Source organism: Panicum virgatum, chromosome 1K, assembly GCF_016808335.1.
Source record: "Panicum virgatum strain AP13 chromosome 1K, P.virgatum_v5, whole genome shotgun sequence".
In the NCBI taxonomy this organism is placed as follows: domain Eukaryota; kingdom Viridiplantae; phylum Streptophyta; class Magnoliopsida; order Poales; family Poaceae; genus Panicum; species Panicum virgatum.
This window is the reverse complement of record NC_053136.1, coordinates 36,561,805-36,631,229: the sequence shown is the minus strand read 5'-3', so window position 1 is coordinate 36,631,229 and position 69,425 is coordinate 36,561,805. Positions and strand designations below refer to the sequence as shown.

The 69,425-nt window shown below is 49.4% G+C and overlaps 5 protein-coding genes, 1 long non-coding RNA gene and 1 pseudogene across 14 annotated transcripts; 5 read left to right on the top strand and 2 right to left on the bottom strand.

The window, feature by feature from the left end:
* Positions 1-29,538: 29,538 nt before the first annotated feature.
* LOC120705552 (probable protein kinase At2g41970) lies at positions 29,539-32,168 on the top strand. 2 transcript variants are annotated; one of them, XM_039989957.1, is made up of 8 exons: positions 29,539-29,821; positions 30,070-30,250; positions 30,364-30,617; positions 30,715-30,841; positions 30,948-31,221; positions 31,346-31,478; positions 31,571-31,657; positions 31,763-32,168. In XM_039989957.1, exons 2-8 carry the CDS (start codon positions 30,166-30,168, stop codon positions 31,892-31,894), a joined length of 1,092 nt encoding a protein of 363 aa, XP_039845891.1. In that variant the 5' UTR covers positions 29,539-29,821; positions 30,070-30,165; the 3' UTR covers positions 31,895-32,168. The 2 variants fall into 2 exon arrangements, with proteins under 2 accessions (XP_039845891.1, XP_039845898.1); XM_039989964.1 differs by having other exon boundaries at positions 30,067-30,250.
* Positions 32,169-32,396: 228 nt separating this feature from the next.
* On the bottom strand, positions 32,397-35,402 carry LOC120705548 (annotated as a pseudogene).
* Positions 35,403-37,050: 1,648 nt separating this feature from the next.
* On the top strand, positions 37,051-38,320 carry LOC120705541. Its single transcript, XR_005687993.1, has 2 exons — positions 37,051-37,592; positions 37,679-38,320. It is a non-coding gene; the product is annotated as an uncharacterized LOC120705541 (long non-coding RNA).
* A 1,474-nt stretch (positions 38,321-39,794) lies between these two features.
* Positions 39,795-40,673, top strand: LOC120705532 (formin-like protein 18). Its single transcript, XM_039989924.1, has one exon. It carries the CDS (start codon positions 39,879-39,881, stop codon positions 40,377-40,379), a length of 501 nt encoding a protein of 166 aa, XP_039845858.1. The 5' UTR covers positions 39,795-39,878; the 3' UTR covers positions 40,380-40,673.
* Positions 40,674-43,198: 2,525 nt separating this feature from the next.
* Positions 43,199-48,997, top strand: LOC120705499. 8 transcript variants are annotated; one of them, XM_039989905.1, is made up of 13 exons: positions 43,199-43,365; positions 43,498-43,647; positions 44,180-44,266; positions 44,356-44,831; positions 44,931-45,250; positions 47,558-47,606; positions 47,812-47,904; positions 47,990-48,021; positions 48,130-48,222; positions 48,304-48,376; positions 48,455-48,556; positions 48,672-48,709; positions 48,801-48,997. In XM_039989905.1, exons 5-13 carry the CDS (start codon positions 45,240-45,242, stop codon positions 48,814-48,816), a joined length of 507 nt encoding a protein of 168 aa, XP_039845839.1. In that variant the 5' UTR covers positions 43,199-43,365; positions 43,498-43,647; positions 44,180-44,266; positions 44,356-44,831; positions 44,931-45,239; the 3' UTR covers positions 48,817-48,997. The 8 variants fall into 8 exon arrangements, 6 of the variants coding, with proteins under 6 accessions (XP_039845839.1, XP_039845831.1, XP_039845823.1 ...); XM_039989897.1 differs by having other exon boundaries at positions 48,130-48,376; XM_039989889.1 differs by having other exon boundaries at positions 47,990-48,222.
* Positions 48,998-50,141: 1,144 nt separating this feature from the next.
* Positions 50,142-51,706, bottom strand: LOC120656893. The gene is made up of 2 exons (XM_039935117.1): positions 50,696-51,706; positions 50,142-50,612 (listed from the first exon to the last, which is right to left on the bottom strand). Exons 1-2 carry the CDS (start codon positions 51,506-51,508, stop codon positions 50,562-50,564), a joined length of 864 nt encoding a protein of 287 aa, XP_039791051.1. The 5' UTR covers positions 51,509-51,706; the 3' UTR covers positions 50,142-50,561.
* Positions 51,707-60,100: 8,394 nt separating this feature from the next.
* Positions 60,101-62,010, top strand: LOC120705497 (zealexin A1 synthase-like). Its single transcript, XM_039989846.1, has 2 exons — positions 60,101-61,024; positions 61,134-62,010. The coding sequence occupies exons 1-2, from the start codon at positions 60,122-60,124 to the stop codon at positions 61,764-61,766; spliced, it is 1,536 nt and encodes a 511-aa protein (XP_039845780.1). The 5' UTR covers positions 60,101-60,121; the 3' UTR covers positions 61,767-62,010.
* The last annotated feature ends 7,415 nt before the right edge of the window (positions 62,011-69,425 follow it).

Sequence of the window (69,425 nt, the reverse complement as noted above, 5' to 3'; positions counted from 1 at the left end):
CAGGCACAGCTGGCGCGACTCAAGGAGCTTCAAGCCAGGCTCGACGAGCAGCGCCGGCAGACGCAGGAGCTACGCACTGCGCTCGAGCAGCAGCGCACCTCCCGTGGCGCGCAGGCCCAGGCGGCGGGGCGCGTCACCCGGGAACGGATCCTAGCTGACAACGTCGACAGACCACCGGAACTGAAGACGGCCAGCGAGAAACTCGTCGCTGCGGCTTACCTACTCCAAGCAATGCTCGAGCCATCTACGACTTCGGGTCGCAACCTGCTCTACGAGGCACAGGTGCTCATCGAGCAGGCTGCTGTGTAGCAGGTCGAGAGCTCTGCGTCTCGCATGCGCTCGACAGTCCCAACTACCGGAGGTGCAGCACACCAGGGCCGCGAGGCCTCGGTGCACTCTCCCCGGAAAGGAAAGGGCAAGGCAGCCGCAGCGGACAGTGCGAAGGCACCCTCGGTGCACGACCGCATCAGAAGGACTCCCGCAAGGGAGCGACTCTACAACATGTGTGGACACGCCGGCGACGGCGACGCCTGCAACATTATCAATGGCAAGAAGTACACCCCTCGACGGGGTGGTCGCTTCGACCCCGACCATGATAGGTGTAACACCCGGTTTATAAAAGAACATAAACCGAGCAATCATATACGTGCCAGGATCAAGTCACACGTATATACAACAGAATGAACAGTATATCATAGCACATATCACGTAAAAAGATATAATAAAGCGAATACGAATGTTATTTATTACAATAATGACAAAATGTCTGATACAGCGGAAGCGAAGTACAAAATACGAATAAAGCTCTCCGAAGCTGAAGCAGGGCGCCACAGGGACGTCGACCGGGAGACGAAGCACCTAGAAGTCCTCGTAGTCCTGGTAGCGCTGGACGAACTCCCTCGTGTCGGCAGGAACTGAGCAGCAGTAGCGTAGCCAAGAGGAAAAAGTAGAGAAGAGGCAAGAGTGAGTACACAACTTGTACTCAACAAGTATAACACAAACTATGAGGCTCTAGGCTGGCTAACTCAACTGCATTAGCTTTTAAGTGTTGGCAAAATTTTATTAAAGCTATTTTCTACGAGTTGATGAATTACCATTAACCCAGTTACATAGTAATTAGTCAAGTTTAATCATGTAACTACTGAGAAACCAAACCAAAACCAAGCCACCAAGGTACCCCGAGAAGCACCTCCCTCGTCGGAAGAAGATAACTCCACTAATCAAAAGGAGGATCTGGGCCGCTCATAACCGTGAGCACGGCTAGTATACCAGTTTTACACTCTGCAGAGGTTGCACATCTTTACCCACAAGTCGTGAGCTACGCCAGTTGTTCATCACACTTCCTTAGGGGAGATGACTAGCGACTCACTACGAGGCCTTTAAAAAGAATCTCGTTGGTAAGGCGTAACCACGAGAGTTAGGTCGGCGACGATGGGGCCCACCTCACGGGGGTACAAGCACAGGTACGCAAACCAAGCACAGACCAGCCGGAGGAGCAGGGACCATTGAAGCTTACTACTCTTGCCCCGCAGGTAAGTTACTCCAAACCAAAAAGATCTAATTATTACGCCAAGTCTATCCCATTCTAGCCTTGTGGTAGCGCTGTTGTCCCAGGTTGTCGCTCTATGAACCGGTCCTTATGGAGAGTGGCCAACCAGGCAGTAAGCACCGTGCTGGCCCCCTAAACCATGTTTCTACAAAAACATTTTTTAACGAGACGTGAGCCACTCATCCACACAGAGGGCCACTCTCAGGATTATGTTCAAGTAAACCATTAATCAATTAAATTAAAAAGGACAAAAGTGTGTTATAGCGCAGCAACCTAGCACAACTAACCAAAATGCAACCCAAAGGTATATTTAAAGGATATAAACTGGCTAGGAAATCCTTACAGGCATACAGTATTAAAATGCAGTATGAAAATGTATTTAAAGGTGATAGGTTGTTCATGTTATACTTGCCTTCCTCGTACTGCTCTGGCTGCTGCTCAAAGTGCTCGGAAGACGGCTGCTCCGGGTACTGGTACTGGGGCTCCTCAGATGGATCAACGTCTACTCACGAACACATGGCCAAAACAAAGCACGATAATAAGCATACAAACAAACATTAACAAAAACTAAGAAATAGTACATAAAAACAGCACACTAAACTACTCTAAAACTATTCTACGCGTCACAATGATCGCGTGGACAAAAAGAACGCTAAAAACGGAGCTAAAACGCATTTTCTGGGCTAAAAACAAGGTTCAGGGGCTTATTTGCGAGAAAACTAAGGTTCCAGGGGGTTTTCTGCAAAAACCGAGGACTAAAATGTAATTCACCATTAAATCTAAGGGCTAGCGTGCAAAAGACCAGGTGCTGGACGGCGGGTTCAATATTTAAAAAGCTCAGGGGGCTGCTTGCTAAATTCTGGGCCAAACTGCAAATAGTTTTACACTATTATGGACCGCGGGTTGATAACTATAAACTACAGGGGCTCTTAAGCAAAACAGCCGCAGCGAACCGGTACGCGTGGATGTGAGCCGTCGGATCGGGATCTAATGGCTCTAGATGAAGAGGTATGGCGATCTAATCTTGGCCGTGGATCCGAGATCGAGCGGCTCAGGGTAAAAGGGGAGCGGGCGGCGGCGCTGGCAGCGCCGGCGGCGTGCTCCCGCGGCGGCGCTGCACCGGAGAAGACCGAACTCGGTCTTCCAGGGGCGGATTCGAACGAGGGCTGGGTCGGGAGGCACCTACGCGATATGCATAATCCACCCGAGGCAACGGAACGGCGGATTGGGCCTGGTCGGACCTTGGCAAGGCGAGGGGCGGCGCTGGGCCTTGGGGTTCGCCGGCGAGCGGGTGTGCAGGGCGCTCGGGGGCTCGGGCGTGTGTGCAACAGTGCCGAGGAGCATGCGTAAGACATGTGCAAGCTTGGGTGGAGGTCGTGCGGGGCAGTGCGAGGCTGCAGGGCGTTCGCCTCGGCGGAGCTGCGGCAAGAGTCGCCGGCGAGCGGCGCACAAGCACCTAGAGTGCGTCCTGGGCCAAATTGACGAGCGCAAACGACAGAGGAGGCCGGGACGATGCTCACCTAGGGGTTGTGGTGGCCGGCGATGAGGCGTAGGGAGGTCGTCGGTGAAGGCCGGCGGCGTGAAGTGGCGGAGCTCGCGGAGGAAGGAGAAGCAGAGGGAGTCCGGGTGCCTGGACCCCTCAGATCGATGTGCGGTGCTCCTGTGAAACCGATGGGAGGGTTAGAAGGGGCCGACGGTGGCGAGAAAACGGGGCGGCAGAGGGCTCACCGGCGGCGCAGGGGCTCTGCTCCGAGCGGAGGCGAGGCGCTAGGGTTGCGGGGTGGCGGCGCTAGCGGGATGAGAGACGCAGGGGGTGCGGCGCGGTGGTTAAAAGGCAGGGCCAGGCGGGGATTGCGGCGGGGCGCAGCGGGATGAGATCCCGGCGAACTCGCCGGTGATATCGGCATCCGTTGCGCGGAGGGGGAAAGAGGAGGGGGAAAGGGGCTCTGACGCGTGGGGCCTACGTGTCAGAGGCGGGGCGAGCGGGCATGCGCTGCGGGACGGGCGCGGGAGCCGGGCCAAACGGCGTGGGCCGCGCGGTGCGGGAGAGGCAGACAGGGCAGGCCGAGGCGTTGGGCTGAGCGGGAGAGAGGCGGGCCGCGCGGGGAGGGGGTGTGCAGGAGTTGGGCCCGCGACTGGGCTGCTGGCGCGGGAGTGGGTCGGGCCGCGGGAAAGAAAGGAGGTGGGTTGGGCTGGATGGCTGGGTTAAGGGTTTGGGTTTTCTTTTTCCTACTCTTCTCCTTTCTAAATCTAATTCAAACAAAGTTTGAATTCAAATTTGAATTTGAATTCAAATTTGAATTTGAATTCAAACCACACTCAAATAAAAGTATGCACCAGCATGAATGCAACACAAAAAATTAAACCTATGATAAATTTTAATTACTTATGAAACAAAATTAAATTAAATGCAAGGCTAAACACAATAAACCTTAGAAATTTAAATAAAGCCAATTTAATTTATTAATAAAAGCTGAAATTTAAATTAGGGTGTTACAATAGGGGCGAGTCATCGGAGCCTCCAGGCACCCGTGTGTTCAGCCGGGAGATTCGTACCGCTCCCTTTCCCCCGCGCTTTCGACAGTCCACCACCCTCGTCAAGTACTCGGGAGAGACCGATGCCGTGGTCTGGCTCAACGACTATCGCCTAGCATGTCAGCTGGGCGATGCGACGAACGACGCGGTCATCATCCGCAACCTCCCCCTTCACCTCGCTGACGCCACGCGAACGTGGCTCGAACACTTGCCCGCGGACCAGATCCACGACAGGGCCGACCTAGTAAAGATCTTCGTGGGCAACTTCCAGGGCACTTATGTGCGCCCTAGGAACTCCTGGGACCTCAAAGGGTGCTGGCAGAAGTCCAATGAGTCCCTACGCGACTACGTGCGGTGCTTCTCCAAGCAATGCACCGAGCTCCCCAGCGTCACCCTCGTCGAGGTCATCAACGCCTTCCTCGAAGGCACGACGTACAGGAAATTGGTGCATGAGTTTGTGCGAAGCCGTCCTGCCAGTACCAACGAGCTGTTCGATGCCGCCACCAACTACGCCGCCGGCAAGGAGGCAGTTGGTGCCATTTTTTACGACAAGGCGAACAAGCACAAGAAAGATGCGCCCGCAGAGGGCAGCAGCGCCAAGACCAACGCCTCCGCCAAGAAGCAAAAGCGGGGGAAGAAAGGAAAGAAGTCGGCCCCACCAAACCAGCGCAGATCGGGACAGGCGGAGGACTCTGACGAGGCCTTCGTCACTGCCCCGGACCGCAAAGGACCTTGTTGGTATTTCTTAACTCTCACAGAGGAGTCCGCAAGCGCACAAAAATACCATTGTAGCACTTCACCCGGGAGTATTCAGGGTATCGTAATTTCCACGAGGAACGGGTATGTAACTGTCTTCTATCTAGATTACCCCGAAGAAGATAAGAGATAAAGAGACCTTGGGGTAGTGTGATTCTAATCTATGGATAGGTTCAAGCGAAGATACACTAATGTTTCCACTCGCTCACTTCAGGCACCGGTTTGACCCTGGTCTGCCAAGGAATATCTGGTATCGCTCTATGTCGTACCCAGGCGGGGGGGACTGCACTAACCACGCAGACTGTCTCCGTAGCGAACGGACAGGGCTGTCACGACCTGCCGTCTACACCACAATACAAGCTAAGTACGAAACAAACAAAGGTAATCTAAGGCCCAGACACCACGCCTATGCCTTCGACTACTACTCTAGAGTTGCGCAGGGTTATCCCATCTTTATCAGGGGCCCTCTTCTAGAGTATTCGCTACGAGAACGGATGATGAACCCGCGAACAAATGAGAACAGAAGAATAACTTTACTAGAATTCACCAAATAGAAGAACCCGGATATGTACTCCAAATGTACCGTATCCGTAGAGGTACAAAGCCGAAGAGACGCCGACAAGTCCGGCTCTTCTCCGCACTCCTTCCTCACACACTCCCTAGGCTAATGATACAAAGAGGTGGAGCCTCTCTACTCTTCTCCTTCACATATGAAATGGTGTGTGTGTGAGAGAGAGAGGTGGAGGGATCCCCCTTTTATAGTTTTTAAGGTTGGTTCCTGCCAAAAGCATATATGGAAGGTGATTAGGAGTAGGGGGCACGCCACGTCGAAGTGCACCTGGATGGGAGGCCGTCCAGGTTCGGCCGACCCAGGGGGTCGGCCGGCCCCACCTGGTCGCCTCTCGTCCTTATCTTCCTCGGGGAGTCTGATGTGTGGGCCCATGTCAAGATCCCGTGGTGCATTTGCCTTGGTTCTCCCATTTTCTCTGACGTGTAGGCCCTCCTTGTAAGTGACACATCTCAGTGTTGATCGTTTGTGCATTTTTCCTCGTGTTCACTTGTGTTTTCCCTCTTTTGCAAATGTGGGTGCCTGCAGATGACAATTCACCAAAACTCATGGAAATGATCAATAATACGCCCTATATCTAAGTTTGGTGATTATTTCCAGTAAAAAGCTGCAAGAGTTGATGGTCGAAAACGACACTTAAGGACCGTCAACACACCTCGAGGACCCCCTCGAGGCGGTGGCGGCCTGTTCGACGATATGCTCAAGAAGTCGTGCCCTTACCACAAGGGCTCCGTCAACCACACCCTCGAGCAGTGCGAGATGCTCCGAAAGTACTACAACCACGTCGTGCATCGCGATGAGGACAAGAAGAAGGATGCTGGCGACAAAGGTGGAGACGACGAGTTCCCCCCAGTGGAGAACGCCTTCTTCATCTTCGGAGGGCCGACGACAAACATGACCTCTCGGCAGCGCAAGCGTGAGCGTCGGGAAGTCTTCTCCGTCACCAAGGCCACGCCATCCTACCACGACTAGTCGGAGGACACCATTTCCTTTGGCCGCGAGGACCACCCCGACTACGTCCCACACCCAGGACGGTACCCGCTTGTTGTCGATCCCATCATTGGCAACACCCGCTTCTCCAAGGTGCTCATGGACAGAGGCAGCAGCCTCAACATCATGTACGCCCACACCTTGGAGCTCATGGGGATCAGATTGAACAAGCTCCACCCCAGCAAGTCGCCATCCCATGGCATTGCACCGGGGAAGCGAGTCCAACCCCTCGGCCAGATCGACCTACCCGTCTGCTTCGGCACGGTAGCCAACTTCCGCAAGGAAGTGGTCACCTTCGAGGTGGTGGGGTTTCGGGGAGCCTACCACGTCATCCTTGGCCGTCCCTGCTACGCCAAGTTCATGGCCATCCCCAACTACACCTACCTCAAGTTCAAGATGCTGAGTCCAAAGGGTGTCATCACCGTCTTCTCCTCGTTCGAGCACGCCTACGAGTGCGACGTCGAGTGCGTTGAGCACACGGAGGCTCAAGCGGAGGACGAGGCCCTCGTAGCCACTCTCGACAAGATGGCAAGCGAGGCCTTGGACTCCATGCACCATCACGCGGGCATCTTCAAACCTGCCGAAGGTATCAAGAAGGTGCCCCTCAACCCAAATCACCCCGACGACAAGGCGTTGTAGGTCAGCGCCACCCTCGACAGCAAATAGGAAGTGGTGCTCGTCGACTTTCTCCATGCCAATGCAGACATCTTTGCTTGGAGCCCCTCGGACATGCCTGGCATACCAAGGGAGGTCGTCGAGCACTCCCTTGACATCCGACCCAACTCCAAGCCGGTGAAGCAGCGCCTGCGACGCTTCAACGAGCTCAAGCATCGGGCAATCGGCGAGGAGCTGCAAAAACTTCTGGCAGGCGGATTCATCAAGGAGGTATTCCATCCTGAGTGTCTAGCTAATCTTGTATTAGTAAAAAAAAGAATAGAAGTTGGAGGATGTGCGTAGACTACACTAGTTTAAATAAAGCATGTCCGAAGGTTCCCTTTCCTTTGCCGCGTATTGATCAAATCGTTGATTCAACTGCGGGGTGCAAACTTTTATCCTTTCTTGATGCTTATTCTGGTTACCACCAAATCAAGATAAAAGAGTCCGACCAGCTCGCGACCTCTTTTATCACACCTTTCGGCATGTACTGCTATGTCACGATGCCTTTTGGCCTTAGAAACACCGGAGCTACATACCAGCAGTGTATGCTTCACGTATTCGGGGACCATATCGGGCGGAATGTAGGGGCATATGTCGACGACATCGTTGTAAAATCCAGGAAGGCGGACGACCTGGTCGCCGATCTCAGGATCGCATTTGATTGCCTTAGGGCAAAGGGGGTAAAACTCAACCCCGAGAAAGTGCGTGTTCGCAGTCCCTCGAGGCATGCTCTTGGGCTTCATTGTCTCCCAGCGGGGCATTGAACCCAACCCTAACAAAGTCTCGGCCGTCACTCGGATGGGACCGATCCGGGACCTAAAGGGGGTACAGAGGGTCATGGGATGTCTGGCGTCCCTTAGCTGATTCATCTCGCGCCTCGGCAAGAAAGGCTTGCCTCTGTATCGACTCCTGAGGAAAACTGAGCGCTTCACGTGGACCCCCGAGGCTTAAAAAGCCCTTGTGTAACACCCTAATTTAATTTTCAGCTTTAGTAATAAATTTAATTGGCTTTATTTAATTTTCTATGGTTTTATATGCTTAGACTTGCATTTAAATTAAATTTCTCTCACAAGTAATTAAAATTTTTCTAGGTTAAACTCGTTGTTACATTCATGCTGGTGCATGTTTTATTTTGCTTGATTGCATAGGGGTTTGAATTCAAATTTCATTTGAATTCAAATAGTTTGAGTTGAGTTTGAAAGGAAATAGGAAATAGAAAAGAGAAGGAAAAGGAACTCAACCCAGCCCAACCAAACCCAACCCAACCCAGCAAACCAGTCCAACCCGCGGCCCGTTTCCCTTCCCTTCTTTTTCTTTTCCCCGGCCCACTTCCTCACCCCGGGCCCAACCCTCCTTCCCAGCGCTCGGCCCAGTCCCGCGCGCTCAACCCAGCGATCCGCACAGCCCGCTCCCTCTGCACCGCGCGCTCCTGCCTCCCTCCCGCCAGCCCAGCTCTCTCCCGTGCGCGGCCCACACCTGCGCCCAGCCAGCAGGCCGACCCCCGCGCAGCGCACCGGCCCGCTTCACCCGCTCGACCGCTCAGCCGCGCGGCGCATTGCCCTCCCACCACTGACCGCCCAGGTCCCCTCGTCAGCGACACCCTACACCTTCCCTTCTTCAACCTCCAGCCGCGATCCCCGCCCGAGGATCTCGCAGGCCATCCTTATCGGGTGCGGACGCCGAGATCTCTGGCTCGGCCCCTTTAAACCACCCCGCAACCTCCCTGTTTCCCATCTCGCCCCACAACCGCCGCGCAAACCCTAGCCGCCGCCTCCACGTTGCTCCGCCCAGAGCAGAGCCCCGCGCCGCCGCGGCCACGCCACTCCGCCGCACCGGAGCCCCGGCCAAGCCACGCAGCAGCACCGCCTCGCCGCCTGGAAGCTCTCCGAGGCATCCTCTCTCAACCCCGGCCCTGCACGCGCCGGAATTTCCCCGGAACGCCGCCGCGGGTAAGTCTACCGGCCCGCTCGATTTCTCACCGCCGGTGAGCCCCGTACCTCACTGACCCTCGGTTTGTGTTCACATCTTGATGGTGCACCTTCCCGTGGAGCCCAGGCGACCGGAGGTCCACCACAGCAGCCAGTTCCCGAGCTCCGTTCCATGACCCGCCGCTGGATCTCGTCGCCGGCGACCCTGCGTCACGCCACCGTCCAATCCAGTGCTCGGTGAGCTACACCCCGGCCCCCTCTTCCTTTTGCACGAGTTGTCGTAGCCCGTGACCCACATCGGTCCCCAGGCACCGCACGCCAGCGAGTCAGCCACCGCAGCGCCGCTTATGTCGTGTGCCCGCGCCGCCATGTGCCCTGTAGACCCCGCTTTGAGCTCTAGTGGATCACGCATGATGCGTGGAGCCCTCTCGACCCAAAGACCTGTCGAGCTAACCCCGGGAAGGCCGAGTTCGGTCCTCTCCGGTGCAGCACCGCCGTGGGAGCACATCGCCGGCGAGTCCCGCCGCCACCCCGTGAGCCATCAAGTCCTGGCCGCCCGATCTAAACCCGACGCCCCTGATTAGATCTAGGATCCATCAAATCCTAACCCTCAGATCCAGATCCAAGAGCCCAGAATAGATTGTACCGGTTCGCTGTGGACTTTTTGTTAAAGAGTCCCTGAACTCTTATGAAATAAACCCGCCGTCCAGGACAGTGTAAAAGTAATTCAATACAGGTCCTGTTTTTAACACTAAGGCCCCTTACCTTTTTAAAAATATAACCCGCAGTCCCTGGACATGCAGTTTTGCGCATTAGCCCCTGGATCTATAGGTTAATTGTGTTTTAGTCCTCGGTTTTTACCCAGAAACCCCCTGTAGCCCAGTTTTTCTCGCAAATAGGTCCCTGTATCTTGTTTTTAGCCTAAATTTTGCGTTTTAGCTCCGTTTTAGGCGTTCTTTATATCCACGGGATCGTTGTAATGCGTAGAATAGTTTTAGACTAGTTTAGTGTGCTGTTTTTATGTATTGATATACTATTTCTTAGTGTTTGCCTTTGTTTGCATGTATGTGTATGTGCTGGACTTTTCTTTGGCCATGTGTTCGTGAGTAGATGTTGATCCATCTGAGGAGCCCCAGTACCAGTACCCGAAGTAGCCATCTTCCAACCAGTTTGAGCAGTAGCAGGAGCAGTATGAGGAAGGCAAGTATAACATGAACACCACCTATCACTTTTAAATATATTTTCATACTGCATTTTAATACTGTATGCCTATAAGGACTTTCCTAGCCGCTTTATATCCTTTATATATATATCCTTGGGTTGCATTTTGGTTAGTTGTGCTAGGTGCCGCGCTATAACACACTTGGTCCTTTTTAATTAATTTGATTAATGGTATATGCAACTTAATTCTGGGAGTGGCCCGTTTGAGTGGCTCACGTCTCGTTATAAAATGGTTTTGTTAGAAACATGGTTTAGGGGGCCAGCACGGTGCTTACTGCTGGGTTGGCCACTCTCTATAAGGACCGGTTCATAGAGCGACAACCTGGGACAACAGCGCTACCACAAGACTGGAATGGGACGGTCTTGGCGTAATAATTAGGACTTTTTGGTTTGGAGTAACTTACCTGCGGGGCAAGGGTGGTAAGCTTCTATGGCCCTCGTACTGAGTGGCCTCATCTGTGGTATTCTTGACGCCCACTAGACCTGCTCCATAGTCGCCGATCCAACTCTCGCGGTTATTCCTTACCAACGAGATTTTTTGTAAAGGCCTCGTAGTGAGTTTGCTAGTCATCTCACCTAAGGAAGTATGATGAATAACTAGCGTAGCTCACGACTTGTGGGTAAAGATGTGCAACCTCTGCAGAGTGTAAAACTAGTATACTAGCCGTGCTCACGGTCATGAGCGGCCCAGATCCTCCTTTTGATTAGTGGGGTTATCTTCCTTTGACGAGGCAGGTTTCCCCGGGTGGCTTGGATCGGTTTGGTTCTTAGTAGTTCTTAATTAATTTTGATTAATTACTATGTAACTGGGTTTATGGTAATTCATCCACTTGTAGTAAATAGCTTTAATAAAATTTTGCCAAGACTTAAAAGCTAATGCAGTTGAGTCAGCCAACCATAGAGCCTCATAGTTTGTGTTATACTTGTTGAGTACAAGTTGTGTACTCACTCTTGCCTACTCTACTCTTTTTCCTCTTGGGGATACTCTACTGCTGCTCAGTTCCTGCCGACGCGAGGGAGTTCGCTCAGCGCTACCAGGACTACGAGAACTTCTAGGCGTTCGTCTCCCAGTCGACGTCCCTATGGCGCCCTGCTCAGCTTCCGACGAGAGTTATCGTTTATGTATTACGCTTCCGCATACTCTGTACCAGACTTATGTCATTATTGTAATAAATAACATTCGTACTTGCTTTATTATATCTTTTCACGTGATATGTGATGTGATATATTGTTCATTCTGTTGTATATACGTGTGACTTGATCCTGGCACGTATATGATTGCTCGGTTTATGTCCTTTTATAAACCAGGTGTTACACCTCGACAGGCTGAAGGCATCGCTCACTCATGCCCCCATTCTCACACCACCTATAGACGGCGAGCCCTTCTACCTGTACGTAGCTGCGATGACCCAAGTGGTCAGTGTGATGATCGTTGTCGAAAGACAAGAGGAGGGTCATGCTATGCCTGTCCAACGGCCGGTGTACTACATCGGTGAAGTGTTGTCCGAAACCAAGACACGCTATCCGCAGATCCAGAAGCTGCTATACGCGGTGGTCTTGGCTCGGCGCAAGCTGCGCCACTACTACGAGGCCCATCCCGTCACCGTGGTCTCGTCTTTCCCTCTGGGAGAGATAGTCCGTAACAGGGAAGCCGAGGGTAGAATTGCCAAGTGGTCTGTGGAGCTGATGGGAGATACTCTCACCTACGCGCCTCGCAAGGCAATCAAGTCCCAAATCTTGGCCGACTTCGTCGCTGAGTGGACGGACACTCAGCTGCCCCCACCGCAAATCCAAGCTGAATGCTGGACCATGTACTTCGACGGGTCGGTGATGAAAACCGGCGCCGGCGCAGGCCTCCTCTTCATCTCACCCCTCGGAGAGCACATGCTCTACGTAATTCGCCTACACTTCCCTGCGTCCAACAACATAGCAGAGTATGAGGCCCTCCTCAGTGGCCTCCGCATCGCCATCGAGCTCGGCGTCAAGCGCCTCGACATACGCGGTGTCTCTCAGCTCGTCATCGACCAAGTGATGAAGGAGTCTAGCTGTCATGACCCAAAAATGGAGGCATATTGCAATACAGTACGCCACCTCAAAGACAAATTCGACGACCTAGAACTCAACCACGTCCCGCGCAAGTACATCGAGGAAGCCGACGAATTAGCCAAGATCGAGTCCGGGCGGACCACCGTCCCCCTGAACATCTTTGCTCACGACATCGCCAAGCCCTCCGTCGATTTCAAGGATCCGGCGGGACCGGGCCCCTCGAACCCCGAGCCCCCTGGGGGGAACCCCTCGGCGGATGAGGCCGAGCCCATGGAGACCGAAAACGGGGCACCCTCGGAGGACGAGGGCGAAGCAATGGAGATCGACGAGGCTCCACTTTCGCGAGACTGGTGCGACCAGTACCTTGACTGGATTAACCGAGGGTGCTACCCTCGGACCGGGTTCAGGCGCGGCGCCTTGCTAGGCGGGCCAAGTCCTTCGTCCTAATCAACGACGAGCTGTACAAACGCAGTCCCTCGGGTGTCTTGCAACGCTGCATCCTGATCCCCGAGGGCAAGGAGCTGAACCGGGACATCCACACCGGCATCTGCGGTCACCACGCCGCACCGCGCACCCTCGTGGGTAACGCGTTTCGGTAAGGCTTTTACTCGCCCACCGCGGTAGCCAACACCACCGACGTCGTACGAATCTGCGAGGGTTGCTAATTCTACGCCCGGAAGACGCACCTCCCGGCCCACGCTCTGCATACCATCCCCATCACCTGGCCATTTGCAGTGTGGGGACTGGACCTCGTTGGCCCGCTGCAGAAGGTGCCCGGGGGCCACACCCACTTGTTGGTGGCAATCGACAAATTCTCCAAGTGGATCGAGGCTCGACCCATCGGCAAGATTAGATCCGAGTAGGCTGTTCTGTTCTTTACTGACATTGTCTTCATGTTCGGGGTCCCGAACTCGATCATCACAGACAACGGCACCCACTTCACAGGCAAGAAATTCTTGGCATTCTGCGATAGATACCACATACGCGTGGACTGGTCGGCTGTGGCGCACCCACAGATGAATGGGCAAGTGGAGCGAGCCAATGGCATGATCCTCCTAGGCCTCAAGCCAAGGATCTTCAACAAGCTGAACAAGTTTGGCCGGAGATGGCTCACGGAGCTACCCTCGGTTATCTGGAGCCTGAGGACGACCCCAAGTAGAGCCACGCGATTTACCCCATTCGTCCTCGTCTATGGCGCAGAGTCCATGCTCCCCACGGACTTGGAGTACGGGTCACCGAGGCTGAAGGCCTATCAAGAGCAGCAGAACCAGCAAGCTCGCGAGGACTCAATGGACCTAGTGGATGAGGCTCGAGACGTGGCGCTCCTTCACTCAGCACGTTATCAGCAATCCCTGCGAAGGTACCAAGCGCAGAGAGTTCGACACCGAGATCTCAACAAGGGGGACTTGGTGCTGAGGCTTCGACAGGACAACAGGGGCCGCCACAAGCTCTCACCACCGTGGGAAGGCCCATATATCATCGCTGAGGTGCTCAAGCCCGGCACGTACAAGCTGGCGAACGAAAATGGCGAAGTCTTCACCAATGCTTGGAACATACAGCACCTACGTTGCTTTTATCCTTAGAATTCCAACCAATTTGTACATCGTTTGTACTCGTATTTAGGATTTCCCGAAATAATAAAGGAGTATGCTTTACTTATTTATTTTTTGGGAACTTTCTGGACCCTCGGGGGCTCGGACACGCACGAACACTGAGGTATGCCTGGCTTTACAATCGGCAAAGCCAAGCCTCCCTCGGGGGCTACTACGGGGGGAACCCCCGAACGTCCCCAAAAATCGGTAACATTTTTTCGAAAAAATTCTGTATCTAAGTTTCTCGTATACTTAGAAAGCTAAACGCAAGGCGCAAACGACTAAGGAACGGGATCGACCGAGCTGCGGGACCGCCTACGCCTCCGGGATACGGCATCCCTACTCACCTCCCTACGCCTAAGTCATTGGTGAACGCGAACTTCCTCGCTGAAAGCTATCTAAGACGCATACGAGAACACGGAAGTTAAATAGGAAAAAACGAAGGCTCGAACGCACAAGGCCTCGATAGGCCACACTGACGATTTACAATAACAAATTTCTTATATCCAAAAGTACTATTACGACAAGTACTAACTTATTACATGGGCGCGCCAGGACCAGGCTTCCTACAGGTTATCCTCCCCCCTTGCGGGTCTTCAACGGCATCAAATTCGACTATGGGGGGATGTCAGCTTCAAGCTTCCCGGCCAGGACGGTGGCAAACTCCTCGGCGGCGGCGGCGGCGGCATCCATGATGGCCGACGCAGCATCTGCATCGGCGTCTGTAGGGATGACGTACCCCGACGACACCCTCTGGAGGTCCATAATGTAGTGGGTCAAGGCTACGGCGAGGGCTCATAGGACACCGAGGCAGAAAGTGCTCTTGGCGTGCTCAGCGATCCGGTCACCTAGCGCTCACAGACGGCTGACCAACGAGCTACCAGACATGGCACCGTCCCCCTCGAGCTCCTGGCACACGCTCACAGCGGTCCGCTCCAGTTCAGCGTATTCAACCTGCGCCGCCACGAGCGCAGTGTTGACAGTCTCCTTCGCCGCAGTCTTGTCCGCCACTTTCTGCCTCAGCTCTGATCAGATGAACCAAGATAAGTTGCGATAAACTCAGATCAAATGACAATGAAATTTCGAACACTTACCCACGATATTTTTCTGCGCCTCTTCCTGCTGGACCGGGGCGACCCCCTCGAGCGAGGACAAGGAGTCCTCCTTCTCCTTGAGGGTGGGCTCCGCGTTTCGAACGGCCACCTCCTTTTTCTCGTGGGCTCTGCCCTTCCCCTCGAGGGTCCTAGTCAGCGTAGCGATGGTCGCCTTCTCGCGCTGGGGCTCGGCCTCCTTGCCTTGGAGCTCGGCCTCCTTCTGCGCAAGCGCCGTCCTAACTCGCTGCAGCTCGGCAATCTGCGCCTCGGCCTCCTGAGCCTTCTGCTCTGCCGCGGCCCTCTGGGCATCGCGCTCACCGGCAGTCCACGCCAGCTCCTTCTCTAGCATGCACTGGCGCGCTCCCAAACTGGTCAACTAGGTGTTGGCATTGATATTCCAGAGCACCAAATCGGCGTTGTACTGCCCAAGCCAGCGCATTTGGGAGTATAGCCGGGTCAGCTCGGCGCTCTTTTTGCGTGAAATGTCCCTCAGCCGCTGCAAGCGGAAGAGCGTGAGTAAAGCACACGAAAACAAAACTGAACACGAGCAATTCCCAGGGGAAAGGTGCTTACATTGTTGATCTAGAAATCTGTTGTTCTATGGAGCTCCAAGGCGTGGTCGAGGTGGTCCTGAATCTGAGAGCCGACCTCAAACTGCGCCTTCCAGACCACTTCCTCCTCCTTCTCGCTGCGGAGAAATTCCAAGGGGAACCCGGACTGGATGATCGCCCCATGACGGGGCCCCTCGGACGTCCCCGCGCTAAGTACCTCCTCAGAGGCTGACGCGAACTCGGTAATCCGGTCGGCGGCGCTGGCCGCAGCAGCAGGGTCGATGTCCCTCGAGTCCCCATACTCCTCGCTGCTCTCTGGCAGCAGCACCACCAGCACCACGTTCTCCGGCGTCGTGCGCGCCATCGCTGCTGCAGCAGCGGCACCCTTGTCCTCGGCCCTCGCAGGCTCCGGGACGTGGGTCTCCTCCATTGCCGGCGCCCTTGGCGCCGACTCCTCCTCCGTGACACCCTCGACCCCAGCCCTCAGGGGCACGGGGGCGGGGGTCTCCTCCTCTGTTCGGCCAGCGGGGCGCTCCGGTTCGTCCCCACCAGCTCCTCCTGCGACCGGCTGGGCGGCGCTATCCGTGTCGCCCCGACCGGCCCCGATTTCGACGTTCAGCCAGGCGGTGTCATCCGCACCGCCCTGGCTGACCTCCTCCTCGGCGTCGGCTCCAGCGGCCATTACAATGCTGCTCTGGCCGACGTCGCCCCCACTCTCCGGCGCTCGAGCCAGTTGGGCCTTCTGAGCCCCTCGGGCCATCGCCTCTTGGAGCTTCGCGGCCTCCGCCACTATGTCCACTACGGGCAGGGGCTGCGGTGCCATGTGCGGCGTTGCGCGCACCCCGGTCTTGAGGGTCTTGGTCGGCGCAAGCTGGGCCGCATCCCTGGCGATGGCCCCGGAACTGGGTAATCAGGGAAGAAATGCTGAAGTCAGCAGGATTGGGGGGTCGAGTAAATGAATGCAAAGGATAAAATCAAGATCGCTTTCAATGACCAGGTGCTCATGCTGTGCTTGCCCGTGCCACTCCTCCGGGCCCGCGGCATGGAGACACCTCTCGATGATTGACCCGAGGGCGTCGTACTCAGATCGGCCTGGAGCCTCGAGACTATCTGCGCAGGCGTCTCCGCACTAGCCGCAGACCCTTCTCCACCCGTCGACACCATGGGCACAGGTGTCCTCCTACCCGTCGCCGGTGGGGGCGACCTCTGCCCCGTCACGGGCATGGACGATCTCCTGCCCGCTGCCGGCGTGGGCGACCTTTGTCCCGACGCCGGCGTGGGCGCCCCCCGCTCTGTCCTCGCGGGGGGCAACTCCACCAACAACCCCGATGTGAGCCTCGCCTCACCCAGCGTCACTGTCACATCCTCGCCGCCAGCCCCTCGATAGACCGGTGGGAAACCCGCGCCTATCGCCGCCTCGTCGTCGTCCGAGAAATTGAGCTCGGTATCCGAGGAGTCCTCCTCCTCGGTGGACTCGGGTGTGGCGGGCCGCGGCTTTCCCTCCGCGTGTGCAATCTTGCACGCCTTAGCATGCTCTTCCTTCCTCTTTCTCTTCCTCTTCCTGGTAGCGGCCTCCTCCGCCGCATCCTTCTTCTTCTTCATTGCCTCTATGTGCAGGCAGTTGACTTCGCGTTCCTCCGGGACCGAGGGCTTCGAGGTGTAGCCCTTGTGGCTCACCCCCTGCAAACGCAACCAAGTCAGGATCAAGGAGTGGGGAGAGAAGTAGCACAAATCGACAACGAATTGAAACTTGAACTCACCACAGAAAGGTACCCCGTCTCGGGGCGCATCTTGATCTCCCAGAGATCGTCTGGGTTGTTGGGGAACTCCGCCACCTCATTCTTCACCCTCCGGGCAGCGATGTCACGGGGGAGCGGCAAGTTCGACGTCCTCGAGCCCGCGGACGGGGCCTCGGGGGTGAGGTCGAAAATTGGCAGGTTCCTCTCCGTGAGAGGAATCACCCTTTGCCGGTGAAAGTTTGCGATGACGGCCGCCGCCATCTGCCCCTTCCTCGCCAGATGCTGCAATGCATTGGTGAGCACCTCGAGCCTGGCCTGATGCGGTGGGGGTGATACCCCCCAGTTCCACTTCTCCGGCCTCTCTTGGAGCACCTTGTTGGTGAACGCCGGGAGCCGGTTGCCGAAGTTGCGTAGGTAGAACCACCCCCGGGACCACCCGGCATTGTTCGTCGTCATCTTGCTAGGGATGTACAGGTGCAACCTGTACCCGCGCACATGAAGCATGAGGTCGTCGGTGTGAGCGTACCTCTTTGGATGGCCCCGCACGTTCTCGACGAAGAGCTCGCCGCGGAACAGGTGGATCCATAGATCCCAGTACGCTTCAATTCCCAAATACCCCTCGCAGACGGCGACGAAGACCGCCGCCTGCGAGATGGAGTTGGGGCTGAAGTTGTGCAGCTCCACTCCGTAGAATTCGCATAGCGCATGCATGAATCTGCCGACGGGAACTCCGAATCCCCACTCGCGGAGCCGCACGAGGCTCACGACGTAGCCGTCGGGGGATTCAGCTCTGTGTCCTCCGGTCGTGGGGGAATCCACGCCGGCCGCTCCGAGTTGTTGTTCATCGAAAGCAGCCTCTCTGCGACTAGCTGCTCCAAAACAGCCGCGGTGGCGGTGGACTTCCCCCACGGCAACGGCTCCTGGACATCCGACATCACTTCGAACCACCGGGGAATGCGGGAAGGCAAGCTCTACGATGGCTAAGGTGCGGTCTTGCTCTCTCCTTCTTCCTCCTCTCGCTCTCGGCTCTGGGCTCAGGATGCAGGGAGGCGGAGAAGGCAGGGGAGACAAAGGCAAAGTGGCCAGGTGAGCCCAAACAATCCCCCCTTCCTCGCTTTTATCCATCAAGACGGGCGGATTCGCCACCGCAGCCCGAATCCACAGCATTGAATGCGATAGATTTTGCTGTCACCGACAGCTGGGCCCCACGGCCGCGGAGTCCCCCACGTGCGCACTTGGCAATAATTACAATGCGGTAACCGATGGGCGCGACGCGACTGTAGCACAGTTCCGTCCGTCAGCCGCCGCCCACGCCTCTCCGCCTACCCGAGGCAGCTGCCTGAAAAGGCGTGCCCCGCACCGCACTACGCACAACCGCCGCCCACGACTAGCGGGAAACTGGCGCGCACAACCGGCGACTCTGCGCTGTTTTAGCGAACCGTTACGAAATATTCCCCCCGGGGATTCTTTACCATCGAAGAAAATCAATTTCGAGGCCTTACTGATAAGGGGTTCGAAGCCTGGCCCGTCGAGGGTTCGACAGGTGCCCCAGATCACTAGAGTCAGGGACTGCATGGATGTGACATACAACCTACCCTCGAACGTGGAGTTCGAGACATCCTACGCAGTGTTCAAGGTCAGTCGAGGGTGCCTAGCAGGGTGATCCCATCGAGGGAGAGCATCGAGCCCTCGGACCCAATCGAATGGATCCGAGCCCCACCTAGCGAACCTTTGCGAGTGCTTTATGTGATGTGTCCACGGACCACGAGCCGACCCTTATCGAATGGGGCACGGACGTCCACTTGAACCACCCGATAATAGCTCACTGAAGCAGCCATAGCTCGCGGTCCGGGCATGGGTAGCATGGTGCACTTCACCCCTCCTCCCTGCTGAAGGGCGACGAGGGTCGTAATAAAAGTCGAGGGTCCCCTGAACACCTTCACGCAGGCCAGGGCTCGGGGGCTCCTCGCACACCGCGGATCAGGCCGCACCCTCGAATGGACCAACAACCATCAATTGTGAAGCTGCACATGTTTAGCCAAAACCCCCACTCTTAACACACGCCCACCAGAAGGTTCAACAGGACCCCGAGTCGCTGCGCCAGCACGAAAAATGCCGAGGCCGGCTGAAAGCAATGCCGATGCCAGCTGAAAAGGAAGCTGAGCAGCCACCCCAGTAAAGCAACCAAGCAGGGCAACATTTATAGCCCTTGGATGAGTGCAAACACTCCTCCAAGGCCTCGGGGGCTACACCCGCGGGTGCGCTGATGCGCCCCCATGGAGGAAACTTCACACATTCAAGGACCAAAATGGTCTGCAGGCCTGCTCGAACGCCTTCAGCAGCACGACGGCGACATGCCCAGCAGCGGCACCATGGTGCTCGAGGTGACTATAATCTGCATAGACAACTCAGAGTGGCCACCTCACTACTTCTCCAGCGACAAACCCCGATCCCGGATCAGACTCCTCTAATAATGCTCCCCGAAGCACCGTTGCGTCCCCGCTGGGCAAGCCAAGACCACTGCGGTCAAGTACCCTGAGTCACACCCTCGAAGGGTTAAGCCTCTGCAGGGCCGATGCTCACTTTTACACCCTCGGTCATCCTCTCCGCGAAGAAAGTAGGAGACTTCATTGCTCCTTGCAAACAAAGATTACAAAGAGTTACCGGCTCGAAGCCGTCGAAAAGTACAAACGCATTGCCACCTGCGTGGCAATTTTCCCTATCTTCGGGAGGAGTGAGCGTCAATGAAGAGCACCAAGTCCTTGGCCGACATTACGACCTAGGCTGCTCAGGATTGCAAGGAGCAGCCCCTAGACCACACAGGTCTGAAAGGACACCCTTCTCGCAAGCTTTCTTCTAGCTTCTCCTCCACCGAAGACCTTGCGGGGGGGCCAAGCTGGCGGACAGCACCCTCTATGCCACCTCCCCGAGAGCGACATTGTCGACAAGAGGGATGGAGCGAAGAACGGCCTGCAAAACCTGGCGCCGATACCATGGTCGGGCGTCTCAACGCCCCTTCAAGCTGAGGGACATCGCAGAAGCAGGACCCCACAGACCCTAATGTTCTTCTGCTAATTCCACTGAAGCTGAGGGACGGTGAGCACGCCCTCTCCAGCATTCCCCCGTCGCTCGCAAGCATTCTTCTAGCATCAAAGCCTAAAGAAGCCAGGCCACCCCGTCCGAGGGTCGGCCGTGAAAGGCAAAGGGACACATTACGAGACTTATGCGAAGCTAGAAGTAAGAGCAGTGAAGTTGGAGAGGAAAAGGAGTCCCTGCGACCCCTATTTATAGCTGTGTCAGGCAGCCAAGCTTTAAGTCTGTCGCAGGGGGAAGGCTTGGACTGCCCGTGACGGTGCGGCACCCCACGAGCGAAAGATGCCCTCGGTTACCGTGCCAAGACGTGACCAGACAGGGAAAAGCCGAGCCCCTGGACGCTGAGCAGTGCAGCATCGGCGCTGGCCGACTACCCTCGAACGGTGCGTCGCAAGGCAACCAGGGAAAGCAGGGCTGAGACCCTGCATGCGGGACAGCGCGGCATTAGCACCAGCTGCCGATCACCAGGCGCCATCATGACTCTGGCCTGCTCAGCACGCTGACGCGTCTCGTCACCAAAACAAAACAAGAAGGGGGCGCGCCCTCGGAGTACTTTTTCTGCAGGTGTACTACCCCTAACCGACAAGTTGTCACGTCCACCAGGCAAGCTGCCCGGTACGCGCCCGGCGGGAACGCAACTGCCGATCGATCACATCAAGGGGTAAAATTGCTAAATACCCTTTGCCCAAATCCCCTGACTCGACCAAAGGCTCGGGGGCTACTGTCGGGTACCATGATTAGGGGCACCCTAATCAGGGGACTAAAATCACCCTAAAAACGCAAACACATGCTAGGCAACCGGGCCCACGAAGGCCTACAGCCTTCTTTCAATCCGGAAGAAAGGCAAGGACTCAAAGAAGCCCAATACTGTGGCCCACGTACACAGTGCGGCCCATCCAAGCCGCCTCGAACCCGCGGGGTGATCTTCGCCTCGCTCGAGGGCTCCCCGCCGAGGCCCTCGACCGTGCCCCGCATCTCCGCCTCGCTCGAGGGAACCGAGCCTACCCTCGGGGGAGCGGATCGTCTCCGCCTCGCTCGAGGCCACCCCTCGACGGAAAGGACAAACGGCCTTTCCGCTAGCCCGCCCGCCGTATGGAGGCATTAAATGCCAACCACTCCTCCACAGCGCCCGGGTCAGATGGCGTCAGGCAGCCACTCCGCGCAGTGGCAGTGACCGGAGTCCCGTCCGCCAACTCCGGTCACTGCTCCGCCATTTCGGACGCTAGTGGCGACACTGTAGGAACCTGCGATGTAGTGCAAGACGTGCTCGGCACTGCTCCAGCCACTGTGCTGCCAACTCTCTGTACCTCTTTCGTGCTTTCCCCTCCACGGAGCCCTCGAACGGCATGGGCACGACCCTCGGAAGTGGCTCCGGCCTTGACCAGGACAAGACCCTGGCTTGCACGACCCTCGGAACGTCACCACGCCACGCCTGGAGGACGGTGCCCCCTACAGCAATGACCACGCCGCCCGCTGGAGCTACAAGGACGCCGGCGCGATCTCCGCAAGGCCAAGGACGACACCCAGGACGACTGCCACGCCAGGCGCCATACCCCGCAGTATACTTTCTACAGTGCTCGACCACTGCACCCCCGCGATTCGGGGAGAAAACGATGACTTCCACGATATCCTGTGCATGTACACCGCCCCTCCTTGTGCCTATAAAAGGGGGAGGCGGGTTCTATCTTAACGGGTTCATCTGGCAAAAAGACAACACTCAGCAACACTCACAGAGCACATACGCTCTTCTGAGCTCCGATATTGGCACTAGCCTCAATCAACTCCTCTTCTAGTAGAGACCTGGGAGCTTCCATCCCTCTCTCGCCTCGCTTGTTCCCCCTACTACAGGCACCCCCGGTGCAAGACAGTACAGTGCTCTCGCACACCCCTTTGCTGGACGTACAGCCCCACGGCCGGAACCAAGATAAACCCGTGCGTTACTGTGTTGCCTCTTGCATCAACCATCACTAGTTGGGTCCGGACCGCCGGGTCAGGACACCGACAGGGTTGCATTTTAATCCGCCTTTAAAAGAGAAACAAAACATTACTACAAATTATTTTTGTAGTAGTGGAAATATGGAGATAGAAAGTTATAATAATGGAGCACCTATTATAGAGTTAGGAAGAAAATAGTGGAACACAGATAAAGGAAAAATCAGAAGATGGGATGAGAGTAATGATGCCACATGCTAGGACTAACAAATGTCGATTAGTAAATATTGATCATAGATGGTTCAGATGATCGACGCGAAGGAATGCATGCGTGATAATTAACCTCAACTTGTAAAATAATCGATTTTTTATATATTCAACTTGTTGAGAGCCTTTATAGGAGAAAATGTATTATATTAAGGTTGGACAACAAGTCAAGCTTCGACGCAACAAAGGGCAACACATCTATGAGATTGTAGTGGCGGGTCCAAGAATTGAACAATGGGTGGCTTATTTTTTCTTCTTCCTTCTCCTTTTCTTCTCTACATCTACTTCATCTCTACAACAAGTCTCGTTCGGCCCTGAAAACAGTCCAGGCCTGCTCATTGCTCAAGCTCCTCGCGTACGTGCAGCAAATCCACCAGGCCCAAAACGCCTAGAGGTCATTCCAAAACGGGCCCCGAGACTGAGAGCATACAAGAGCCCACGTAAGGACGTCGGTCCCGGACGTATACCACCGTTTTTTTGAAAGGATAAACGTATACCAGTCACCTCGCGATTTCTATTGATCAATCGGAGCTACCAGTGCCCGGACGTCCGATGAAAAAAACTTTCATCAGATGCTCCATCGCAACATCAAGAATAAACTATTGCAACATTCAAAATTACTGCTTGTAATGTTAAAAAAATGTATATCAAAATGACTCCTCGTCCAATACTATAATACAAAATTCACACCGCAACTTGAAACAATGTTTCATGCAATATCCAATAAGAACACCAATATGCAAAAACAGAGTTTTGTAACATCGACACTTATCTTTTGCAACATTTAAAAATTATAATTGTGATACTTTTGAATGATAATTGGATCATTCAAAAAAATATTTTTTTGAATGCCTAACAAGACAGTGTCTTGGTGGTTGGTTCGTTCGGTGGAGTGCCACCTGCCCGAGCTTGACCCCTGGGTTGAGTTTCAGGTGTTGCACGGGGAATTTTCCCAGAGGGGATCAAGCTGGGTCCGTGTGTGAGCGCATGTGGTGCTCGGTGGCGCATTCTAAGACTTTTCGGCAACTTATGCATTTGTGAGCGTACTATCAACATGAATCCCTAAATCGATTCACCAGTGCTCGTGGGTGCTTTTAAAAAAAGTGTGTGAGGCCGGGTCGGTATGCGGCGGATTAGTCTAGAACTACTTGGTATTGTATTTTTCCTTGCTTTTAGCTCTACTTTTGTAGATTACAATTAAGGTTGGGGTTGTCTTCGATGAGTATTTCATCGAAGATCCTTTGTATCCTCCGAAGCTCTGTTGGTAGCTTTTGTATTGATTTGGTGGGAGCCTGGTGGTATTTGATGAGTGTGTGGACCATGATGCTGGTGTTGTTTGCAGGGGATTTGAAATCGGCAAGGTTGTTCTTCTTTGTTTTGTTATGCGCTGGTTCTCGATTATTCCTCTGGGAATTTCTTTCCGCTAGATGTATCCATGACACCAACTTCATCACCGGTCTTGCATCTATCAGACACGGCTGCTAGAGATTGGAGGATGGGAAAATTAGTCTCATAGCACTAGAAGATAGTGACTTCCGTAAAATACCACCGAAAGCGTTCGGCCCCGTAAAATACCACTGAAAGTTGCAGACGCTACCCAAACATAGCATTCCGATAGAGTTTCTTCACAAAAGCTTTTTTTTCATGTGCTTTCAGCACAAAAGCTGGACGTGAAATGACTGAAATGCGCTTAGCCCATTCAGCTCTTATCCTCTGCTTCGAGTTCGACCCGCTCCCTGCTCCTAGAGCACCGACGCCACTCAGTCTCCCCACCTGTGCCGCCTCCGCCCCTCCTGGGCCGCTGCCGCCCCGCCCCCTCCTGGGCCGCCACCGCCCCTCCCGCGCCGACACCGGGCCGCCCCTCCTGCGCCGGCACTGGCCCGCTTCGCCTTGCCCCTATGGACACATCTGGGTGGGCGAACAGGGGGCGTTCCTGGGCGGGAAACTGTGGATCTGTGTACCGGAAGGGCAACCATTGTTAGTGCAAGGGAAAGCTGTGTGTGGTGTACTTTTGTCCTAAAACAATTAGTTACCAAACTGTTAGTGTGATAAAGTTGGACTAGGTGCTTCCTGTTTGTGTAAGGGGATCCCTTGTGTAAGATATGGATGTGTCAATTTGTTGGCTTTTGGATGTGTTAACATTAGGCCCTAGTTATGGTTGGTAATTTTCAGTGCATATGTTGCCATTGATAATGTTCTTTTGCTGAAATGGTGCAAGCATTAGCCCTGAGCTTCTTTCTCATGTGATGTGCATGTTTTGATGTGAAAAAATAGTTTGGAGGTATATATGTCCAAGTTAACAGAGCTGCACCCGAAATCTAACAGAATGCTATATTTGGGTAACATCTGCAACTTTTAGTGGTATTTTACGGGGCCGAACGCTTTCGGTGGTATTTTACTTTGAAGTCGCAATCTTTCAATGTTATGAGACCAATTTTCCCTTGGAGGATTTGATTCATCCCTCCAAGGTGTTTCTGGTTATGGCCGCCTTGTGAGGTTACCTCTCCACCAGCTCGTTTGTTTGGGTTGGTGTTCTTTGATCCCCTTGGGCGATAGGTTTGCTGCATGTTCACCTGGGTTCGACGGTCAGGCGACTGGCGTCTACCTCTGGTGAAATTGGGTACTGCTCGGGACTTTCAACAAAAAATTAGTACGTTTTAATGCTAGTGATGGGCTTCAAGCCTGAAGACCCTTCATCGACTCGGAGTTCGGCCGCGAGCTTCATCCACTACTACAAAAAACCATTAACCGTGACCTCTAAAAAGGTCCTCAGAGGCAGGCAGGAAAAATAACTGTCTCCGTTAATGCCACCGAGGCGGGTTAGTTTTTATTAACCAAGGTGGTTAAAAACTACCTTAAAAATGGATTAAACGAGGCGGTTGTTCTAAAGCAAACGCATCAGTTAATCGATTTACGAAGGCGGACGCCCTTCAAGCCTGCCTTCGAAAAAGCTGAGGCCCAATAACTATCTGCGATATAAATATATGGAGTTAGGGTTTGATCACTCATTTCTCTCATTGTCCCTCCTCAACCGATTCCTCTCCTAGAGACTCTCCCTCGCGAGGTGTCAGCGCTCGGCGCGCGGTGGCCCTCTCCTCCCTCACGCGGCGACGGCGCTCAGCACGCAGTGCACGACTGCAGCGGCGGCTCTCGGCACATGGTGGTGGTGCTTGGCGCTCCTCTCCCACGGAGCGGCGGCCCTCTCCTCCTAGTGGTGGTGGATCCAGCGAATAGGGGCCGGATCCACCCTCTTTCCCCCGGTAGTGCTCCTCCCCCACCGCAACGGTGGCAGCGGTGCTCCTTCCCCACTCCAATGGCTGTAGCGGCGCTCCTCCCCTCCCCTCGCGGCATAGCTCTTCCCATCCTCTCCCAGCAGTGGCGGATCTGGCGAGCAGGGCGAGCCAAATCTCCACACCCCCCGCCCCCCGACGGCGGCGCGAGCGGAGGTACGGCGGTAGTTGCCTCCCCTGTGGATGGGCTTGGCGGGTCTGTCCATAGGCTTTCTATTTTTTTGTCTTTTTATTTGATTAACCGAGATGGGCAGGCAATGAGGCGGTTGGGGTTGCTCGCCTCGGTTAATAGTTTTTGACCTATAGTTATTTGTAGTAGTGATCCTAGGTTACCTTCTTCACTGAGGGGTATGAAGGAGAACTTGGTGGCGGTGACGAGCACTAGTTGCTCCTAAAGAGGATTTTTATGTCATTTCTTGTTTGTTTAGGCGTGGCCAGTTAGAGGGCTGGTTGTAAGACTATTGTTGTATCGATAAAATCCAACCCTTTCTCAAAAGTTTGATTGCGCAAAGCGCGTGGACGTGGACACATGATCGCAGAAAGGATTTTGCCGCCCCACGTGTCTTGCATGCAATATATATCTACTTAACAAACACCGCTCTATCTCACAAATCAAATGTCCAAATTAAATTTTGATTTCACCGTTGTGTTTCTTGCTGAGAGTTCTTTAAACCTAGACCACACTTGAATATATTTAGATGATATTACTTTTAAAATATTCTTATTTGTCTAGAATAAATTTTTTAGTATTTTATCTTATTCAAAAATATTTTATTTTGCTCTCAAAATAATTTCTATTTTTGATGGAATACATCTCAACATTTTTTCAGGAAAGCTACTCCCCCGTCCTCAAATGTAAGTCAAGGTAATCTATGTTTTCTTCTTCTTCTCCTCCTCCTCCTCCTCCTCCTCCTCCTCCTGTGCCAATTCAAGGCTTCTTCTACCTCCTTCCACCTCCGGTGAGCTCCTTCTCCACCTCAGGGGATCTCCGTTGTCGGGCATAGAAGGAAGATCGGGGGTGGTAGACTGGCTTGTCGGAGATTGCAGGCGTGGGGATGGTGAGGCCGGCGGCAGTGGCGCCACGAGACGGTCGGTAGAGGAGGTTGATTAGACTAGGCCGAGGCGGGGGTGACGATGGCCATGGTGGCGCTGGTAGCGTCGGTAGAGATAGGCGGAGGAGCTGAGGGCGCAGGAGGGTCTCACCTGAGCCTCGTGCTGCGCCCACGCTGGGGAGGCGTGGCAGCTGCGGGGGCGGCGGCGCGTTAGGAAGGAGGGTGAAGGAAGTAGATGAACAATGCAAGTAAGAAGATCTACGTCAGATCTTTTTCTAACGGCAAAATAAATTTGGATGTGGAGAAGAAAAAAGTGTCTATGTGATATAGTACACAACATTGTTTTTTCTATAGAACACTTTATTTGTTCTAGAACAATTTATGCAGTAGTAGAACACCTCTATTTGTGTAAGATGGCTCATGATTGGTTCATAGAGCAGTGGGGAGCCTGCCAATCCTTCACACTTTCACCTTCGGTGACAGCGCAGCGCAGCAGCGGATTGCGGCGCTGTGAATAGAAGCCCTCTCAGCCTGAGAAATCTATCCATGTTGGCCTTCTTGGGCTTCAATTGTTTGTGGTCCATGTGGAGCAGAATAAACATGCGGGATGAAATCTGGTGGAAGAGCTTCTGCTTGCTGCGCGGTGGAGATGGACAGGTTGTTGTTCATGCATGGTTGCCGACGGCAGAGGTCCCATTGGATGAATTTATTTGAAAAACTACAGTTTTATTTAAAAAAACTTTAAATGTGTTTTAGATTCATATATGAATTATAAAACAGGATCTAATATAAATACATTCTAATTGTAAGATTTCTAGGTGACGGTTAGCCACGGCAACGGTAGGGAATTCTTGTTGGGGGTCACAAAGTAGCACCATATTGTGTAATCATAGGTCATGGAGGATCACAATTCAGGAGAGAAGAGCGTCTTAGTAAGCAGGTGTAGTGGTGTTACAATGTGACGCTGGATTTAATTAAAGGGCAGTCGATGGTAACTGGAGAGGGTGGGCCCATGGCCATGAGAGAGACAAGTCGGTGGCAGGCTCTAGTGTTTGGTAGTACTTTGGTTTTGGTGGCGAGTTATGAGAGAGAAAATAGGCGTTTTATAGGAGGCGATGTCGTAGGCTACTGGTAGGGATGTTCCAGCATGTGCATAACAGCAAGTATTATGAGTGACTGCAAGCGGGCGAGATATTACAGGGAAGAAAGAGAAAGCAGGAGAGAGAGAGAGGAGAGAATAGATGGTTCGCGAGATGCCCGCTTGCTTCTGGCGAAATCCACTGTTTCATCTTCTTTAATTTACTAGTTTTCTCCACTCAAATGCTTCCACGTTGCACATAGCAATAAGTGATGGATAGGGTCCGCCAGTTTTCTTGAGTCATGTGGCGCTGCTTGCCGCGGCAGCTGGCGCAACTATTAGCTTTGCTGTGAGGTGATGGTTGTAGGAGTCGAAACACAACTTTAGCGCCGCAAAATAGACCTCGATTAGATCAGCTGCTTGTTCCATCATCCCATAGCCATCACAAATTTCAGGTTCCTCCATTTCAAAAAAAAATCAGGTTCCGTGGACTAAACTTATAGACCTGCAATTTTGTCTCTTCTGTGATCCAAACAGGTAAATTAAAATGTAGACTAAATTTTAGTTCCATCTCAACTTAAATTTAGTTCATTAGTCCTCAAAACTCACCTAACTTTTGACTAAACCAAAGCTATGAACTGCGAAAAAACCAAACTGCCCTCACGATGCGCATGCAGAACAAATAGTATAATTAAAGGGTAAAAGAGACATTTCTATATTTCTTTATGTGTCACGCTTAAAGTTTAGTTCATGAATCCAAACATGTACGAATTAAAATCTAGTCACCTAATATTTAATATTTAGTCACCTAAAGTTTAAAATTTAGTCCCAACTAAAATTTAGTGTTGGTGATTATACATGGCCAAACGGGCTGCCCAAGCACGGCACAACCCTAGCACGGCGAGGCACGGCACGACGAGCCACGAAGGCGCTGCCGTGCCGCGTAGTGCCGCCGTGTCGGCATCCCGGCCCAGGCACGGCGCTATATATGGGCGCTCAGCCATGCCGTGCTGTGCCGATGAGCACGGCCAACCCGTCTTGCCCGTCTCGCGGGGCAACAGTGGCGGTCTACGCGGGCGCCGGCAGCGGCCTGCGCGGGGAAGGCGGGGACAAGCTGTGCCGGTTGCGTGTGTGGTGCCCGGGCCGGGGGCGATGGCGGCGGTGGCGGACGCGGGCGAGGGGCAGGAGCGGCGGCGCAGGGAGGCGGCAGTAGCGACAGCGGCATGGGCTGCTGGACTGGTGGAGAGAGAGGTGGGAGTGGAGAGAAATGTAAAGAAGATTAGAGATTTGGGGTTAGATGGTGGGAAGATGGCTTTACTGGGCCGGGCCGGGCCGGGCCGGCACTGCGGGGCCGATATAGAGGCCCAGGCACGGCACGGCTATTGGGCTGTTCCTGGCACGGGCACGATGGGCCACGGGCCGGGCCGGCCGTTCCAATGCCGTGCTTTTTCAGCCCGTGCCCGTGCCGGCCCATCGGGCCTGGCTCATTTGGCCACCTATATTGGTGATCAAAATAGGATCTCATTCGTGGCAGGATACATAGCAAATTGCGCTCGTGCGCGGTGTGCCCTCCGTCCTACTGACAATAGCCGCGGGAGGGGGGGAAACGAGCTGTTGGATCGCGCGCGTGCCCGTGGCCCGGGAGGCGATCCATCAATCGATCGATCCATCCGGCAGTTAAAGCGGGCGGGGCGCCTCCTTTCCCGCGGAAAGAGGGAGCTCCCCCCACCGCTCGTCACCACTAATCTCTCCTGGCATCGTTCTCCTCCCTCCCCGCGGCCGGTCACCCACGCCACGCCGCTGCTGTTCTCCCGCCGCGCGCCCCCGGCCCTCAGCCCCTTCTCGCTCGCTCGTAGGTGCCGCCGGAGCTTGCTTTTGGGGAGGTAAGCAATGCAATGCGATGCAATGCAATATATATGATCTGCCTTTTCTTTCCCTCGTCGATCTTGCATGCATGCCCGCATTATTAATTCCTTTTCGATCTGAGGAGGATCATCATCTGTCAGGAATCCATTGCTGATCTTTCTTGTTCGTTAGATAATCAAATTAGTTTGTGTTCTTCATCATATAGTAAGAGAATGTAGTGATCGTCATCTATATATCCTTGTTGGGGCAAAAAACAATCCAGCAGGTCGTGCGGCATGATCTGCTGACCGCCCCCAAATCAACCCCGCGCATCGTCGTCGTCCGGCCCGGCGAGGAGGAGGAGGAGAGGAACCAGAAGGAAATGTCTTGCTGCGGAGGGGCCGAGGAGGACAGCTACGGCCCGCCGGCCAACCAGGCGGCTCCGCCACCCAATGCAAACGGCCCCGGTACGGCCTCCCCAGCTCCCCTCGATCCATGAGCTCGATCGCGTCCCTGATCTCTGGCCAGAGTCCAGACCACCACCTCCCCCTTTCTGAATCCATGTCCATGGATGATGCAGGCAACAGAGGCGGGCCGAGGGGCCCGGGCGCGCCCAGGCCCGGGGGCCCCGCCAAGCCCGTCAGCATCGACGTGCCCACCATACCCTTCGACGAACTCAAGAAGATCACCAACAACTTCAGCGACCGCGCCCTCATCGGCGAGGGCTCCTACGGCCGCGTCTACAACGCCACGCTCAGCGACGGCCGCGCCGCCGTCATCAAGAAGCTCGACCCCAGCGCCTCGCAGGACTCCGACTCCGACTTCGCCGCGCAGGTAACAACCCCACCATGCATCTTCCTATATTATATCGTCCCTGATCTGGTCATCTGTAATCCTGCTTGTTTGCCTGCCTCCATCGCCGCCGCCGTAGATAGCGATGGTCTCCAAGCTCAAGAACGAGTACTTCGTCGAGCTCCTGGGCTACTGCTTGGAGGATGGCAACCGCATGCTGGCCTACCAGTTTGCCACCATGGGTTCCTTGCATAACATCCTACACGGTGTGTACATGTCGCCGTTCCGTCCCGTCCCCTTCAATGTTCACTCCATCTCTCGGACCCCTGATGATGATCTGCTGCTACTGCAACGAAAACTGTTCTGCTGCAGGGAAGAAAGGAGTTCAGGGCGCCGAGCCCGGGCCGGTCCTGAACTGGATGCAGCGAGTGAAGATAGCCTACGGCGCGGCGAGAGGGCTGGAGTACCTCCACGAGAAAGTCCAGCCGTCGATCGTCCATCGAGACATCCGGTCCAGCAACGTTCTCATCTTCGACGAGTTCAGCTCCAAGATTGCTGATTTCAACCTGACCAACCAGGGGACCGACACCGCTGCCCGGTTGCACTCCACTCGTGTGCTAGGGACGTTTGGGTACCATGCCCCAGAGTAAGAGGCAGAATAGCATCGGCTTAGTTAACAAGCTGCGTCAGATAATTCATCTCTGCTTTTGTGGCATCAGCCTTACTACTGTACTCAGATTGGTGTTTGGATCATTTTTCTTCTTCTTCAGGTACGCTATGACAGGCCAAATCAACCAGAAGAGCGACGTCTACAGTTTTGGGGTGATTCTCTTGGAGCTACTGACAGGGAGGAAACCGGTGGATCACACCATGCCTAAAGGGCAGCAAAGTCTTGTTACTTGGGTAATATCATATCTTTTGTTCACCATCCCCTTCTTGAAACGCACAAAGGAAAATCTCCTGATGACTGAATGTCTTGCTAATCATGTGAGCAGGCCACTCCAAGGTTGAGCGAAGACAAAGTGAAGCAGTGTGTTGACCCCAAGCTCAACAACGACTACCCTCCAAAGGCTGTCGCAAAGGTACGCAAGAAAAAACTTCTCAGGAATGGGTCATCTGTTTCCAGGAATAATGCCGTGCCGGATATGCTACAGGGGTGCGCTCACTGATGGTTCTTCATGTTTCAGTTGGCAGCAGTTGCAGCGTTGTGCGTGCAGTATGAATCCGACTTCCGACCGAACATGACCATCGTCGTGAAGGCGATCCAGCCACTTCTAAATGCTCCTAAACCAGCCGCTCCAGCAGCGCCACAGTCCTGATTGATCAGATGAGAGTATTAGCCTGCGCATTGCTGATTCCTGATGAACTCGGTTTCCCTCAGCTTCTGATCGCAGATGTATGTTTCAGTAATCATGCATCCTTGCTCCATCAGTCCAGCGCCTATGCTTCTGTAAAAAGAAATACTAATCTACCAGTACTGCAGGTTACATATAGGGAATTTTGTAAGATGTTAATCTGATACGCTGAATTCATGTCCTTTTTCTGTATGTCTTGTGAGTTTGTGACATAACGTGTGCATTTTTTGTAAGTCAATGATGTTTCCAGTTAGAAAAATTGGCCAGTGCAGACCTCCAAATCCTTTGTCACACAGAATACTTAAAAAGAGCCTGCTAAGTACCATCTGGTGTGGCGAATTATATGCGCAATTGTTTTGTCACTCTTACAACTTGATATGTTCAATTGTTCTTCCCTGCTGAAAAAATTGACAAGCATTGCACGACGCACACTCTGATATGACACCATCTAAGTGATGACGGAGAGTGACAGCTTACAATGTTTCCAGATGAAATATAACCAGGCACAAGAACGAACTGAATCAGAGCGAGAGCCAATTGGCTGGTTTTCATAATATAACTGCTGGGAGCTATTACAATTTACAAAGTAGAAACTAGACAGAAGGAGCAAACTCTATAACTCCAAAACTTGAGTATGCCTAAACCAAACCTTTGGTCTGCAACTGGAAAAAACTACTGCATCCAGTGGACATGCATGGTCTCAAAACTTAGAAGTTCATCAGTTTTGCATAGTGCCCCTAGTACGTTTCACATGAGGCCAGATCACATCAGTGACCAATGGCAAGGCTCATGTTTACACTACCAAATAAAAAGCTTCGGATCAATGTTTGTGCACTTTCAGGTAGCAATCCAGGAAATTTGTCTCCCACTGGCATTTTCAGCACTGCGATAGGAGGAAGGTAAAACCAGGTCAGCAGAATGGTGGGAAGGATAAAAATACACGAGGTTTTCCTTGTTAAAAGAAAATTTTCATTGAATTAAAAAAAGTAATACATGCCATAACTAAGGTTGCTCCTACATAACACAACAGGATTGACTATTGAGGGAGTGATTTGTTAACCACTTTGGATCACAACAGCAGAGGTAAACATATCATGCAATTCCCTTGGTAGTAACTGTCAACAATAGAAACGAAAAAGTTCAGGTAAACTCCATGTAACTGTCACCGTGCAATATAGATATCAAGGGCTGTTTTGCTCTATGCCAGTGAGATGCAACGATACAGACACAGTGTCACTATGTTGCAGTGGAAGAGAAGCTGAATCTGACAATTTCAATATGGCTTCCATTCCAAGCAGGAAGAGCAGACACTGAGAGAGGTTCTGAATCACAATTCTGGCTATTGGCTAATTTCCATAGTTCCTGAAACACCATGGGACATGAGGAAATCTGGATGATGCGTATTTATTCAATTGAGAACATAGTAACAACCAGTAGCTCATTGTGAAATATCTTTTACTAAAATTGCATTTAAACATGAGCCAACCAACTTTCTAGTGTTGCACAGGTACCAACCATGCCGAAGATGATGACATGCACAAGAAACAAATATAAATTGTGCCAGCAGTTTTCGAGTCTTTGGAAAAATAGAGTAGAATTTATGCTGAAAATTTGTAAAAAGGCACTCACATGTTAATACGAAAAACTGGCATCAGTTAAGATATCTCAATTGTACTGTCAAAAAAGTCCCCTGCTGAAGATGCGTGAAGCCGCAAACACATAATCTCATGTTTATGTACACCAACTGATCATCACTAAGTTGTTGTAGGTCCATCTAGCATTTTAATGGCTCCTTTCTTCATAAATTTCTTATTAACAACTCCTCTAGAACACAATTCACCCAGCAATTCTCTTGCCTCCTTTGCCAATCCTTCATAAGCCAAGCCTTCAAGCAATATGGTGTAAGTTGATTCATTTGGCATGCAGCCATTTGAAATCATGTAAGCAAACAGGTCAATAGCATTATGCGTTTCACGCCATTTGCAGAGGCCTAGAAGAATAGCATTGTACAGCACTGCGTTGGGCCTTATGCCCATATCTTGCACTTTAGAAAATGTTGCAATCGCCTCCTCAATTCTATCTTCTCTACAGAGACCAGAAGCTATTGTTGAATAGGTAATGATGTCCGGTTGGAGACCTTTGCTGATCATTTCATTCAATAGTTCTAGTGCTTCCTTTGTTTTGCCAGCCTTGGTAAGGCCATCAATGACTGTGTTGTAACTAATCAAAACCGGGCTACAGCCTTTGTCCTTGAGTTGATGAAGCAATTCAATAGCAACATCTACTTCCCCATTGCGGCAGAGAGCAGTAAGCAGAGTGTTGTACGAAACAATATCCGGGTAACAGCCCCTGGACACCATTAAATCCACGAAAGCCATTGCTCGATCCATCTTCTTTTGCTTGCAGAATGCATGAAGAAGTGGGTTGTAACTCAATGAATTAGGCGTGCATCCGTACTTGGGGATCTGCTCAAGCACTTCCATTGCGGGCTCAACCAATCCTCTACGGCACAAAAAACTGATGAGCATATTAAAAGTTACCACATTCGGAGGGCAGCCCTTCTGGGCCATCTCAGCCATGAGCTCCTCGGCGTCTTCCCACCTTTCTGCGGTGAATAAGCCCTTCAGCACAATGTTGTAGCTAACTGTGTTGGGTTCACACCCATACGACGGCAAGTTCTTCAAGAATTCCATTGCATCATCAACCCGGCCTTCCTGACAGATACCGTTGAGGACAACATTGTAGGTGACAAGGTCCGGGGCGCACCCCTTGGCGCGCATATCGTCGAGGAGCTTCATGGCCTGCCTGTACCCGCTCCTCTTGCAGGTGGCCTCGAGCAGGATGGTGTAGGTGACGACGTCGGGCACGCACCCGCGGCGGAGCATATCGTCGAGCACCGCGAGCGCGTTGCTGGTCCGGCCGCGGCCGCATAGACCGCGGATGAGCGTGTTGTGGGTGTAGGCGTCGGGCTCCACGGGCATGGCCACCACGAGCCTCCGCGCGGCGTCGAGCTGCCCGGCCCCGCAGTAGCCCGCCACCATGGCGTTGTAGGCAATGACGTCGGGCGCGCACGCGGCCAGCACGCGGCGCGCGTCGGCGGTGCGGCCCGACGCGCAGAGCCTCTTGATGAGCGCGGCGCAGGGCCCCGCCGCGGCGCGCGCGGGCCGCGGGTGGTCGTGCCCCGCGAGGGAGTCGACGAGGCGGAGCGCCTCGTCGAGGTCGCCGCGGCGGACGAGGGCGCGGAGGCGGTCGGTGGCGGAGGTGCCCGAGGCGGCGCGGCGCGGCGGCAGGGGATGCGGCGACGCGGGGGACGAGGTGGAGGTGAGGGGGCCTGTGGGCTGGGGTCCTGGGCGGCGAGGGGAGGGGAAGGTGAGGAGGGTAGCGGACATTGGGGACGGCGGGGCGGCGGGCGGGGGCTCGGCGGCGGCCATCGGTGTCGGGCGACGCGGAAGCGCAGCGGCGACGATAAGGTCAGTGCGTTGCGAGCTCTCCAGCTCCAAAGAGGAGGACTGGTCGTCAGTACGTGTTATGGGCCTTATTAGATAGTGTTAGTAGGCTTTAGTTTCAGAAGGGCCCATGGTCTTAGGCTGAATTTCGGCAGCCCAAGGCCCGCAGATCAGACGATGGGCTTGGAAGCTATGCCATTTTTCATCCAAAATTGGGCCTGCACTTGCTCAAATATAGTTTTTGAAAAAAAAAGTCATATTTACTTCCCTAAACTATGGGCCAAGTTTACGTTTCCCATTTTAACTCAAAAACTAGATATTTTGCCTCCCTAACTTGCAAAAGTGGATATATAACCTTTTTAGGTGGTTTTTTTTCTTTTATGTTTATCTTGGATGAATATTTGAAAAATTATAGTAAATCATAAAAAATCATTAAAAAAATTAAGTTTTGTTGGACTCCACAAGAGTAGATCTATGCATTAAACATATTATATGATATAATTATTAAAAAATTAAATTTTTATTTTTAAATATATAATTTTTTGTAATTAATTCATATCGTCTTCCTTTGTCCAATTATAGTGAAATTTTTATAGTGAGCTAATAACTATATTCTTAAGTTGCAGTAGAAATTTCATGATCATTGATGAATCATTTATTCTTGACAAACTGAAGAGTCTGGTATAGCTTCGAATTAAACTCCTAAATCTATAATTCAGGCATACATGATCCAATGAACATGAAATTTTTACTACAGCTCGATCATTTAATTATTAGACCACCATAAAATTTCACTATAATTGGATGACGAAAAATATAGATATGAATTAAATATATAAAAATATATATAAAAAATTATATCATATCATATGTTTATTGCATTGACCGACTCATGTGGAGTCCAACAAAATTTTATTTTCCACTTAATATTTTTTTGTAGTTTACTATAATTTTCCAATAATTTATCCAAAAAATATAAAAGAAAAAGAGGGAAACCACTATGAAAAAAACACCCAGGAGATCATATGTCCGGTTTCGCGAGTTCGAGGAGGCAAAATACCCGATTTTCGAGTTTAAAGTGGAAACATAAACTTGACCTATAGTTCAAGAAGGTAAATAAGTCTTTTTTTCTTTTTGAAAAACTATAGTTATCTTAATTTTGTTGCATTAATTCTAGACAACATGTATATATATGTTCAAATGGATCTACCGACATGTGTTGTTGGCTTGTTGCGGCCAATCTGCGACATGATAGCATCTGTCCGAGAAATTGAAGAGTGACTGCATCTGTCCAATCAACTTGAAGCATGAAACAATATTCGTGTTAACTCCATTCTAGAAACGGAATTGGGTCGCAAGTAGTTGTTTGCTACACTCTCACTGTTTGTTTTTATTACATGCTATGTTATATTAAGTTTTTCCTAAATTAAAGTTAGTAAACAATTTATAGAAAAAAGTAATAGTATTTATAATACCAAATTTATCCCATCAAATCTACTCTAAAATATATATTAATGGTCCATATATTGAATAGTATAGTTATTGCTATATTTTTCTATATTTGATTAAAATTAGTCAAATTTGACTTAATATAAATCTAATATGACATGTAAATAAAAATAGAGGGAGTATATCATCTCCTTTAGTTTGTTAACGGCTTGTTTAGACCAGTGGCGGGCCCAATGGGTAGTCCGGGTAGGCCCAGGACTACCCAAAATTTTGGCCCAAAAATTTTTTAGAGCTTCAAAACATTGTCCGCATTTGGCCCAAGCCCAATAACTCGCCAACTCTCCATCAGTCCATCTCCCTCAGCCGGTCAGCCCAAACCCTTCCAGTCCCAGACTCCCGTTCGTTCCCCTCCCCGCGACCCCGACCCTGTGCCCCGCCGCCACCCGCGCCCAGCGCCCGCAGGCCGCCGCCGCCCGCCACTCCCCGCCCCCCGACCCCCGTCCCCCGGTCTCATCCCGCCGGCGCCGTGCCTGGGCTGGGCACACGGCCGTGCGGGCGTGCGGTGTGCCTCCGCCTCGCGCCGCGGCCGCCTCGTCGTTACGCGCCGCGCCTTTCGCCGCCGCAGCGCCAGTGGGGTCCGCTGGTCTCGGATCTGCCTGAGGCAAGGCTAGCGCGCTCAGAGCTTTGCTGGCATTGGAGCGGCTTTGCCGTTTCGGCAGCGGCGGGGAGATAGCTCGTTGCTGCGGCGGGGCGACCAGGTCCGTGCGGTGCGCTTCCAATCCCCCGCTTTTATTTCTCCCTTGGTTTCTATCACAGGTGTAGTGAAGTCTGAAAGTCTGTTTCTCGTGTGCAGGGGAATTTGGCTTCGCGGCGGGCGGCGGCATCCAAACCCAGCAGATAAGACCGTAAGAATTTAAGTTCTCAGTTCTCACTAATTGGTTCCAAAATGCTGCTTCAGTATGCGTATACAGAACAAAGAGTTCAAGTGGATTTGTCTTCAGAGGTCTGTACTTTTCCAAAGAAAAATCATAGGTCATATGATACAAATATTTGGCTACCAGGACATAGGGATTCTCTTTCGAAGGTAGAAGTGGTTGGCCATAAAGTAAAAACTAGAAACTAATGATCTTGCAGAGGTTTTCTGCATTAATAATTGAACTTTCCTTCAAGTTTTATCCACCCCTTACCATCAATTCAGAACATAGATGCCTATTTCCTACAAAAAACAGTCATACTGGCATATTCTTACTTTGCAAGGACTTAATGATTGCATATGCTAAACCCATAGTCACAATACAAAAGAGATAAGGCTCCCTCAGAAACATGAAGCCATTGTGATTTCATTAATCCATCATTTTATTGATGTTGCAACATTTTATATTGTAAGTTATTCGAGTTCTCAACTAATTTGTTGAATTCAATGTATTAAGGGACCTTTTTTACTTATGTTATTGTAAATTTGATCGTTATATACCGTATTGTTACCGAAGTGCTATTAGATTATACCGGATTGCATTTTGAAATTTTTTCGCCAGGACTACCCTAGTTTCAATTTCTGGGTCCGCCACTGGTTTAGACCAGTGTGGAAGCTTGCTAAGAGCAGCACCAGTCTACAAATCACGAGGTACTGCTAAAGTTGGACACATCATCCAGGTGCCATCTAGAACAAAAACGTGTGCTAAGCATGACAAGTCCTACCTAAAAAAACATCCTTTCCTGCCGACTGTTCTCGTCCCCTACCGTTTTCTACCATGGCAGTGGAGAAAAAAAATTATTTTACTTGAAGCATCTGATGCAAAATCAAGCTGCATAACTAAGGTCACGTTTAGTTCCAAAAAAATTTCTACAACATCTATCACATCGAATCTTTGAACATATGCATGAAACATTAAATGTAGTTGAAAAATAACTCATTACACAGTTTAACTAACGACGGGACAAATTTTTTAAGTCTAATTAGTTTATAATTAGACATTAATTGTCAAATAACACCAAAAGTGCGACAGTATCAAAATCCAAAAAATTTCGCGAGCTAAACAAGTCTTAACGTAGTGCTTCAAAGCACCCTCGTCTTCGGCGTATAAATACAGAAAGGCTTCAAAGCACTCGAAATTCCCCAAAATATTAGGAGTCTCTTGGGCGACTAGCGGTATATTTTTATTTCGGAACAATTTTATTTGTTCTCGAACAGATTTTTTTGTATTGCTGGAACAATTAAAAAATTGTTCTGAAATAAAAAGTTTTATTCTGAAATAAATTTGACTATATTAAATATATAGGTCAGTTTATTAGACCAATTTAAACTCAAAACAGAAAATCTGGGATGAGAGCCTAACATGACAGGTCTGCTGCGGTCACCCTAGACCCCAGCAGCGCCCGAAACTGCTCTAAGGGCAATTCCAATGCAGACTACACTCGTAGAGTCTAAACCTCAAAGACTCCATCACAAGAAACTATATTTCCTAATGCAAAGTGTGTTACTTTGGTTTATATGGTCCACTTGTCTCTCTCACATTCATTCTTGATTTACGTGAAGACTTGAAGTCTAAATAAGACATGGAGTCTTGATTTCTCTCTCTTCCATAAATATACTGTTATATCAACAAAACACAATAAATAGGAGATTTAGACTCTATGATAGAGTCTGAGTTGGGACTGCCCTAACGCCTTTCAGCATCCGTTCTCTACTGCCATAAATTTGGGCCGTTGGAAGCAGCAGCCCAGCAGCAGCGCCAACGGGACTGAGGGCTCCGTCAGCAGGAGGGCATGTCGACATCAGGAGTTCAGGACAGGGAGGGCAAACCCGCCAGCGCGGCGGCAGCCATTCATTCCCCCGGACCAGCACGGCGAGGACAGCGCAGGGCTTCCCCAATCCCCACACGGCGCGTCGGGCGGGACGATGGAGACGGCGACGGCGACGGCCGCCGCGCGCCACAAGCTGGCTGGAAACCAGAACCGTGTCGCGCTGCTCATAACTCTACGCGGGCCAATGTTCTGCTCTCCCCAAGAGCGCCCAGGCGGCCTCCAGCTCCAGCCCAGCCGATGCCTCCCCCATGGCGCCGCGAGGAAGCGAATCCCCGCGCGCCCGCCGGGCCCTGACCGTCGCCGCTGCAGCCGCCACCGCCCTCCTCGCCCAGCTGCTCCTCTCCTTGCTCCCCCTGACCGGCGCCGCGGCAGGCTCGCCGTCCCCGGCCCCAGCCCCAGCCCCGGCCCCGGCGCCGCTCCACCTCCCGCCCCCGCCGCGCCAGCAGCAGCAGCAGCACGCCGCGCCCGGGAGCGGCGAGCCCCGCTCCCCGTTGCTGCCGGGACTCCCGGGCGCGCGCCGTCCCCCTCCTCGTGCGGGCTCTCCGGCCGAAAAGTCGGCGTGGCAGCGGCTCAACTTCGGCGAGAGGTTCGGGATCGCGCTCACCGGCGTGGCCGTCGCAATGCAGGTGGCGCTCGGCGCGTTCCTGTGCGCGCGCGCGCGGCAGCTGCGCCGTGCGGCGGCCGCGGGCAAGGCCGAGGAGCAGGAGCTGGCAGAGGCGGCCGCTGCGTCGTCGCCGACGGCCGCGTAACCGGCTGAGGCGCCCGCGGCGTTGTGTCTACTGTACATCACTTGCTAGGTTCTTTGTGTCCACTGTACTGTCCGGCGGCGCCCGGCGGCTTCTGTACAGCTCGCCGTCCTTGCCCGGCGAGACACGTAAGTGTGCTGAGATGTACAGGAAGATGAACTGAGTTGTTTTTGTCCCGCAAACCTCCTCGTAGCTTCGATTTTTTTTCTTTTTTTTTGGTGAGAGTGGTGGTGGAGACTGGAGAATATATACCTACAAATCTAATGGCTGCTTGAAGTTTAGCATCTTCTATTCTCAGTGTGGCATCGGCAGGAAGGCATCGCAATGCTGGTTTTCCGATCGACCGTCCACACGCGAACTCGCGGTCGACGCGCTGACCCACGTGGGGGAGCCCACACCCACGTGAATACCCCTCCCAACCCAGCGCTCTCTTTCCCTTTCCCAAATCCTGTTCCCTTCTCTCTCTTTCTTTTTCTCTCAGATCCGGATCCGGTCGTGGGAGCTCCGCCCCCCTTGGCGCGCGGCGCGGAAGACCGGCAGCAGGGAGGCGCGGCGCGGCGCGGCGCGTCGGCGGCGGGTAGGCACGGCGCGGCGACGTTGTAGCTGCTGAAGCTCCATGGGGCCAGGCTCCATGGTGGCGAATCAGTTGTGCGGCGGCGGAACTCCCTGGGGCATGTTGGCTTTGCCCAGGAACTCTCTATCTCTCTCGCTCTCAAGAACTGAACTTGAGCACGAACTCAGAGCAGCAATGGCGATGAACGCCCCGGCCGACGAACGGCCTGTATGTTGGCGACTTTATTCACTGGACTTGGCACCAGGAACAATGGAGCACAGGGGCTACAAATAGGCCACGGACTGCCGGGAGCGAAACCTCCACGTCTGCCCTTCGTGCCATGATCCGCACGTCTCGCTCAGCAGCACCCGAGAGCCTCTCGCTCCTTCCGGGCATCACGGCTTCTCCGTGCGAACCGGCAACCACGCACACCACTCCATCCTACAGCCTAGACTCTATCCAAACTAACACACGCACACGTACACGAGCTAGACGTACGTGACGCGCATACACGATGCAAACTGCAAAGCCACGGCGGAGCTATCCTCCGCACGCACCGGCCCTGACTCAACCTTGCCGCAGCTAGCCTGCAGGCACAACAGAACACACACGCGACCCACGCTGCACACCATGGCGTGTTTATACATGTCGTGTTTAGGGGGAGTTTGTTAGGAATAAACACGCCATGGTGTGCAGCGTGGGTCGCGTGTGTGTTCTGTTGTGCCTGCAGGCTAGCTGCGGCAAGGTTGAGTCAGGGCCGGTGCGTGCGGAGGATAGCTCCGCCGTGGCTTTGCAGTTTGCGTCGTGTATGCGCGTCACGTACGTCCAGCTCGTGTACGTGTGCATGTGTTAGTTTGGATAGAGTCTAGGCTGTAGGATGGAGTGGTGTGCGTGGTTGCCGGTTCGCACGGAGAAGCCGTGATGCCCGGAAGGAGCGAGAGGCTCTCGGGTGCTGCTGAGCGAGACGTGCGGATCATGGCACGAAGGGCGGACGTGGAGGTTTCGCTCAGCAGCACCCGAGAGCCTCTCGCTCCTTCCGGGCATCACGGCTTCTCCGTGCGAACCGGCAACCACGCACACCACTCCATCCTACAGCCTAGACTCTATCCAAACTAACACACGCACACGTACACGAGCTGGACGTACGTGACGCGCATACACGACGCAAACTGCAAAGCCACGGCGGAGCTATCCTCCGCACGCACCGGCCCTGACTCAACCTTGCCGCAGCTAGCCTGCAGGCACAACAGAACACACACGCGACCCACGCTGCACACCATGGCGTGTTTATTCCTAACAAACTCCCCCTAAACACGACATGGTGAAGACGATCTTCACAGCAGCGCCAGCTAGCTCTTCGTCGACGTCGCCACGGCCGCCGCTACAGCCTCTCGACGTGTCGCGACCACAGCCTCCTTCCTCGGCGACACACGCCGTCTTCTTCTCTGCCCGCGACACACGCCGAGCTCTATCGACGTCAGGCGATTCACAGCAGCGCCAGCTAGCTCTTCGTCGACGTCGCCACGGCCGCCGCTACAGCCTCTCGACGTGACGCGACCACAGCCTCCTTCTTCCTCGGCGACACACGCCGTCTTCTTCTCTGCCCGCGACACACGCCGAGCTCTATCGACGCCGGCGACACACGCCTGACGTCGGCACACGCCGTCGTCTACGTCTCCGGCGACACACGCCGACTTCTTCGGCTCCGGCGACACACTCCGTCGAGCATATCATGCCCTGCAGGATCGACACACGATCCACTGCCGCAGTGTCACCATTGGCGACTACGCACAGGCCGACACATGGCCCGGCGACCTCGCCTTGCCGCCGCCAGCGCGCTCTTCGCCGCTGCACTGAACCACCGCTGCTTCTCCGGCCGCGCACACCGCTGGCTGGCGCGCGTGCTGCAGCCGCGTCGAGCATCACATGTGCGCCATGTTGCGGCCCTCCAAGCCGCCTCACACCGTGCGCCTCGCCTGCGTCAGCGCCCACGCGCCGCCACTGGCAACCTCGCAGCACGTTGCGCCCGCGCCCTGATGCGTGACGCAGCCCACGGCTCCGCCGGCCGCCGCGCAGCTTGGCCGCCTCCCCTCCCCTCAACCAAGCTCTTGATACCAATTGTTGGAACCGGGCTAGCTTTTTGGGGGGAGTGGTGGCCCAACAGACCTAAGACCCGCTGCTATGTGTTCGGGCGCGTATGTCGCGGCCCGACGGCCTGGGGTGTGTGGCGGGCACGCTGTGCGTCGGCGGCCCGGTTCCAACAGGGCAGACCTTCGCGAGCGGCGACGGCGGCAGCGGGCTCCCCTGGGGCTGAGCTCCTCAAGCGGCGGTGGCGGCAACGGGCTCCATGGGGCCGAGGTCCATGGTGGCGAATCAGCGCCCGACCTGCGCTCCTTGTCGGCAGCGCAACATCAGGGATACTCGCTGTTTTCAGAGGTAAGCCCCGTGCCTATCAGACCAACTAGATGAGATTTTCCCGCCTAGGTCTTCTCTTGGCTGGTGTTATCTGCTCCTCCTGCGCGCGATTCAAGCTGATTCAACTTCTATTTTGATGTTTTTCCATTTTAGGGTTTCATTTCGGAGGCTGGGTGGGGAGCTGGGTTGTGTTTACTGGGGTATCCTAAGCTGATTCGCGGTTGCTACATGTATTTATACCCCCAACCACTGGCTGCAGTTGCATTTTGGTTGAGAAGGGTGGTAGCAAATTTTTGGCTGCAGGTAGAGATTGACGGCAGAAAAATTTTGGTTGGGTGTCTGTGTGTTGGTAAAGATTTGCTATGTATCCTAAGCTAGCATTTCTTTTGGATACATTTTCCTTTGTACTTTTTGTGCTGTAGTCTTAATTCAACATGCACAGTTCTATATAAATTTTGCAAACTGCTAGCTTATACGAGATATACCTTGATTAGTCTGAAGATATAATTTCGTTGAAAGGTAACCTGTTCCAAAAAATAATGAGGTCAGAGGAAGTATTGATGCTTGCTAAGCAGGGTTGGCATAATTAACTTGCAAATATTTTTCGATTTAGATGCCAATGCAGCCAAATACTGTTGTAAATACAATCCTTTCAAATTCATAGACAGTGAGTTCTTTATTTTTTCAGTACAAGTTGAGCTTTTATAAAATCTAACTTTTCTTAGGGCTTTTGATTATTATCTGATAATGGAATTTGTGTTGCTAGTTGATCTGATTGCTTATTGCTTAGAGTGTGTTTTTTCTATTCTAAAATGGATGCTGGAATATGATGTAGGAAGTCCCACCCCTGGATCTGACTGAAATTCTGGCATATCTAGTACGGCAATATGGACCATTTTAGATCAACTTGGCATACAAAGAGGTATAATACATTATTGTTGGTCTGCACTCTGGGAGCTGAGTCGTGGTTCCTGTCGCTGACCATTTCAGTTTTACAATGTTGTGGTGCAGATCTATGTGACAAACTGGTACAGGTGTTATATAGTAAACGAAATGGTAGGCTCATGTATCATCCCCTTTTAGAGGATAGAACCTTAGCTGAGAACATAACTGAGGAGCTTGATCTAAGAATAGCTAGGGTGTTAGAAAGTACTGGCTATCACAAAGATGAAGGTTTTTGGAATGACCCTGCATAATACAAGATCTCAGACAACAGACGACATGTTGCTATTGTCACCACAGCAAGTCTTCCATGGATGACGGGGACATAAATCAATCCATTGTTTCGTGCTGCATATCTAGCAAGGAGTGCGAAGCAAAAAGTGACGTTGGTGGTTCCTTGGCTGTCCAAGTCAGACCAAGAATTGGTTTACCCAAATAACATCACCTTCAGTTCGCCAGAAGAGCAAGAAACTTATATAAGGAACTGGCTGCAGGAAAGGTTTGGCTTCCAAGCAGATTTTAAGATATCCTTCTACCCTGGCAAGGTAAACACCCAATCTTTGTGGCCCTGTTGTTTATATCCTGAATCCTAGTACTCAGCTTTCCCTGACATTTCCATGGCTCACAAGATGTTATTTCCACAGTTCTCGAAAGAGCGCCGCAGCATTATTCCTGCTGGGGGTACTTCCCAGTTTATCTCCTCAAAAGAAGCAGATATAGCAATTTTAGAAGAACCTGAGCATCTCAACTGGTATCATCATGGAAAGCGTTGGACTGACAAGTTCAATCATGTCATCGGTGTAGTTCATACAAATTACCTGGAATATATCAAGAGAGTAAAAAATGGTGCTATTCAATCTTTCTTTGTTAAGCATATCAACAAATGGGTGACTAGGGCATACTGCCACAAGGTCTTGTGTTCAGGTCAGTTTTGGTGTATCACATTTGGTGCTATGGGAGATAGGTAATGTTGTTCATACTTTTTTCATCCAAACAAATATTTTCTTCCTGAGATTGTGGTGCTCCGTTTTGGCATATAGCTGGTAGACTAATACAGCTGCAAATCTTAAACAAATATTTTCTCTGCTGTTATATCATTGCTAAGTTTTCAATTGCGGACCTTAGCTTCTATGAATACTTGCTCAAGGTCCAGAGGGATTTTTTTTAACTGCCATTTATGGTTCAGCTTCTATGAATACTTGCTCAAGGTCTGGATCCAGGGACATAAAACTGAGCATATAAAACACAACAGGTTCGAGACGATTGTCAACCTGGTTTCACAGTTTGTCAAATAACATCTGTAGTAAACAATTGTCAACATTTTTATCATTCTTTTCCACAAAAAAGTATACAATATTTTTATCTTACCTCTTGAAAATTTTTCTTTCAAAATTTTCTATCTCTCTAATTTTTTTTCACAAATTATTCTTTGAAAATTTTCACTCTCTAATTTTTTCTGCAAAATCATAAAATCAAAAAATTTATATTAATTATATTTTTTACCTCAAAAGTTTTGTCATCATCTCTTTTTCCAATGTTTTTTTGTTGAGAATATATGCTTGTTCAAAAAAAATGTTTACTTTCAAAAAAAATTTCTCATTAAAATTTTCTAGTATAAAATTTGTCCTCAACTTTTTTGTCCTGCTTTTTTTGTTGAGAATATATGCTTCTTAAAAAAAGTTTACTCGCTAAAACTTTCTAGAGCAAAATTTTTACATATTTTTTTGCCCACCTTATTTGTTTCTCATCTTGTTTTTTTCAACTAATATTTTTTCTACTTATTTTTTTAGAAAAATATCTTTTCCAAATTGTTTCCTGTTCTCAAAATGTTTTCCTTGAAAAGTTTTGTCTTAATATTTTCTCTTAATTATATTTTTTACCCAAAATTTTTGTCATCACCTTTTTTTGCTATCAAAAAGTTTACTTTAAATTATTTTTCTTGTCATTAAATTTTTTTGCCCAATCAATTTTATCCAACGGTACAATATTTTTGTCAACATTTTTTTGTTTTGTCTTTCTTCGTTCTTCACTAAGACCATATACTTTTGTATAATGGGTTTGTACTATATACTAAGGATGACCTGCCATACTGATTAGGGTCAATCATGTCATACTGCCATTCTCGTCCTAATTGATTAGGGTCAATCTTTTTGAACAAGAAACAATCGTCAATCAATCTTTTTGAACAAGAAACAATCGTCCCAACTGGTTAGAGTCAATCCCGTTTAACTTCTTGCCATACTCGTCCTAACTGATTAGGGTCAGTCACGTCATACTGTCATACTCGGCCCAACGAGTTAGGGTGCTCTGGATTTTTTTAGGGTTCGACTCCATGGCATATACTTTTGTATAATGGGTTTTTACTATATACTAAGGATGACCTGCCATACTGATTAGGGTCAATCATGTCATACTGTCATTCTCGTCCTAACTGATTAGGGTCAGTCACGTCATACTATCATACTCGGCCCAACGAGTTAGGGTGCTCTGGATTTTTTAGGGTTAGACTCCATGACCATATACTTTTGTATAATGGGTTTTTACTATATACTAAGGATGACCTGCTATACTGATTAGGAGAGGACTGCTGACAAACTAGCTCTTCAAAGAAGCTAAGACTCGATTCTTCTTCTAAAATTCCAGCCTTGCTTGGCAAAGAACTCCAGCATTACTCCCTCCATTCTTCCACAATTTTTAGTTATGAAATTCATCTCTTCCTTTTTAGAGAGCAGCGACCATCTCCTTTGCCCAAAAGGTCCCCCTGAAGATGACCTGCAAATACGAGTTAGGAGTTGATCGATAGAAAATTGCATCATTTCGGCATAGCCAAATGGCCCAACAAAGAGCCACCGCACCTACTAGTAATTGCTTTCTTAGCTTAACAGAAAAACTTCTGAGCCAAGAGCCCAACATGTTAGTTACATTAGAAGGAGGTTGTATCCCAAAAACCATCCTTACTGATCCCCACACAAATTTTGCAACATGACACTCAAAAAACAAATGTCCTTACTAATAGAATTGTATGTATGTTTTTAGGTTTGTAGTGAATTGTATTTATTGCTTTAAGTGGAATCGCCTAAATATATGCAGGAGTTCAGCAATGCCTTTCCTATTAGAGATATATGATCTTACCTAACTTTATGCGATTGTCAATTACATTTTCTTTTCTTGAATACATTTTATCAGTTATGCAAAGTCATCTTAGTTAGCCTACAAATGACATGATCTGTTTAGTTTGATAAATGACATGAGCGTTTCTAAACTTGTTTAGGGACTTTGCCTGCTGTTTTTTATGTATCAAGTCAATTTTGCTTCATCTGGTAGGTTACATACTTCACGCCAAATAAAATTCAGGTTTCCTTTTCTTCAGGCCAAAAGACATCTAAATTAATTGTGTTTGCTATTTTTTACATTCACCTGTTACTGTATCTACCTAGCATGTGTTCCTTTTTCCCCGTTTTTTATCTCTGTATATATTTTTCTGAACATCCCCCTGGCCATTTTTTTTCTATAATTTATGTGCAGGTCATGCTACAAGACACTGATTCAATACCAACTGAGATAGCAGTTAGTCTTTCAGAGAAGAAAATAGGATTCAGACTAGACAATGCAGACTTGGTGAGAACAAATACTATTTCATTCTTCATTTTTTATCCCTTCTTTTATGCCAGCTCTTATAGTTTTTTTTTCTTTTTTTTAACAGGTGCTTGTGCCTTTAAGGAAGTATAGCTTCTGGTATCTTCTTGTAGCCAATTTCAGAGACAAAAGATTTGAAGTCATATGCCCATTCAAGAACATAGATATAATACAATCCGATGCCTTTAATGTTATTTGCAAGTTCAGGAAAGTGTTTAAAGCAGTTCATTCAAAATCTTCAAGGCTCGATATATATGACATGCCAACTGTTTTTGGAAGTGTATCTAACCAGATCAATCAGCTGAGTTTTCTAATTCCCTCTCATCCTACATCACTGGTATATTTTTCTGTTCTTTACATCATTCGTATATTTTTTATCAGCAATGACAGCGGTGTCTTTGTTTTAAAACTTCTTTTATCCTACGATGGCAAGACACATTTCCACTTCAAAGAGGTTAGTTTTTCCTTTTTGACAGAGGTCACTTTATATGACAAATGTTCTAACCATTGCATTCTTGCGCGAAAAAAACAGGAGCATGCAAAGGTACTGCGTGAATCTATAACATATTATCTATGCACTCACGAGGAGAACGAATTGATCTTGCCAAAAATAAAGTATATCGCTCAACAACATGTAAGTGTGATTTTTTAAAAAATAGTATAGTCCAAAACTTTTTTAAATTTAATTTTTTACTCCAGTGCCGAACAGTTTGGATTCATATCTTTTTTATCTGCTTTTTTTTAAACAGAGAATTGAAGTTGACAATTACAAATGCAGGACTAAAAGGTAACAATTTTTTTACTCTAAATATCCAGAAATTTTTTCTTACAAATTTTAATTATTGTATGTTTTGTTTTGTTCATTTTTTTCTTCACAGGATAAGCAAAAAGTAAAAATCTGGTGAAGAGATTTACGGCAGTAAAAAAAACGAGGAGAAAATGTCAGCTATACTAATTAATGTACTTTTTTGTTGTTTGTTTTTGAATCGTGGGGTGTAATATTTTTCACTGATGGAGTTGTAGTATCACAAATTTTGCGTTATAAAAAATTATTCTGTCGAAATATTTTCATTCATTTTTATTCCCCTTTTAAAATTATTCTATCAAATTATTCTTTGTATTCATTTTTTATCTTGTTAAATTTATTTTTTTCATTGAATTGTCTATTCCCTTTTTTCTTTCATTTTTTCCTTAAAAAAGTAAATAAAACTTGGTTTTATGTCAACCCCCCACCCCATATTACACCCGATATCCCACGATCCCGAAAATTGATTGGCTTGCTAAAAGAAAATTTTTAGGCGCGAAGTCCTAAAAGAGAAGGAAAATGATTTCATGTGGGGCCGCTTGAAAGCTGGATTCGCGGGGTGGGTGCGCGTCGCCCCCGCGTGCGTCGCCAGCGTCAAAAGAGAAGCAAAATTAATGTCGCGCGCTCGCTTTCCAAAAACAGAAACATATTCCTGTCGGAGAATCGACCGTACGCGCTTGCTTCTCACGGGCGACCGTAAACTAGCAAGACCTGGAAGGCATTGCGTGTGCATTATTTGCTTGTGTGACATTGTACTGAGGGCCCGTTTAGGTGGCCTTTTAGTGGCTTTGGTTTCATCTGTTTTGAGCAAATCGGAATACTGTAGTGTCAAGCAGTTTTGTAAACTAGGTAAAAGTAAACTAGAATTTTTTTAAAAGAAAAAATAAAAGCCAAGTGAAGTTATTTTTATCCTTCGTCGGCTTCAACTTTACTGGTGAAGCCGTTTTGGAAGAGTTCTCCCAAAAGCCCAAATGACCCCTGAATAGTTGTGTGATTGTCCACTTAGTTTTTTTATTCTTTCTAGAAAAACACTCAAATTGAGTCACCAACGCTGATCTGATGCATATTGGCCGTGTTTGGATGTGGAGGGGTAAATTTGCCCCAAGGCAAATGTTTTATTCCAATCATTTCCCCCCAACAGTTTTACCCCATAAAGGTGTTTGGACTAGGAGTAAATATGGCTACAGATAGCATTTAATGGTCAGTTGGCTTACTAAATAGGTGGTTAGGCTGCCAAGGAGATGGCGCCAACAGCAGCAGCCACAACAATGCCTAAAGTGCTCACATTTTTTTTCAAATGTCCATACACAACAACTTAATTTGAAATTTCCATACAAGTTTATTTGCCAAAACAAATAAATACTATTCATATAAGTTTATTTGCCAAAACAAATACAATCTATTTAATACAAGTGCATACAAGTTTATTCTCCATTAAACAACGCATTAGCTATTTGATCACGGAATGCATTCATGTTGCTATCTTCCGGGAAGTATTCTTCTTCTTCATCGCTATCTAGCTCAAAATCATCTTCAAAGTCTAGCGGAGCGTAGTTTTCATCGTTGTCACACATATCAAAGTTCGTATCTGCCAATTTACTCTCTCTAATGAAATTGTGAATAGCCATGCATGCTACAATAATTCTTGCTTGCTTTGCTATAGGAAATTTTGGCATGTTCAACAGAATCCGAAACTTCATCTTCAAAACTCCAAAGGACCTTTCAATTACATTTCTAACTCTTGCATGTGCATGATTAAAAGTCTCTTTTATACCTCTAGGAGCCGGAGCACCCTCAAATGGTGCATGAGGGTACTTTGTACCTCTATATGGTGCTAGATAACCCGGGCGGTTTGGATACCCAGCATCAACACAATAAAATTTTCCTACAAATGAATAAAACTATTGTGAGACAGAATACTACACAGATTTGAGTGATATTTAGAAATGAGAGAGATAGTATATCAACTAGAGGTGGATGTGGGAACTTGTCAGCATATCTTCTTGTTGCATCCTTGAACACTATCATATCATGTACTGAACCAGGCCATCCCGAAAGCACAAAAGTAAATCTCATGTCGAAGTCACATACAGCAAGCACATTTTGTGATGTGTACTTGTGTCTACACAAATGAGGAACCACTTTACTTTTGGGCACCACAAGCTTCACATGAGTCCCATCTATTGCTCCTATGCAGTCATTGAAGTGTGGCCAAAAGTCTGGATTCTCTAGTACTGGGTGAACTGTTGAGAATGTTGGGTCCTTGGGCTTTATGACATCCTTAGCTAGCTTGAGGACGCTGCTTAGAACTCGGTCAAAATTACGGCTAATACTCTCCAAGGACCTAGTGAACCGATTCTTAGCCTGTCTAACTGACTGAGGAGCACCCACAATCCATAAGAACATACCCAAAGCCTCAACCGAGTTCATTTTTGCTTTTGACTTCAATCCATATGAACTAACCAACAAATTATGCAGCCTGTTAAAAACTGGTCTATGAACCCTAAACATATCATAACAATCTATTGGATCAGCTAGCGTCCTCTGTACCCATTGAATTCCAGTTTCAGGAACTTCCTTCCTTGGCCTCTTGATATAGTAGGTTTGAATATACGTACCTACAGCTGCAACGGTTTGAATGATTAATTCATTATCCCTCTTGAGGTTGTCCCGGGCTATCTTCACAATTTCATCTTCACTTGACAGATGTCCATCATGACTTCCATAAAGATCATTCTTATATGCTGGCAGTTCTTGTAATCCATTAGACATTGGATACATATCATTCCGATAGGCCCACTGGTGTTGTTGATAACCATCATTCTGATAGGCCCCCACTGCTTCCTCACTTGAACCTTCATCCTACATCAACAAATGAACATAAAAGTCAGGTAATACTTAGCAAATTTAAGACAAACAAAGTCAGCTATGCAAATGCAGAACCTTGATCAGAACAGTAATAGAGACAACCATGCACAAACAGAAATATGCATAAACCCATAGGTTCAGTCACACATAGTAAAGCACAGGTTCACACAGACATAAGGCATAAAGCTGCTGCATCATCTAAGGCATAAACTTGCTGCATCATCTAAGACATAAAGCAGCTGCATCATCTAAGACATAAAGCAGCTGCATCATCTAAGACATAAAAGCAGCTGCATCATCTAAGACAAAAGGCTGCTGCATCATCTAAGACATGTTATGCTCCTTGCACCATCTCTGCAAGAAATTCTTCCTTCCTTCCGCAGTCGGTATGGTCATGAAGTATCGGCGATAGAATTTTGATTGGAAAATCTGGCTAGTTGCATAAGCCTCAACATTGTCATGTGGAACACACTGCCAAGCTAACTCCTGGCACTTCTCTATCTCGGCATCAACCTTCTGCTCCTCATTGACTTTTTCTAACTTCTGGGATTCAATCCTCTCTTGTTACAGTTCAAGGTTGCCAGTCACTGAATCTTTATATGTAGTAGCTAGCTGGTTCAACCCTCTAACAAGTGGGTTTTTGCTCTTCTTTTCCCCCCTGCTGGCCGGTGCTTTTTTCTTCTTCAGAGGACTATGGCCTATGCTGGTAGTGCTTCCAACCGACCTTTTGCTCTTGCAACTGCTTATGCTCATAGGACTGTGATCAAATTCCTCCTCCTCTTCCCCCTCTTCGTCCTCCTCCTCATCGCTCTCCTCCATCTCATCATAATCTTGCCCAACCACATACGTGTTGGAGCCATCTACAACTTCTTTATGGAACATTTGGTATAGTTCGTCTATGTAAACTGAATCTCCCCACTTCAACTTGTTCAGCCATGGTATGTTCTGCAACACATATCAAACTTCAGGTGGTGCACAACATCAATGTGTTAAGAAACAGCAGGATGTGGAAGAATATCAAAGTACCTCTGTTTCATCCTTCCAAAAGGTTGAGTCCGCATCGATGCTCCCATCTGGCTTCCTTCCTAATCCAGTGTGAGTTTGCAACTTGACAATGAAATCGTACATGCTCCTAAGTTGGCCAATCCTACTTTTCAGCTGGCTCCTATCATGCAACCTTCCAGTACAGGCCAGAAATTTTTGAGAATGGTATTGTAGGCAGTGGTGTTCATGTTTCCTTGGCTATAATTCCCTGCTTCTACTTGCTCAAGCATCAACTTTAACAGTATTGTAGTGTTGTGATCATTCCAATTTGCCTTGATTTTTTTTCTTCTATAAAATGGAAAACACACAATCATTGGACTACACTACAATGTACAAGTCAAGAGAAATATGTGGGTATAATAAATGCTTACCAAGAAAGGGCCTTGAGAGGTGCCTGTTTCCTGGACCTCGGCAACATCATCTTCTTCTTCCTCGTCTACGTTGACGACAGAAGATCGCCGACGCCCACGGCCACCACCAGTGCTACGACGGCTCGAGCGTCCGCAAGCTGGTGGTTCAGAGGCGGCAGCACAGGCAGACGCAGCATTGCCGCCACGACGACGACCTCCAGCCACCCGTGCGGCCGCAGGTGCGGCCACCGGTGCGGCGGCACGGCCAGTAGCATGGAAAGCGCTGGGAGGTGCCGGTGGGATGGAACTCACAAGGCCTCCGAAGTCCAACCGCCGGCCTTGCCCTCCGCCACCGGCTTCCCATTGGCTCCACCCTCCATTGGTCCTGTGGACGCCGAGAGTGCGGTTGGCACGAACGGGAGGGATTACGGGATCCACGTCCGGCGCTCCGGCTCCACCTTGAATGTAGGCCGAGTACTGGCCGATGTTGGGGAAGCTCCGCTCGACGGCCTGGGAGTTGAGATCGAGGGACTCCAAGCCACGTCGGGGGGGAAGCGTGCCGCCGGTGGATCCCTGTTGCGAGAACAAGTTGAAGCCGGCGTAGGAGGCACCCGCCGAAGGGAACAGCGGGTCCAACCCGTCGTGGCCTGTGCTGTCGCCCTCCATCGTCCCGGCGGCGACGGATCAGATCCGCGGTGGCGGATCTGTGGAGACGGGCGGTGCGGGAGGGGGGCGGTGGCAGCGGATCTGAGACGAGCGGGAGGGATGCCTCCGCGCGGGAGTGGGGCGGATGCGGGATGGGGGCAGATGCAGGGGGCAATAATGGATCTACTTTTTGGTGGGGTCAAGGCAAAGTTTACCCCAATTTGACACCCAAGATGGGGTAAAGGAAATTTGAGGGGCAAAACATTTACTCCAACAGTTTTTACCCCCTTGTTTGGATGTTTAAGGTAAAAGTTATCTCCTTTTACCCTTTTTACTCCTTTTACACCATCATCCAAACAGGGCCATTGTCGGTCGCCGAACACCACCCCAATGCTGTTTCTATGGTTGGCTTGACAAATCTCAACTCACAATCTACGCCCAACGTGGGGGATCCCACACCACGTGAATATGTCGGCACCCTCTCTCTCCGTGTGTTCCCTTCACCTCTCTTCTCTCTCTTTATTTTCCTCCGAATCCCGACAGCTAGAGTTCCGTCTCCGCCCCAAGGCGAGCGCTGCGGAAGGTCGGCGGCGGGGAGGCGCGGCAGCGGGCTCTGCCTCTCAGGAGAGCAGTGCGGAGAAGAGGAGCGGCGCGGTGGGGGAGGCACGGCCCAGGGGCGGCGTCTCGGGGTGGCGCGGCGGTAGCGGGAACCTCCTCCGGGCGCTCGCCCCCGGCGGCGGCTGCGAGCTCCGCGGGGGCAGTAGTGTTTTTTTCTTTTTCAATTTTTTTACAATTTTTTTCCAAAATTCTTTAGTTTAGATTTGGATGCAATAGTTTTACTTCAAATTTTTTTCCAGTTATTCTCAAACTTTTCTGTTTCAAACTTTTTCTCACCAAAATTTTCCTTTTTTCTCTCTTCAAATATTTTTATTGAATTTTTTTCCAAACTTCTTTAGTTTAGATTTGGATGTAAAAAATTTTCTTCAAATTTTTCGAATTGTTCTGAAGTTTTTCTATTTCAATCTTTTTCATTTTTCTATCTTCAAAATATTTCCCTTGAAAATTTTTCGTCACAAAACGACAAAAGATACTAAAAAAGAAAAAAAATTGGTCAAAAATTGACCGTACGGAACCCTCTGTACGGCAGCCCGTAAATTAGAATACTCCGGCCACCACTCAACAAACCTAGTCGCCACCCACCACAAAAGCGAACCCCTAGCAGCGCCAACTGAAATTTTTTAAATTATATTATTTTAATAGTTAATTGCAGAAATAAGTAATGATTTTTCTTTTGCAAAAATAGGTGCCATTCGGGTGCGCAAAACCCGATAGCGAGCAGATCTAGGCTGGATAACTTGTGACATAAACTCAGAACAAGGTAGATTAAACGCCAACCTAACAAGATCTAAGCATATATCGATAACTAGTAGTAGCTATGATAAGCTAGATTAACGGATCAATTAATCTAACAAATCGAAAGCTTCTACCAATAACTTGGTGAGCAAACTAAATCCCGCCGGACGGATCTAGAGAGCTCAATAACTAGTGGACTGTTAGACCCCGTCGGACAGATTTAATGTGCTTGGTAACTGGTGAACAGTTAAACCCCACCGGACGGATCTAGCATGCTCGATAACTTTGAGCACAATGGAGGAAAAAGCGATGCGCCGTCAACCTGAATCCATCTACGCAACTCTACTCGGAACTTATCAACAAGCGGTGGAACATACCTGCTGAGAAAAACTTGTAAAAGAAAAATCTACTGCAACTAGGGTTTTGGCAAAGCTGCCGACATGAATGTAGATGTGCTGAAAAAATTGATGTTTGTTTGGATATGGTTGATCAAAATTTACAAATGATGAAGGTCGGCTATTTATAGTCTAAACCTAAACCTCCTTTGTCGATCAAGATTACAAACTTGCAAATCAAGAAACAACCTTGCCTAACCAAATGACACAAAAAAATCTAAAAGATGACTTGCCAGCTTCATCTGCCAGCTCCTTCTTTAGATGTATCGGCTGCGACGTCTCCCTTGGCTCAAAGGCCCAATCTTCCATTCCTTGCTCCTGGCCCAGCTTTGGCCTATTCCTCATCGGCCGCTTGTCCAACAAATTGACATGTACCAAAAAACGGTGTCAACACACTCCTTCATGTTTATAATCTGTTACTAATCTCTTGTAACTATAGCTTAGCATTTGACAATTTGGTTAGAGATACTTATTAAGTGAGATATTTATATGTTGTACCAACCAACCATGGTTGAATCTTAATCTTTATTGTTTATCTACTTATTCTCTATTGTAAATAATTGATCATCTACTTGATATATGTATCCTAAGTATCTGGGAATAATTTAGACATAACGACTAGACTACCAATTGTGTTCGACTAGCCTGTGCTCTTACGACTAGGTTAAAAATAATGTAGTTCTCGCTGGGTTCTTGATATGCCCGTCAACAACGAGCACACCTGAGCCGACAAACTTGTTTCCAAGCAAGTCCAGGTATTTGAAAGCATTGGTGTGTTCTATGACTGTGGAAGGCGAGGTTGCGGAAGGCGAATTGAACAATGATCCGTTCTTGCTTTGGTACCGCAGTACTTCATCCCATTCCCAGTCTTGTAGTATGTGTATGTCTCCTAATCCGTGTGCTACGTGTGCCATGTAAGCTTTTCTTCCTTTGTTCTGTGCTGTGGCTGGCATCCATACAAACTTGGTAAGCAAAACAAACAATGTCTGTGAAGGTAATAAATGCAGTGAAAATTGGAATCACAAACGGAAATTTCCGCCGTATATCTTTCATGTTAGTTGCTGAATCCGTAGGTATTCCTATCGGCACAAGCTAAGATTGGATCCGATCGTAGGAATAGCAGAATATGCATGTGATCTAGTGCGGTGACAAAATCGACATCGCTGCTTCTAAAACTACATTTGCAGAGGCGGATAATAGGACCACCCGTTCGATGACCCGCTGGAAATGAATTTTCAGCGGTGGACACATCACCCGCTGCTGCAAATAGCTATTTTTAGCTGTGAGCGGAATGAGCAGGTACCACCCGTACCTAAAAACTATTTTCATAGTAGGCAGTGATTAGCAGACACATCGGCTGGTGGGGTGGGGGACGGAAGTGTCGAAGTTCCACTCCTAATAATAATTTTCATCTCTAGATGCGTGGACGTATTTGGTTTGGCTGCGGGAATCCTGGGAAGGTCGCCAGTCCTCGGGGAAAAAATTCCATGGGGACGGGCCCCAAAACTACATCCGTGAGGACCCACCCTCAGGTATTGCTACGTGTATATAGAGAGGATCGGACGACAGCAGCTCCCACGCAGACTCCGCTCGGCTCACGCTGCTCGGCTTCCAGACTTGCATGCTCGGCTCACAAACAAGTCTGACGAAAGGTTGCAGCAGTCTAAACATATCATGCGGCCGCCGCCATCGTCGTCGCCGTCGCCGGCACCATCGTCATCCCCGCCGGCGGCACCATCATCGTCGTCGTCGCCGCCATCACCACCTTGGTCCGCCATCAGTTCACTCACCTGTTGGTGCCCCCTCACGTCTAGCTACACGAATCTGCAGTTCTGCACCTCCACATCTCTGCTCCTCTAGCGCTGTTGACTGTCATCCCCCGCCATCGCTGTCGTCGCCGTGGTCCGCCATAGATACCGTGGCCACTGGTGCCCCCCTCGCCTGGCCCCTCCCTCATTCTACATGGCCCGGATGTGGAGTTGGCAGCGGTCCTAGATCTTCTTCACAACACAAGTAAACATTGGAGATCCACCGTGAGCAGGCTGCTAAGCTGCATGTCTGCTTTAGCTGCTGGTCGAAGATATGTTCAGGATTGTAGTTTGTAGTGATCAAATTACTTATGTACAGAGGTTGATAGGATCAAGGGTTGATGTATATGGTCCCATAAATGACTGATTATTCTTAAGCAATATAGATGAGTTTGCATGTCATATATAGCTGTCAAATTCATGACCTGAACGAATACACTGCAAATGAAAAATAATGTTTTGGCTGTAACACTACTGGGATACAAATTTTCTTGAATTGACTCTTCAGTCAAAATTTAATTTCTTCGCAGTGGCCTGTAGTGTGGCAGCTTGATCAACTCCATGTAAGAGACTTGTGTATCCTCCGCTAATATATGGAACGCCTGGGACTGAAGAATTCCCATACATATTGAGCTGTGGTATTGTGGCATTAGCAAATCCGTTTTCAATCAGCGGAGCAGCCATGGTCCAAGGTTGCCCATAGGCATTAGTTGCAAAGTGTAACATTGTAGTGTTAGGACCAATGCTACCAGCATTTAGATCCTGTGTCAAAGAATATGAAATTATTTATTAAAAGTGCCTATAAGCAAATAAAGTATGAAAAATGAATGTAATCTAAGTCAAATGTAAAGAATATGAAATTATTTATTAAAAGTGCCTATAAGCAAATAAAGTATGAAAAATGAATGTAATCTAAGTCAAATGTCTTACACTAAATTGCTCTGAACCAGCACCTCCATAACTATTTTCTGTAGCATTCTTTGAATCTTCTCCTGTAGTCAAATATATAAAGTTAACTTCACAAGCATAGGATGAAAAACGGCTAGAATTGGTAGAATCAATACCTTTCTTTTTATCACTTTTCTTCTTCTTCTTCTTGCCTTTATCCTTTCCGAAGGAGATGGACCCTCGTTTATTCTTTGCTCCTTTTACCACCTCAGGAACTCTAAACGATATTGTACCTTTTAATGTATCTGTTGTATAATCAGTTGAAACTAGAGGAACCTCATTGGATTGTTCTTGCATCTTGCTCAAAGAATTATCTCCTTCCGAATCCAACTTATCTATGGCTTTCTCCAAATCATCAAGAAGTTCTTTTGATAGTGAACACTTCAATGCAACGGATGTCACCTTTCGTGAGATACGAGCAGCGTGCGTTTGCAAACTTTCCATCTCAGATCCTTGTTTCTCAATATAAAATCCTCTCTTTGTATATTTTGTCCACCTATGCAATATATATTTCGGTGGCAAATTGAAAACATTGTTCACATTGAAGACTTTGAAGGCATGCTTGCACAATATACCTATAAGATATGGATATCATATTTCATCAATTTGTATTAGAAGCTATATTATTGTAATTTAAAATGTGTATACATACCTATGGATTCATACTTCCTGCAAGCACATGTAATGGGAACATCTGCTTTGTTGAATGTGACTATTGCTCCATAATCAGAATACATATGTGTAACCATATATGTCAAAATTGACCTCTCAGTTTGTAACAAGTTACAAGAGAATGAAAATTGTTCTTTAAATTCTGCCTCCAACTCTTTATACATCCTCCCTGTATATGACTCAGCTGCCGTTTTCAAAAGAGGTAACCTTGGGATGCAAGTAACTGGGCTCTTGCGACGTGAATTAAAATCTTCTTCCAACTCATTTCGACGAAGACTATTGCAAACCTTTTCACATTCTACAAGGAGTTCTGAAAGACCTAATTTCCTACGAAATCTTTTCTTGAATACATTATTCATACCTTCACTTCTTTGATTTGAGTGGAGTTCATATCAGCTGTAAATGAGTCACGGTACACCGCAACCCATTTTGTCCTCAAAGCATACAAGTTTGACATCCAGTCGTTGTCCTCAAGTTCATACTCACACAGTAATTCATCCCATTTCTTTTGGATGTAAAACTCGGACCTATCTTCATAGACACATCTCTTGAAGGCTGGTAGAAATTTCTCTGGATGCTTCTGAATTATATGCCCAAGATGTTTTGCAGCATTAAGATAAATGTGCCACAAACAAAGACGGTGCCTTGTGTTTCGGAAGACATAAGCAATTACTCCTGCCATGGCCACGTCTTGATCCGTGAAAATTGTTCTAGGATGCTTGCCTGACATTGTTGTTAGAAAGGTTTCAAAGAGCCAAATAAAATGATTCAATAGTCTCGTTAGACAACAACGCAGCCCAAAAAATTATTGTCTGCTTGTGATGGGCGATTTGATCGCGTTCGCGATGAGCAGATGCCTTTGGCGGCGGCGGCGTACGTGAATGATCTGGAGAAGGCTGAGCCGAGCAGTGATTTGCAAATCTAGCTTGTTTGTGAGCCGAGCTTGCAAGTCTGGAAGCCGAGCAGCGTGAGCCGAGCGGAGCCTGCGTGGGAGCTGCTGCCGTCCGATCCTCTCCATATACACGCGGCAATACCTGAGGGTGGGTCCTCACGGATGTAGTTTTGGGGCCCGTCCCCATGGAATTTTTTTCCCTCCTCGGAGGTCAAACACATGTGCTGAAAACTGAACTCCGCGTGCGCGATGGCACTGCTCGTCAAAGCATGCGTGAGGAAAAAACAAACTAGCAGATCGGATCAGCCGTTGTGTTTTCCACCACCATAAACAATTGGCTGATCTGATGATGTACTGAGATGTCCTATAAATCAAGCCAATACCGGCGCCATGTGGACAAGTACTAGAAAGCCGGCACCATGGAGGCCGACAAGCTACTTCTCGCCGTCGCCGCCGCCGCCGTGCTCGTCGTCCTCTCCTGGAGGCTCATCATCCGGCCTTCCCTCGCCGCCAAGCCGAAGCTCAACCTTCCTCCCGGCCCGCGGATGCTGCCGGTGATCGGCAGCCTCCACCACCTGCTCAGCAGCCCGCTGCTCTTCCGGGTCCTGCGCGGGCTCGCCAAGAAGCACGGCCCGCTCATGACGCTCCGCCTCGGCGAGGTGCCCGCGCTGGTGGCGTCGTCGATGGAGGCCGCGCAGGCGATCCTGAAGGTGCACGACACTAACTTCGCCGACCGGTTCACCCCGGCCACCTTCGCGACGGTCGCCTATGGGGGCACCAACCTGATACTCTCGCCCTACGGCGAGCGGTGGCGCCATCTCCGCAAGATCGTCGTGCAAGAGATGCTCACCGCCACACGGGTGCAGTCCTTCAAGCACATCCGCCAGGAGGAGGTGGGCCGGTTTCTGCACGGCATGGCCGCATCCGCCGCCGCCGGCACCGCGGTGAACTTCTCCACGGCGGTCTCCAAGCTCATCAACGACGCCTTTCTGAGGGAGTGCGTCGGCAGCCGGTGCAAGTACCAGGACGAGTTCCTCGACGCCGTCCACACGGCGTCTCTACTGGCGTCGGGTGTAACCATCGCCGACCTCTACCCGTCTTCCAGGATCATGCAGATGCTGGGCACGGCACCACGCAAGGCTCTCGCAGTCCGCCGAAGGGTCGACCGCATAGTCAAGCAGATCATCCAGGAGGCCAAGGAAGCCATGGAGTGCGACGACAAGACAGTCGACGACAGCTTCATTAGCCTGCTGCTCAGGCTCCAGAAGGAGGGAAGCATGCCCATCCCGCTCACAAATGAAACCATCATTGCTCTCATGTTTGTAAGTTTTCTCACTCTATCACCACCTTCCCCACTCCTCATCCAGCCGGAAAGTAATCAAGCTAGGAAGCTGATGAATATACCTGTGTGTGCACAAATGTTTCTTCTAGGACATGTTAGCTGCGGGCAGCGAGACCTCCTCGACCACGCTGAACTGGGCCCTGACAGAACTAATCCGGTCGCCAGCTGCGATGGCCAGGGCACAGGCTGAGGTGCGAGAAGCCTTCAAAGGAAAGAGCATCATCACCGATGACGACATCGCCAAGTCAGGGATCAGCTACCTCAAGCTAGTGTTCAAAGAAACCCTCAGGCTGCATCCTAGTTCACCACTCCTGATCCCACGTCAGTGTCGCGAGACCTGTCAGGTCATGGGCTACGATATCCCCAAGGGCACAGCCGTGTTCGTCAACGTATGGGCGATTGGCAGGGATCCTTTATACTGGGAAGATCCTGAGGAGTTCAAGCCAGAACGGTTTGAGACTAACAACCTAGATTTCCGAGGGACAAACTTTGAGTTCATCCCATTTGGTGCTGGCCGTCGTATGTGCCCAGGCATTAACCTTGGGCTGGCCAACATAGAGCTTGCACTGGCAAGCCTCCTCTACCACTTTGATTGGAAACTTCCGAAGGGAATGGAGCCTAAGGATGTCGAGATGCGAGAGGCTGTAGGAATGGTTGCAAGTAAGGAAACTAGCCTTATTGTGCACCCCGTTACTTTCATTCCTCCAGCGGTGGCGGCGTAAATTAAGGTACTCATGCATAAAATGGTGTATGGCAAGTATGGCAAGAATCAAGCATGCACACAGTCTATGTCGAGTGATAGATCTGTGTTACATACTCCTCACCTATGCTACATAAGATTTATTATGCATGTAAAAGTTAATTGTTATATTAGACATGTATACCCAATCTGGATTGGATGTTGATCCGGTGACCCAGATTATCATGCAATAAGCTATATATGTTGCCTCTTGGAAGTTCATTTTTTGCCCTAAAACTGTCATCATGATATTCTTTTGACAATGGAGCTCTAATACTCACTACTAAAGAAATTAAATGGGCTTTCGCCACGGCCAAAAAGCATGGCAATATGGTAAAATCGTGGCACTACATACATATCGCAACATATTCAAAACCATCGCAAGCCGTTGCAACTAGTACGTAGCTAGGCTCTAAAATTTTCCCCACGTACAGTTCTTTTTTTTTTTGCAGTAGATGTTAATACTGCCACGGGAATCGACAAGAATTACAACAAATTAGATCCTGACAATAAAAGTGGTCTAGCTATGGTTTTAGTTAATAGTGGGAACAAGCTAGTGGTTTTGCAAGATGTATTTTTTGTCAAAATAATTAGATACCAAAAACTATAAAAATTGCTGCTTGTTGGAATCAAACCAACAACTTGTTAGACACATAACCTTTACAACTCGTTGAGGAGGGCCGTTGGATCCGCATGGCAGCATGACACAAGAGGCGCACGCTCAATCAGAACTTTTTTCTTTTGTCCGTTTCTTTTAAGTAGTAAGTTTTTTCTTTATTTTAATTTTATTCTCCAATTTTTAGCCCAATATTTATTGGAGTTTTTTCTCCAAAATATGTTCCCAAAAATTTTATCTTTATGTTTTGTTTTCAGACTTTTGCATCTAAATTTTTGTTTCACATTTTTGTATTTGAATTTTGTTTTCTAAATGAACCACTAAAAGAAATTTGTTAATCAATGACAAATTTTTTGTGACGCTTTAAAATATGTCATAATAACGCACCATCTATGACGATTCTCTGGTTTTCGTCATGCTTTTGAAGTTATGGGTTATAAGCCCAAAACCCTGTGACATTTAATCAATTTCATCACGATCCGGCCCACAATATAATGACGTTTCAGCAAATTTGTCACGATCAATAATAATCTAAAACTTATCATTATCCTTTTTAGCCTATTTATCAAGTATATATGGAAAAAAGTTTATTTATCGGGAAAAAAATAAAAAAAATGGAGATGGCCGAGGATCAAACTTGCAACTTGCCGAACAAGATGCATATGCAGTCTCCATTGAGCTACTTGTTGTTTTTTGTTTAATTTTGACAACAGTACTTTGTATTTTGTTGTTGCTGTGTCAACAGCACAGTCAGCAGGTCAACTTGGGCCCATCAAATATTCCATGCCACGTTGGAGGTCCTGCCAACTAGGGCCCACCTGTCAGTTTTTGAGTCGGTATTACTCTAAAAAAAAGTTTGCACTGTTGAGGCATCAAACCAGAGACCTTGATGTACAGAGTTTGAAGCCAAAACACTATGTCGGTTGCTTGTTTGTGTCCACCCTCAGGAACGTATTTGATTCTTGTTGTCTATCAGGAATAAATCTGTTCTCTATGGAGAAAACAATGACAATGCCAGTCTATCCACATTCCCTTTATTGGAGCTCCAGAAATGACAACCTGGGTACTACTTTTCAGAAAGAATTGTGGATCTGATTTTAGGAAATGCTTGTTTATAATATGTGTTTCATTCACTTTTTGTTGTTTAGATGTGAGAGTATCAAATTTGATGCTGTAATTCTGATAAATTGTTTAAATATCCTGTATGGTTTTTGGTCTAAATTGGCTATTTGATGTTGGGTGTTTTTTTGATGTATTGTGTATATTGGTTTAGAATAGTGGGCTAAAAATGGCCCAATATAGTGGTCTAGTTCGAAAATGGGCATGTTAACAAATGGGCTGAAAAAGCTACATCATCGGTCGTGTCACCTGACACGTCATCATCCATGTCATCTGCCATGTGGCCATCGTTATCCACGTCACTAGCCATGTCAACCTCCACGTCAACATCATGCTACTTATGGTTGACGTGGCTACTTTATCCATGGCGAATATCCATGTGGAAACTATCTATGCCATTTATTTTCGTTATAAATATTGGCTTGGGCTAGACTATGGGGCCCGAAGATATTTTATGACGGTTTCAAAACATCATGGATTAAACAATTTGTGATGATTTCGCTTAAAACATTACGAGTTGTAATCTGTGACGCACAATACAAGACGAAATTTGAGAGCATCACAGATATTGTTTTATAACAATTTTTTAGTGATATGACAAAATTTAATCGTCATAGATCAACATATTTCTTGTAATGAATCCAAATTTTTTTTTCACAATTTTAGTATGGGCAATCGGTAGGGACCCTTCGTACTGGGACGATCCTGAGGAGTTTAAGCCAGAACGGTTTGAGACTAATAACCTCGATTTTAGAGGGACAAACTTTGAGTTTATCCCATTTGGTGCTGGCTGTCGTATGTGTCCCGGCATTAACCTTGGGCTGGCGAACATAGAGCTTGCAAATTGGAAACTTCCTAACGGAATGGAGCCTAAGGGTGTCGAGATGAGGGAGGTTGCAGGAATGGTTGCAAGTAAGGAAACTAGCCTTATTGTGCACCCCGTTACTTTCATTCCTCCAGTGGGGGTGTAAATTAAGGTACTCATACATAAAATGGTGTATCGACTCCCGATCTATGTTATATAGTTTTACGCATTACGGGTGTAAAACTTAATTGTTAGATCTGTGTACCTAATCTATCTTATATAAAAACATATCAGATGCAAACCAATTTCTTTGTGCAAACCGTGCAAACTTCAATCTTGGCCACCAGATCAATATCCAAGGGGCATGAGGAGATTGAATAATTTTACAATTAACCATCCGCCTCTAATCACATTTTTGCAAATCCTCCCTCCCACCCAGTGTCGGCCTTAGGATTTTGGAGGCCCTCCGGCGAACTCTCGTCACAAGGGCCCCTCTAGAGTATTAGACCTTATATAAAATCTTATGACCGCGAAGCTGCGAGCACTCCGCGAGACCGTGACAAGCCTCCGCGCCGATGCGATCGCAATGCGGATGCTGCCGCGAGCGGCGAGCGCTTCACGAGACCGTGACGATTTAGCTTTCACAGTTCCGCTGCCCTCCGATGATGGTTCGGCGGCCTCTCAGTCTTTAGGCTAGACTGTACTCTATAGCTACATATACATAATACTCTCTCGTAAAGGAATTCATTTTGGACATTGACACGGTTTCAAAAATAACTTTGACCACTATCTTTTTACTATAAAAAATTTATAAAATATAGTCAATATATATACTTTTTACGAGACTGCAATTCAAGATGATTCTACTTATATCGCTTTCATATTTTCAAACTCAACCTTTATCTATAGTCAAAGTTTAAAATGTTCAACTTAAGACAAACTCAAAACGACATCACAGAGGGAGTAAATATACATACCTAGACTTAGGCCCCCTCCTGACTTGGGCCCTCGGCCGTCGCACATACTGCCCTACCCCTAGGGCCGGCACTGCCAGTCCACTGCGCACACGCTTGGATGTTGATTCGGTGACCCAGATTGAAGTTTGCACGGTTTGCACCTGATATGTGTCATGCATTAAACTATATGTTGCCTCCTGTATTGGAAGTTCATTTTTTTATAACACTTGCAAAAAAATTTCCATTTTTTTAATATGCTTTTGACAACGGAACTCTGAAAAATTGGACTTTTGCCACGGCCAAAAAGCATATGGCAATATGGTCAAAATCGTGGCACGACATACATATCGCAACAATTTTAAAATCCTTGCAACTAGTGGGCTCTAAAGGTTTCCCCACATTTTCTATTTTATTGCAATAGACGTATTAATATGGCAATGACTTTACTCAAGCGGTCCGTATTTTGTTCTCTAGTACGGCTGGCTCTATTTGTCATCTGTTATTAATTGGAGGTTTTCACGGGCATCATTACACACGACCTTATCCTTTCCCTCAAGGGACCAGGCATCTTGCTGTTCGCTCATGCACATGCTGTCCTCTCCAGTCTCCTACTCTCCTTCCCCATCCTCCGATTTGTTCATCAAGCACCGAAGATTCATGGTCGAGGCCTCCTCTCTCCCTTGGCCTCAACCTGTGTGGCAGAACCGTATAAATTTAATCGGTTTAAGTGTGCTGATTATCATCTTAATAGTTAGTCAAATTGCCAAGCATCTAAGTAATCTGCCGGTCTGTTGGGTAAATCTCGACAAACCGCGGTAATCATGGAACGAACTATACACTGGAAGTCTTGCACGAAGACGAGCATAGATGATACAACCATATATCGATTTTCAAATTTGATTTACAACACATGGATTTTACAAATTAAGTTTAAAATAAGCTAATAGAGTTCATATGCATCGGAATTTAAGTAGAAGTTCAGTTTAAAAACAACGATAACTACGAAAACGTGAGGATGTCACGTCAAGCCCACCAATGTGAATCGTGGTTAGCTCCAACCAGCAGTAGCTATCTAAAATAGGATTAAAAACAAACCCTAAGTATACTAATACTTAGCAAGAATTACCTGACTAATCGTATATACTTAGTCAACTCCTAGTATGCAAGGCTATTGGTTCTGGAGTTTACTTTTACTGGAAAGCTACTAATAGTGGATCCTTACTTTTGATATTTTAGCTCAAGTTTAATGTAACAAGTACTAATTAGGTTTGCATGAACATCTAGAGCAATCATGGTATATCATATTATGCTTCCAAAAGTATCATAATCATATCTCATATCATCATCATTCCATTCTTTACTATGATGTGACAAAGGTCATATATCCTTAATCAAACTCATCTCTGCACAGTCTCCATTTTTCTTTCCTCATTGATTAATTCTCCATTAACTTTGCCATAAGTAACAAGGTCATATATCTCACGAGTGACAGAAAATCACTCGACTTCTAAAGAATCCTAATTAATTAAGCATGGCAATTCTAATGATCTACACATATTATTATAGGACGGAGGCAATCTAGGGATCATGCAGTTAGGGGTTCAATCAACTCCTAAAAACTTAATGCATAAATACTTAATTAAGAATATTGCATAGTTTTAAATTAGGGGTTATGCTTCGGGGCTTGTCGGTGGCCCAATATTAGGACAATGTTTGTTATCTTGCACCAGCTTGGGGAAACATCTTCACTCCGGCATGCACTCCAGTTGGTCCTTCCATCTTCAAGATACGTCCACCAAACACCGTTTTATGGTTCAGTTTTATTATTATGTGCTTCATGTTAATGTGTTGTACATCTAGCGTACCTAAATGAGATGCAACAATGCTGATGTATGAATGCTTGGAAGTGCAAAAGATGATGCATAAAAAAGGGCAAGCAAGACAGACAACGGGGGTGCGTGACCGATGGCGGTGGTGGCTAGGCTGTCCGCCAGCGTGGCCCCCGCAACACCCCTTGGGGATAGGATGCCAGAAGAAGGCTTGCGAGGAGGGAATTCCTCCGGACTTCCGTATTCTGGCTGCTACTCACCCCAAGACGGGAAAAATTGTCACCCTCGTGGTGGCTACAGTTTTTGTATCATGTTAACAGCCATGGACCATCCCGTTCGTGTGTTTTCTTCCATGCACCCCTTTCGCTCGGAGTGGGAAGGTTGAGTCGTTCCACATTTTTTCGGAGGCGGGCGCAACGTGACGCTCGAGGAGCTGATAACGGGTGAGTCTGAGTGGGCCCCCAGTTTCCATTTGGCGGGGATCCAGAATGCGTAAAGCTGTTGACTGACCCCAGTTTCTTGACGTCCCGACCGTCACAATTATCGGGGTCGTTCCTACGACCCCGATGGCTCGTCGCCTTCCATCGGGGGAAAACACGGGTCGGGAGTGAATCAAGACTCAGACGCTGGTCGGGACGCCCGGGACACGCGGTTGTGCCCAGGTTCTGGCCGCTGGGGCCCATCCGTCCCGGCCCCTCGCTCGGTGGCGTTCCCGGGCAGCCGTGAACCCTTTGACTAGGCCAGCTTTCGAACCCTGGGATGGTAGTAGCCGTCGGGGCGTTAGCGGCCCGTATCCCTTCTTACCTGTGGGCATTGCGGTCTTTTCACCGCCCGACGTGTTTCCCTAACGGGCCGCGACCCTTGGAGTCGTGGGTCCCGTTTCGACGGGATGCGACACGTCGTAGGCGGTTGCGGCAATGATTGTGGTCGCGGAGATCGAGGCGGCGGTTCGTCTCCCTCGCACCTCCTCCTTTATGTTGGATCCGGGCAGATGCCGTTTTGCTGCCCCTGCTCACATTAGCAAAGCAAGAAGTACTCACCTTGCTAGCCCCACCGCTTCTGCCGCCGTAGAAACATCCGCGCGCCTAAGCTCCATCTCCTACGCTTCCCGACCATGGTGTTGTGGCTATCTTCCGACGTGACCCACTCGCGCTTGGGCGGACTCGTCGCGAAGGGGCTCCTGTGTCCCCTTGCCAATGCGGTGGAGTGGATCGCACCTCGAGGTGATAGGCCGCCGTCGCCGCCGTACGGCTACATCGTCTCGTTCATGCATTTTCACGAGCTGCTCCACCACTATTGGATCGAGCTGCAACATCTGAATCCCAACGGGATTCAGCAAATTTCGGCCTTCATCACGCTGTGCGATGGCTACCTGTGGATTCCACCCCATTTTGAGCTTTGGAAATATTTCTTTTCCGTCCAGCTCCAGAAGTCAAAGGTGGACGGCATCTGGGTGACCCCTCCCATTGGCTACATCGGCATCCATCTTCACCAAATTCGGGTCGACCAGTACATGGACATCCACCTCAAGAAATACCATAAGCTGTGTCATCTCTCCTGGTTCTACATCAGGAACTACGACCATGCCCACCTCTCGGACATCACCGGCCAACCCATGCCGGGGAATCCGTGCGTGTGGTAAGATGGTCCGGTGCAGAAGCAGAAAGATAGGCACACCGACCTGCTAGGGGCCATCCAGCGCCTGAAGGAGCACAACCTCCACGATGTTGGGGTTGTCAGGGCCTATCACGCGAGGAGAGTCGCGCCTATAATGGCGCGGACCCTGTCCTTGTACCAGATGGGCCCCGATGTTACGTTCAACGGGAGCGTGATGTCAACTGAGGTGATCTGCGATACGGAGATCGGATAGCGGATCCGCGAGGTGTTCTTGGCCACCCACCTGGAGTATCTGATATCCAACCATCCGGTGATGCGTCCGGAGGGCGAGTTCGTTGGATTGGTGAGCGCTCGTCTTCTCTCGAACCCGCGTTTTCATTCCCCTGCTTTTCTCTCATTGTTGTGACATCTGTCTCTTGTTCTTTCTTTCAGCAGGCTGAGTTCGGAACTTTCCACGAGTCCCTGGCCCCACTGCCAGAGGATGTGGCCACGCGGGAGGTGAACTGCCTCGCCACTGAGGTGAAGAAGAGGAAGAAGGACGAGAAGAAGCAGAGGAACATCGCGCGGCAAACCGCGAAGCAGGACCATGCGACGCGCCGGAGAGCGGGCGAGATCGTGCCTAGCGAGGATTAGATCGTGGGCGACGACGATGACGACAACGTCGATGATGCTGCCGCCACCTCCGGCGGCGGTGGCGATG

Excerpts from the sequence above, each read along its gene's own strand:
- LOC120705532 (XM_039989924.1), top strand. The coding sequence starts at position 39,879 with ATGGCGCCGCGAGGAAGCGAATCCCCGCGCGCCCGCCGGGCCCTGACC.
- LOC120705497 (XM_039989846.1), top strand. The coding sequence starts at position 60,122 with ATGGAGGCCGACAAGCTACTTCTCGCCGTCGCCGCCGCCGCCGTGCTC. Across the intron at positions 61,025-61,133 it reads CCATCATTGCTCTCATGTTT|GACATGTTAGCTGCGGGCAG; the intron begins GTAAGTTTTCTC and ends TGTTTCTTCTAG.
- LOC120705499 (XM_039989872.1), top strand. Across the intron at positions 47,905-47,989 it reads GACTAGACAATGCAGACTTG|GTGCTTGTGCCTTTAAGGAA; the intron begins GTGAGAACAAAT and ends TTTTTTTAACAG. Across the intron at positions 48,377-48,454 it reads CACATTTCCACTTCAAAGAG|GAGCATGCAAAGGTACTGCG; the intron begins GTTAGTTTTTCC and ends CGAAAAAAACAG.
- LOC120705552 (XM_039989957.1), top strand. The coding sequence starts at position 30,166 with ATGTCTTGCTGCGGAGGGGCCGAGGAGGACAGCTACGGCCCGCCGGCC. Across the intron at positions 30,842-30,947 it reads CTTGCATAACATCCTACACG|GGAAGAAAGGAGTTCAGGGC; the intron begins GTGTGTACATGT and ends GTTCTGCTGCAG. Across the intron at positions 31,222-31,345 it reads TTTGGGTACCATGCCCCAGA|GTACGCTATGACAGGCCAAA; the intron begins GTAAGAGGCAGA and ends CTTCTTCTTCAG.
- LOC120656893 (XM_039935117.1), bottom strand. The coding sequence starts at position 51,508 with ATGTATCCAATGTCTAATGGATTACAAGAACTGCCAGCATATAAGAAT. Across the intron at positions 50,613-50,695 it reads AGTTCCCACATCCACCTCTA|GAAAATTTTATTGTGTTGAT; the intron begins GTTGATATACTA and ends ATTCATTTGTAG.